General features: G+C 38.8%; 4 protein-coding genes, 1 long non-coding RNA gene, 1 other non-coding gene and 1 pseudogene across 9 annotated transcripts in view; 2 read left to right on the forward strand and 5 right to left on the reverse strand.

Annotated features, from left to right (window-relative positions):
- Nucleotides 1-493: 493 nt before the first annotated feature.
- Nucleotides 494-1,361, reverse strand: LOC148865154 (putative glutathione S-transferase). The gene is made up of 2 exons (XM_088980198.1): nucleotides 1,048-1,361; nucleotides 494-915 (listed from the first exon to the last, which is right to left on the reverse strand). The coding sequence occupies exons 1-2, from the start codon at nucleotides 1,354-1,356 to the stop codon at nucleotides 535-537; spliced, it is 690 nt and encodes a 229-aa protein (XP_088836324.1). The 5' UTR covers nucleotides 1,357-1,361; the 3' UTR covers nucleotides 494-534.
- Nucleotides 1,362-10,320: 8,959 nt separating this feature from the next.
- LOC148865155 (putative glutathione S-transferase) lies at nucleotides 10,321-11,363 on the reverse strand. Its single transcript, XM_088980593.1, has 2 exons — nucleotides 11,055-11,363; nucleotides 10,321-10,951 (listed from the first exon to the last, which is right to left on the reverse strand). The coding sequence occupies exons 1-2, from the start codon at nucleotides 11,361-11,363 to the stop codon at nucleotides 10,595-10,597; spliced, it is 666 nt and encodes a 221-aa protein (XP_088836719.1). The 3' UTR covers nucleotides 10,321-10,594.
- Nucleotides 11,364-17,566: 6,203 nt separating this feature from the next.
- LOC148865156 (glutathione transferase GST 23-like) lies at nucleotides 17,567-19,602 on the reverse strand (annotated as a pseudogene). Its single transcript, XR_016109351.1, has 4 exons — nucleotides 19,385-19,602; nucleotides 19,228-19,296; nucleotides 18,244-18,489; nucleotides 17,567-18,128 (listed from the first exon to the last, which is right to left on the reverse strand). The product of XR_016109351.1 is annotated as a glutathione transferase GST 23-like (transcript).
- Nucleotides 19,603-22,922: 3,320 nt separating this feature from the next.
- Nucleotides 22,923-24,249, reverse strand: LOC148865157 (putative glutathione S-transferase). Its single transcript, XM_088979258.1, has 2 exons — nucleotides 23,911-24,249; nucleotides 22,923-23,374 (listed from the first exon to the last, which is right to left on the reverse strand). Exons 1-2 carry the CDS (start codon nucleotides 24,217-24,219, stop codon nucleotides 23,021-23,023), a joined length of 663 nt encoding a protein of 220 aa, XP_088835384.1. The 5' UTR covers nucleotides 24,220-24,249; the 3' UTR covers nucleotides 22,923-23,020.
- A 15,456-nt stretch (nucleotides 24,250-39,705) lies between these two features.
- On the forward strand, nucleotides 39,706-41,613 carry LOC148865158 (uncharacterized). Its single transcript, XR_016109366.1, has 2 exons — nucleotides 39,706-40,620; nucleotides 40,708-41,613. It is a non-coding gene; the product is annotated as an uncharacterized LOC148865158 (long non-coding RNA).
- A 2,462-nt stretch (nucleotides 41,614-44,075) lies between these two features.
- On the reverse strand, nucleotides 44,076-44,148 carry TRNAE-CUC (transfer RNA glutamic acid (anticodon CUC)). The gene has a single exon. It is a non-coding gene; the product is annotated as a tRNA-Glu (tRNA).
- Nucleotides 44,149-71,802: 27,654 nt separating this feature from the next.
- LOC148865160 (LOW PSII ACCUMULATION-like protein) overlaps nucleotides 71,803-72,089 on the forward strand; it is a 7,315-nt gene continuing 7,028 nt past the window's right edge. For all 3 annotated transcript variants that reach the window (XM_088980707.1, XM_088980708.1, XM_088980706.1), the window contains exon 1: nucleotides 71,803-72,089. This exon is cut by the window's right edge and continues 136 nt beyond it. In XM_088980707.1, coding sequence (XP_088836833.1) covers nucleotides 72,011-72,089 — 79 coding nt within the window. In that variant the 5' untranslated portion in view covers nucleotides 71,803-72,010.

The raw sequence follows: 72,089 nt of genomic DNA on the forward strand, positions 1-72,089 counted from the left end.
AAAACTCTTTCCATACCATATCTCTTTCTGCATCATAGATTTTCCCATTGTATTGATAGCTTAAAGCATTTGTGGTATAGAAAAATATATTCTCATAAAATTTGTCTTGACCAACTAAAATGTTACAAATAGAAGTGACAATGGTACCAAATACAACCTAGGTGTCCCATCACCAATACCAAAGAAAATTTGATTTTGTTTATATATAATATTTTTGAACATTTTCTTTATTTTATTAGTATTATTCAATGCCTAATTGCAATCTGAATTCAATTCTAATCTGATATAAATCCAATGGATAAGATTTGATTCAAATTCAAATATAAACGAAACTAATCTGGACCTACCTATATCCGATTCAATTGATCCCCTAAAGCACTTTTGTAAAAGAATGGTAGCTTCATAGATTCCGGTTTTGTATGATCATTGATGCCAGATTTTGCTTATTATTAATTCATGGATTCAAGCATTCATTCTATCTCAAGACCACCCAGTCATGGATTCACATACACACACAAAACAACAACAACAATACTAACAATAGAGAGACCAGTGATTGTATGAGATGGATTCAACAAACATCTCCCTTCGACGTCTGAAATATGCGAGCATTTTGTCGCGATCAGGAAGGTTGTCTTTGATTGCAGGGACTTGCTTAAAATTCTCCATCCATGAACACAGGCGAGGGAAGGCATGGGCTTCCACTAACTTTACTCCTGCAGCCTCTTCCAGCACTTCCAGCCAATGGGCAATCCATCCAAATCCTATATCTGGCAATCCAATGGTGTCTCCACCAAAGAACTTCTTCTCTCCAAGGCCATGCTCTTCAATGGTTCTCAACACTTCCACAGCTTCTTTGACAGCTTTCTCCTGTTCTTCCCCAACAGTCCGAAAGAATGCATGGAATATGGGCCCCTACATGAGCAATAACACCAGATAATATTGAAAAAAGCACAGAGAATTAAGTGAAGTTTGAGAATTCAGATGAGTTCAATTGATGACTTGATTTGGAATTTGATACAGACAACTAATTCATGTATCGGTTACCTTATCTTCTCCAAATTTAGTCCAAAACCGAGCCATGGCTCTGTCGTAAGGATCTTTTGGCAGCAATGGATGATCTGGCCAGGTCTCTTCAATGTATTCGACGATGACCATGGACTCTGCAATCGGTTTTCCGCGGTGAACAAGAACTGGGATCTTCTTGTGGACTGGGTTATACTGTAAGAGCAAAGGACTCTTGTTGGATAGATCCTCTTCTATGTATTCATATGGCACACCCTTTAGTTTCAGAGCCCATATTACTCTGTAACTAAAAGCGCTAGGAAAAGTTCCAAAGAGCTTCACCTCTTCCATGCTAATATCAATATGGAGGGCCTTCTACTCTTCTATATCTTGGCATGTTTATTTATATTGATCAAGTCTAGCTTGCTTTCTTAGGATCCAAGCTTCTAGTTTGAACATTTCTTTTTCTATTTCACTAAAAAAATGCATCAAGTTTGAACTTTGAGGTTTTAACTTTCAACAACCAACAAAGAAAATTAAAAGGGAGAAGAAAAGTTAAGTTGAAGGCAACAGATGCACCCTGTCCCAGATCCTGGAAAGTGAGGACAAATTTTGTCAACTTGAGGGGCTAAAAAGAAAGGGAAAAGTACGAGCAGGCCCATTGCAGAAATCTGAACACCAGTCCAGCCCATACAGAATTTACAATTACTCTCTAATTCAACTTTTGAAATTATAAGACCGATTCCCATGCCATGTAAGCATCACACTTCTATCCAAGCTTTTCATGTGACGTGGCAATCCAATTCGGATTACATGTCACGATAACATTTATTTAAAATTTTATTTTGAAATTTACCCTTAAATTGCAAAGACTAGAATGACCCTGTTAGGGCCCACGTCCATTTTTCTCTCCCACCCTCCCTGTTCTCTCTCTTTCGTTTTCTCACACTCGCAACTCTCTTTCTCTTCAACTGCAGACGACTGAACTTCGGTTGCTCTCCCTCTCTCTTGTTCTCCCTCTTCGCTCTCACTCTATAACTCTCTCTCGTTCTCCCTCTGTCTTGCCCCCATTCTCTCTCTCTCTCTCTCTCCCGGTCTCCCTCCCCCTCTATCGCTCTCCTGCTCTCTCTCTGTCGACCCCACTTTCTCCCATTCTCGCACCCCTCAGTCTTGCTCTCCCTTTGTGGCGCCCTCACCCTCTCCCTTTATTAGTCTCTCCCGTTCTCCCTCTATCTCGCCACCATTTTCTCTCTCTCTCGGTCTCCCTCCCCCTCTATCGCTCTCCTGCTCTCCCTCTGTCGCCCCCACTTTCTCCCATTCTCGCCCCCTCAGTTTTGCTCTCCCTTTGTGGTGCCCTCACCCTCTCCCTTTATTAGTCTCTCCCATTCTCCCTCTGTCTCGCCGCCATTCTCTCTCTCTCTCTCTCTCTCTCCCGGTCTCCCTCCCCCTCTATCGCTCTCCTGCTCTCCCTCTGTCTCATTCTCCTTCTCTTCTGTTCTCCCTCCTCGCTCTCACTCTATAACTCTCTCCCGTTCTCCCTTTGTCTTGCCCCCATTCTCTCTCTCTCTCCCACTCTCCCTCCCCATCTATCGCTCTCCTGCTCTCCCTCTGTCTCGTTCTCCCTTTACCTGTAAATTTTTAGGTAGCATTGTGCTTTTTTCACTTCTATTCCTGACTAAATTTATACCAAGTGAAGGCCCATCTTAATCGGAGGCCTTCCCAAACCGGAGGAAATTATCGTTTTGAACACTTGTGCCACTAACAGGTATTTGACAATCTCTTTGCATGATATTTTAATTTGTTATAGTCAATCAAAAAGTCATTTCAAATAAATTTGATTTTTGGTTCTCTTTACATTTCTATCATAGTAAGTAGGTTGTTGTTTTTATATTGAATAATCTATTTTTTCTCTTTTCAAATACATATATCAGGAAATGGTTAAAACGGGTGATGATGCTGCAATATAGCCCTATATTGGCCCTCTTCTAAGGCAATGGTATAGAAAAGTATTTATACCCTTAACAATTTTTTTTATATAAAAATGACAACCTATTTAATGTGATAGAAATGTAAAGAGAACCAAAAATCAAATTTATTTGAAAGGACTTTTTGATTGACTATAACAAATTAAAATATCATACAAAGAGATTGTCAAATACCTGTTAGTGGCACAAGTGTTCAAAACGATAATTTCCTCTGGTTAGGGAAGGCCTCTGGTTAAGATGGGCCTTCACTTGGTATAAATTGAGATAGGAATAGAAGTGAAAAAAGCACAATGCTACCTAAAAATTTATAGGTAGGGGGAGAACGAGACAGAGGGAGAGCAGGAGAGTGATAGATGGGGAGGGAGACTAGGAGAGAGAGAGAGAGAGAGAATGGGGGCAAGACAGAGGGAGAACGGGAGAGGGTTATAGAATGAGAGCGAGGAGGGAGAATTGGAGAGAGTTATAGAGTGAGAGCGAAGAGGGAGAACAAGAGAGAGGGAGAGCAACGGAAGTTCAGTCGTCTGCAGTCGAAGAGAAAGAGAGTTGCGAGTGTGAGAAAACGAAAGAGAGAGAACAGGGAGGGTGGGAGAGAAAAATGGACGTGGGCCCTAACAGGGTCATTCTAGTCTTTGCAATTTAAGGGTAAATTTCAAAATAAAATTTTAAATAAATGTTATCGTGACATGTAATCCGAATTGGATTGCCACGTCACATGAAAAGCTTGGATAGAAGTGTGATGCTTACATGGCATGGGAATCGGTCTTATAATTTCAAAAGTTGAATTAGAGAGTAATTGTAAATTCTGTATGGGCTGGCCTGATGTTCAGATTTCTGCAATGTGCCTGCTCGTACTTTTCCCAAAAAGAAACCACTTACATGATTCACATCATATCTCATGTTCTGGTTCTTAATTGGCAGGAGCTCCTGACCTGGTTGTAGAGGCAAACTGAGTTATCTTCTTTGACCCAATTCTAATGTAATTGTTGGCCCCGTCCCCAACTAACTCATAAAATAATCTGGCTTTATGTTTGATGGATATCTTTCATGAGAGAGAGAGACAGAGAGATGCACTAGTTTATGCAGAGAGAAGGAAAAAAAAAATCAACCATAATCTAATCGAATCGTAATTTACATTATTATTAATCTTAATTTGTTTGCATCTGATAGAATAATAGAATTTACCTGTAGCTTTCCAATCAACCATAATCTAAACGAGGCTATGCAGAGTGCATGAGACCCAGATTTGATTAACAATGCTCAGTTCAATCAAAATGCAGAGTGTCTAACAGGAAATCCGGGGCAAGTCTCCAAGTATACATTCTGGAAATAAATAAAGCCTTTTTAGGAACCCGACTGAGCAATGTGGGAGACGATTCATGATGAGTTTGCAATCTACAATAATAGAGCCTACGCGCCATGGAGGGTCATAATTCTCCTCCAACAAAGCTCTTGAGATTACCACTTGACAGTAGTCTCCCTCAACAACGACGGAAGAAACTATCGAAATTCATCTTTACTAAGGCTGTGTTTGGAAATGGTACAAATAAGTGAGAATGAGAATATTTAGTGTAAAAGGGTCCATATAAATTGTAAAGTTGTGTTAGTTTTGTACTGATAAATTTATCTTTTTACCAAGCAGATTTTTAGCTGTAATGGATGCAAACATGAATTCTAATAAAGTATATATATATTTATCGAAAGCCCACTTGAATGCAAATTTACTGCTTTTTTATTGGCATACTTTTACATCTTATTATGAATGTAAATATGCATTGGAAAATATGTTTTCTGTCATTTATCAATGTATAAATATAATATTGCCAAACACAAGACAAAAGTGAACTAGAATGCAAATTTATGCTGAATCGGGATTTACACTATTTGCATCATTTCCAAACGAGCCTGAAGAAAAATTCGACTTGACCCAAAAGGAAGGAGGGTGAGGTGAAGGAATGAAAGGGTGTGTATCTTCATTATAGGTTAAGTCTGAATATTTCCACACAGAATCAATATGAGCATGAGCAGAAATTACCACCTTCAATGGGTCAAAAGATGCATGCTCCATTACTGATTTGCATCTATCTTTCCATATATACCACATTATAACAGCACAAACAGCAAAAATAGAGAATTTGGATGGATTTGAAGGATCTTCCAAATGCCATCAATGATCAAACCAAACTCTGCTTACTGCTGGACACCGAAAGAATAGGTGAGTTGGGTTTTCCACTGATTCACCACAAAGAGTACAGGTTGGATCCAAACCCTGGGAATATTTGAAAAAATTTGCAGATACGGGTAGGGCACCAATTAGGCATCTCCACAGAAAGATATGTATTCTTGGGGGTAAATGTAGGCGCAAGGTGCCAATTAATTGCTATTCCTGTTTTGTAGTTCCATAGAAAAATTAAAATAATAATAGTAATAAATAAAATATAGGCACGTAACATATATTTGAGAGAATCTTAAGTTTCATATATTAAATTTTGAAAATATGGCTGTGTTTGGTTGGAGTGCAATTTTATTTGCACTAGCACAAATATATGGGAGTGCAAATGAAAAAAAAATGCAAATTCTGATTTAACTTTGATTTGGGTTTTACTTTATTCTGTTTCATATCTTAATTTACTTCATTTATATTGCAATCAAACAAAATAAGCTAAAATTTAAAAGCAACATAGGTCAGAATTTACATTTAAATCATTTGCACTGTCCGCTCCATTAGGAAAGAGTATAAATACAAATATGTAAAATGCAAAATCATATATTTTATATTATTTTATATGTATTTATACTGTATATATTTGTATTTATATTCTTTCTGAACTGAATTATCATAATTTTACATCAGTACAAATTTGTTTGCATTGCGACCAAACATAGCCTATGGGACAAATATTGAGCTTGAATTGCCTATAACCATGGTTGCAGTTTCTCAACCTTATATATATATATTTCCCTTAAAGGCTCAAAAAAACCCTTGTTTGATTACATTACATGTATTCAGTTTCCACCTTATCTCGGTACGGACCACTTTTGCTACACAGTATTGTATCGCTGCATCGAAACAATAGAATCAAAGCCATATCGTCCAGACTTGAATTAGATAAAATGACGTTTTGTTGTAGCAAAAGTGAACTCATCTGGCTAATACATCCTCCTTTGAGGTGAAGATTCACTGTTCAATGCATTTATTTTATTTTAAACTGAAGTGAACAAACCAGCTAAGCCCCAAGGGGCCAGCTAGAGCAGAGAGCACACACAAATTACAGACAGAAAAAGTCCAACTCAATCCTCACAAATTACAGTCCGAACCCAGGCAACCCATTAAATCTAACTCAGCTTTCCCCACCCCAACCAAACTAGATATAATCTGTCAAAGCATTAGCACTCCTGAGAACCCATTTGAATGAGGAATTCATCCAGCACAGAAAATGATGGTTAGTCTCCTTCAACCCAAATCTGATGCAGTGACATCCGTACTCTCATCTTCTAAATCGATCATATATTAATATTGGTTCAATTTCTCCCAATACAATATATATTTATTATAGATGTACCACGTCCAATTCAATCCAATAAATGCTTTATACCAGTCCAATTTAATATCTCTTATTTATCCATCCAACCCAATAAAATTGATTTTGATGGGAGATGGTTAATGTTTCACCAACAAAGTTTTAAGCACCTATTAATACTTGTAATAATATTGAATAGGTCATGAAGCAATTCTTCTAGGGCGATTCAAAGGGGTTGGGATGGGATTTAATGTGGACGAAAGCTTGTCTGCCCATAAACAATAATCACTTGTGAAAGTTGGATGGAGATTTTTGAAGGACAAGGGATGGATCTTTCAGGGTTGAGATTCTGTGGAAAAAATACCATGTACAGGAAGATATGTTTTCTTGATATGAATGTGAGGACTCACAGGGAAGAGCCTGTGCAAGGTGAGAGGGCTCTTGCGGGTTGGATGCTGCACAAGAGTGGGAGATGATAGTTCTACTTGGATCTGGAGTGACCCATTGATACCCTCCTTACCCGGGTTTAAACTGATAGTTTCATGAGTTGAGAGAGGGGAAAGTTGGTCAATGGGAATCAATTTATGTTCTTTTTTCAGATTTATGTAGGTTTTGGTGCAAAACTTATTTTCCTTGGGTATCGCTTTTCTATTGAAAAATTTATTTCCCCGGATAAATCTATCTATCTCCCATGTGAGTAACTTTTCCACTAAAGAAGAGGGGGAGGGACAAAACTTCCCCTTTGTATTTCTTAAGAAACACTTAACCCGGGTAAATCATTTCCCGAAAAGCGAATAAGGCCTAAAATTGGACGCCCCATAAGAGTTGGTTTGGAGGATTAATGGGTGTGCGTGCATGAAAGAAATGGGAAGTTCACGAGGTCTCCATATACCTCCTTGATAACACATGATATAGCTAGGCAGGTTGATACTGGTTGGTGGAAGAAGATCTAGAGGATGAGGTTATACCCCTGTGTTCATTTATATTTATGGAAATTGCATGGTTCATGACTTCATTGCCTGGTTTTTACTAAAGAATAAATGGTGGGGATGGGGTGTGAATTGTCTGGTTTGGTGTGATGGACTGGAAATAAAAGTGTTCCATCTCAAGTAGCCTTTCATTGGGTCCAGCCTATTTCAAAAGGGATTTTTGACTCTCAGAATCCTTGAATTTTGTCAAAAAGCCATTTTTGACCCTAACAATTACAATGGTCATTTGGACCTCAAATTAAACTGAAAAGGCTAATGTTAGACAAAAATACACGACGTTAGAGATGTTGATAGATCCATTAAACAATAAACCATGTTTGGATTGGATCCAATCTAAATTAAAACCAAGTTAAACAGATTGGATGATCTAGAGATTTAATAGGACCTGCCCAAAATGGTTCAAAGTAATTATTAGATTGGATTGGACCAGACCCATATATAATGAACACATATTGGACTGGATCAGGTTGGACCGACCAACATCCAGTTCATTGACAGCCCTACTACCTATAATATATACTATACATTATATACATTATAGATATAGGTTGGAAACCTATTGCTATTAGGTCGTTCAAGTTTATATGGATGGGCATGGGATTGGGTCCTCACAACCAAGGTTTAAGCTTTAAAGTATTGAGTACCTGAAAAGTTACTTTGAGATGCGCATTGAAATACACTTTGAAAATGGATTGATATATATTGGCCTGATATTTATCATATGGATATCTACAATATCTTAAAATTACATTAATACCACTAAATTTAAGACTTAATAACAATAATTTTAAACACAATTTATAAAAGAAGAATGAACGCTTAATAATATTTAGAAGCAGTTAGATCAAACATAAATCAAATAATTTTTTTTTATTAAGCGAATAAAATGAATAATGTGTAAAAGTTATAAAATTATCTACAGAAAAACTTAACCACACAATATAGATTAATGGTGGAAAATATACATATAATGGAAGAGAAATAAGAGAAAATAGATGTTCAAGAATTACAAAGGATGAATAATGAATTCAATCAAGACTTGATATTATCAAAGGACCAACAATGAACTTATCCATGAATATCCTAACCATTCCACCATTACAAAGCATGTATATTCCACTCGGCATTTTAAAATATCCTTTTTTAGTACTCTTTACATACTTGAAACCTTGCCCATACCTACATCAATACCATTTTCAAATGCATGCCATTCAATCTTTAGATGGTTTGCAGAAGGAAAGCTTTTTGGGTGGTGAAGGGTGATGAGGTTGGGTTGACAAAGGCTAGAATCTAACCCTAAGGCTATGTTTGGTTTGAAGGAAAGAGTAGGGAAAGGAAAGGAAAGGCAAAAAAACTTTTATAAATCTTGTATAGGTTTTGATATCTTTCCCTTCATTTCCCTACCTTTTTCTTCAAACCAAACATAACCTAAATATTCTGTTTAGGGTTGGCCCACTGATTAAATGAGTCAACAAAGTGATTTTTTTTTTTACCAAAAATATGGATTAAACCATCTGCTTCGAATAATTCAACTGTCTAGGTCAATACTGGTTTGACTTGAAGCAAACTGTGACCCAACTCAACCCAACCTAAAAAGATTTTGGGTCGGGTTAGGTCATCTTTTGGTGCTAGATAGGGGACTTAGCATGCTTTTCTTTTGGTTCGGATTTGCAGGTTAGTTGCTTTTTGTCAAGTCTATTGGGGACATATTTCATGAACAAGGAGGCAATTTGGGCAGATTCATCTCTTCAACCTGAAATTTTACGTGCGGATGCATGGATTTTCAATTCTTAGGTTGGGCCTGTGCCTAAAATCAATTTTTTTTTTTTTATTATTGTTTTTGGGTTGGGCCATGGCCTAGTTCTTGGATAGTTCAAATCTAGCATGATCCCACCTGGACCTCACCCATCTTGATCTCAGCTTGACCATACATATATACGTAAGATACATGCACACAAAATATACCCTGGTTTTCAAAATTGGACCATGGAAATTGGTCAGGTAACCGGTTCTGTTTCATTCTAAAATTATTTTTTTGGCCAAAAACAGTTGATTTAATCAGCGACCTCTTGATGACCTAGGTACTTGAACCGTCAAACTATCAACCCGGGCAATGGTTTTTGGTCATTTATTATTTATTATTTATTAAGTCAGAATGGACCATCCATTCAAACTGGATGGTTAGACCATTCAACTCGGGAACCAGTCCCCAGAATGGTTCCCTGTCCAATCCAGTTTTAAAAACCTTGAAATATACACTATATCTCGGGATTCATATTACTGATATTGAATAAGTTACTTTAGGGTCATATTTTGGTACGTTGTGCCAAATAAGGCTACTTGAACATCCTTGAATAATTCGATCCTAAGCCCATCTTGAGCTTGTTGGGTTGGACAGATCAGTTTTACCTTAGGCTTGGGTCCAAGACCTTAAACCAGTATAATCCCGCCCAAGTTGCACCCCATAGTCCTTAGAGGCATAATAGTTCTAAAAAAGGCAAAAATACCTTTACATTGTCATTATCTTAATCATTTCTTAAAGCTGTATTTGGTTGCAGTGCAATTTTATTTGTATTAGTACAAATGCAAGGGGTGTAAATGAAAAAAATGTAAATTCTTGTTTAATTTTGTTTTGGGTTTTATTTTATTTTACTTCATGCCTTAATTTATTTCATTTGTACTGCAATCAAACAAAATAAGCTAAAATTTTAAACAAAAATTAGGCAGAATTTACACTCAAATCATTTGAACTGCCATAATTTTGCATCAGTGCAAATTTATTTGCATTGTAACTCAACACAGCCTAAGGAATTAAAATCGAGCTTAGCCAAATATGGAGGGACTCCTAGTGGAGTCTGGATCTCCTGCTCACAAGAACTCTGTCCACGTTTATCGGAGCCACACATGGAGAACATCTCATCCTCTGCATAATATTATGAAGGGGGAGATATTCCCAATTCACCGGGGGGGTAGTGTATTGTGGGTAGGCGTGGGCAGGTGATCTGGACTCCTCCTTGCCGAATACAACACGATACGGTTCTTTTATTCAGAAAATTAAAAGCAAAGAACACACAAGCTCCATGACCTGCTAAAAACCTTATGAAGATTGATCAACAAACATCTGCCTTCGACGTCTGAAAAACGCCAACATTTTGTCACGATCAGGAAGGTTCTCTTTGATGGCAGGAACTTGCTTAAAGTTCTCCTTCCATGAACACAGGCGAGGGAAGCTCTGGGCTTCTACCAACTTCACTCCTATCGCCTCTTCCATTATTTCCAGCCAATGTGCAATCCATCCAAATCCTATATCTGCCAATCCAATGCTGTCTCCACCAAAGAATTTCTTCTCTCCTAGGCCGTGCTCTTCAATGGTTCTCAACACTTGCAGAGCCTCTTCCACAGCTTTCTCATGTTCTTCCCCAACCGCCTGAAGGAATGCACGGAATATGGGTCCCTACATGAAACAATAGAATCGTCACCAACTATGGAGCTACAGTTCAATCGATAACTTGATATGGAAATGAGTACAGACAATTAACTACTCATGTATCAATCACCTTATCTTCTCCAAATTTAGTCCAAAACCGAGCCATGGCTCTCTCATAAGGATCTTCTGGCAGCAATGGATGACCCGGCCAGGTCTGCTCAATGTATTCAACGATGACTATGGACTCTGCAAGGGGTTTTCCATGGTGAACAAGAACTGGGATCTTCTTGTGGACTGGGTTGTACTGTAAGAGCGAAGGACTCTTGTTGAAGACATCCTCTTCTATGTATTCATACTGCACACCCTTCAGTTTCAGAGCCCATATTACTCTGTAACTGTATGGGCTAGGAAAGGCTCCAAGGAGCTTCACCTCTTCCATGCTAATAATATCAATATGGAGGGCCTTCTACAGTTCTGCTCACTCTTCCACCCTGCCATGCTTACTTTTATATTGATCAAATCTAGATTTCTTTCTTAGGAACCATGTTTCTAGTTTGAACTATCCAACAGAGAAAAGTAATTGATAAAAAAAAAAAGTCAAGTTGAAGGTAGCTGATGCACCCTGTCTCCACTCCTTGCAGCATATGCATGTTGATTGTTATTAAGATATGCTTCAGATCCAAATCCCCAGAAGAAAACATTTAAACAAGTTCTTTTGGGAGGAAGTCTATGGCCTGGTTGTTGATTCTCACTCTTCCATTTCATATGCAAAATCTTTTGACTTAATGCAAATTGTTGGCCCACTTCCCAGGTCTCTTTCATGGAGAGAGAGAGATTAAATATAATCAAGGCTAATTTAGAAAAATAAGATGCCTGAACTTATTTTAATGAGAGCAATAAATCAACCATGATCTAATCACATCTTAATCCACATTATTATAATCTTAGTTTGTTTCTATCTAGTTTATGATGATGGAATAATAGAATTTATTAAGATTACATGTCATATGCACACAACATTTACCATGGTTTTCTAACTGCCATTCACCCGGATGGTCGGACCATTTAGCCCGTAAACCGTTTAGGCAATTGGTTTTGTTTTACCTCAAATCTAGTTTTTGGCCAAAAATCATTGAAAAAATCAATAATTTATTGATCTGAGCAGTTGAACCATGGACTCATCGACCAGTTCAATGGTTTTTTTGACCCACTGGCCATTTTTTTATTTTTTCAACCCAGAAATAGATGGCCAGAACGATTCCATTTCCGAATCGTTTTTTAAAACCATGACAATTACCTAGATCTACACAATGTACGTATTTTAATATTTTGATAGAGTCGTCCACATGTCAATTTTGGATCCAAACGTTGTTGCACGTAGAACAGATTTGAGATAATCTTAAGCTTTACATGTTAAATTTTGAAAATATGAACTACGTGTCCCGAGTTTGAATTGCCTCTAACCATTGGTTGCAGCCACCTCCTTCTGTAATCACCACCAATATCAAATTTGGGGCTATCCAATAAGATAAAAGGATAATGAATACAAATTGCCGTAACCATGCATGGTTGCAGCAAACATCTCTTGTTTCACTTCTCGTCTTTCCTTCTGTGCTCCATTCTTTCACATTCACCAGCTTTGATTTATTGGTTCACAGCTAAACCCAAACAGCCTTATTTTCTTCTTCTTTCTTTCCCTCCCCTTTGCCCTTTCCTCCAAACCCCACGACTTTCTCACCCCTTGGTTATTTCTTCTAGAGATTGAAGATAACTCATCGCCCAAATGGAAGGAGAAGCCGCTAGATTTCTGCATGCCTGTTGTAAAAATAATAATGAGAAGTGAGAATGGAACTTATTGTTTCAGCGTTTAAAAGATTAATAATGAAAATATTGACAATGAACTGAAGATTACAGATTGAAACGGGCTGAGTCATATAATTTGATCATTCTCTTTAAAATTGCATTTACCCCCTACAGTGTAGCTGCAAGATGCTCAGATATATTTGTCAAACAAAGGACAAAAAAAAAAGTTTTGTGTGTTATATTCTATTGTGTAACGCCGGGTTAATCAACACTCTATTTATAGAGTGCTCTTAATCACCTGAATTGACATGTCGTCCTTATAGAGAGATATGTCTCTCTAGAATAGTGTGCAAGGCACATGTTCAAGAGACACAAAGCTAAAAATGAAAATTCACAAAAAATGAATGTTTCAAATAAAAATAAAAGTCAAACAGTTAAAATAATTAAGAAACCAAATGGTTAAATCATAAAATGAGAAGATATGGTATAGTGCACATACACATCAACACCCCGACCCAACCCAACCCAACTCGGCCTGGCTTGGTGTGTGCACATGTTGTAGAGTATGCGTAGAGTCAAACTCCTCCAATCTTTCATTTTTGTTGTAATTAGCTAATCTACTAATAACCAACCTAATCCATCAGTTCCTTACTCTTTTGTTTTGGAACATTTTGGCTTTGTTCCTCTCTTGGAATCATAAATGTTTTAAAGAGTCAACCCTTAGAGCTCTTATATAAGCGGTCACACTGCAAGGTGTCAACCACCTAGTTGGTAAGGTCTCCTACTAGTCATAGCAAAGATTTGGGATCGAATCCTGCCTACACTTGGGTTGGGGGATAGGCTACCCTCCATTGTGTAGCCTTTTGGAAGATATAAAAAAACATACAAATGGCTACACTTCACATTCACTTAGATCAATTACTTAGAGTGCACTACAACACACCTTTTGTATGAATCAAAATAATAGTGCTTTTTCAAGTCATCTGGTGACTCATTTTACCCATTAAAGCTAATTTTAGGGATTTCCTTTCACATAGGTTGGGTGTCCATCACCAAAGACTTATATAACGAGCTTCAACACCATTCTTACTGATGCCTCATAAACCACTTTGGAAGCTTGTGGTTTGGCTAACGAATCTGCATGTTTCCTTTTAGACCTTACAAAGTCTAGAGCAATTGTTCCTTCACTGAGGTATTGTCTTACCAAATTGTGTATTAAGAACATGTGCCTTTTTTTACCATTTCTAAGTTATATTCTTAACTCTAGCTATTGTTGCTTGATTATCACAATGGAGAGATATAGATGGAACCAGTTGCGGCGAAAGTGGTATATTTACTAGTAAATTCCTTAGTGACTCTACATCGATTCCTACCAATTTTAACGCAATAAACTCAACATTGATTGTTAAACTTGTATTACAGGATTGCTCAACTCCCTAGGATAAAGACATATCATAGATTTGAATCTAAAATCCAATTTGCATTAGTAAAGCATTCTAAAATAGGAGAAAAACTTGAATAATGCAAACCATAATTCATGGTGCCCTTTAGATTTTTTAACAGTCTTTCCAAAGCTTCCTACTATTCATATATGAGGTTATGAGTATGCTAACTTAGTTTTCTAATAGCTATTATTATACTAAATCCTGTGCAGTTCATTAGGTAAGATATAGATCTAAATACACTTACTATTTTTGTAAAACAGGTTCTACATTCTTTTTTAAGTGAATACTACAATCAAGTAGTGTCTTGACTAGTTTATAATAATAATGTCCAAATTTTCTAAGTATATTTTCTACATAATGGGATTGTGAAAGGATAATGTTTTCTTGTTGTTTGTAGATGTTAATTATTAATAGTACATTAGGTTCACCCATATCTTTAGTGTCAAATTTGGACATTAAATATTGTTTTGTTTCTTTTACTATATCAAGACTTGTTCCTTTATCAACATATCATCAATATGCAATCAAATAATGACTCATTTATCATATACAAAATTGCTATAGACACATCTATCGGAATCATTTCAAACATACCCACTTGTCATTAATACATAATCAAGCTTTTCATGTCATTGTTTGGGAGCTTGTTTTAAGCCATATAAAGACTTAATTAGTTTACACACCATGTTCTCTTGTCTTGGTACTACAAAGCTTTCAGGTTGCTTAATGTAAATTTCTCCTTTCAATTCCCCATTTAAGAAAGTTGATTTTACATCTATTTTGTGAACTACAACTTGATATATAGATTTTATAGCAAATAAAACTCTAATTGTAGTTAATCCTGCAATAAGGAAATATTTATCAAAGAAATCTATATCTTTCTTTTATCTTTAACCTTAGCAACTAATCTGACCTTAAATTTATCTTTTGTACCATCTGGCTTTAATTTCTTCTTAAACATCCATTTATAGTCTAGTGCCTTAATTCCAAGTGGAAGATCCACAGATTCCCAATCTTGATTAATGATAAGTATCATGGCTTCTTTACAAAATACTACATGAGGGGAGGTTACTACTTCTTCATAAGTTAGTGGGTCTTTGTCTACAAAAAATGTGAACATTTGAACACCCAAGTTTGTTTTTCTTTTGTCTTTTACTTCTCCTTAAATATGGTTTTTGATTATTAGGTTCAAGGTTTTCTAGATTAAGTAAAGTACTAACTTTTTGAGCATTTAGTTCTTGGTCTTGGTTTTTGGTGCATACTTGGGGTGGCTTCCTATTTATTGCTTCTTTTTTCAATAGAAAAATATGCTCAAAGAATTCTACATATCAAGACTCGATTATTGTATTGTAGTTTACAATATTTATTGTTTTAATTACAAGAAATCTATAGGTTTTACTGTTTTATGCATATCCAATAAATACACAATCACATATTTTAGGTCGCATTTTCTTTCTTTTAGGTTCAGGTATTCCAACCTTTGATAAACAACCCCAAACTTTTATTGATTTTCTGTTATGCCAAAGATCAAATGAAATTTGCCCTTTCTTCTTAATAAGTATTCTACTATATAGGTGACAAGTTGTTAGGATTGTTTCCTTCCATAATTTCTTGAACTAATTAACATAGCATTCGCCAATTCTTTTAAAGTTTTATTAAGTCTTATTGCAATTCCATTTGATTTGGTTTGGTAAGGGGTTGTAGTTTTATATATAATTTCATTTTCTTTACATAATTTTTTGATTGTTTCTCCATCATATTTAGCCCTTTGATCAGTTCTAAGTGTTTTTTTATTATTATTTTTTTATCCTAACTGATTTTCTACTTTAGTTTTATATGTTATGAAAGTTTGTTTAGCCCCATCTTTTGATCTAAGACAACTTTTGCATATCTAGTGTAGTCATCTATAAATGTTATATAATATCTTTTTCCACCTCTAACTTCATGAAATTTAAGATCCCCTCAAATCACTGTGTATAAGTTACAGTAGTTTAAATTCTCTTTCTACACTTTTATGTGGTTTTTTAGTGAATTTTTCTTCAACACACACTTAGCATTTCTCACTTGTAAATTCTATAGGAACATTGAAAACGCCTAATTTGCTTACCATTTTATATAAGGAATACTTTAATGCCTTAGTCTAGCATGCCAAATATCAAAGGATTCAACCATATAAGCAAAAGAAGAAGCATTATTATTCATAATAATATAAAAAATATTTAGTAAAAATAGTCCACCAACATTGAGGAGTGCACCTAACAACAAGTTTCATCTTATTTCTGGCACATGCAGCATGCCATTCATTTAGAGTTGCCGATGACCTTAGAAGTCTTGTGAGTTTCCCATGAAGACTTGTTCCCTTATAGTCAAAGTTGCATACTCATAAAAGGAGCCACGATCCCCACATATGTGTTTAGTAGCACCAATGTGCAGTACACACCCCTTCGGTTTCTCAACCAAGTTTGCCTCGATTATCAATTTACCATGGCTGCAATAATATTTGCCTCAATCAAATTGACCTTTGGTTTTCCAAAGTCCTTTCAATGATGACATTCATTCTTATAGTGCCTTGGTTTGCTGTTGCCATGCACATGTGAAAGGAACCCCCAACCCTCCATAAGCATGTGAATGGTGCATACTGTTTTTTCTTCTATGAGTTCCTATGACAAAGATAAAAAGTTTAGTCATATAATCAAATCCAATAGCAAAAAACAGACAAAGTAAAAAAAAAAGGGAGGAAGCTTAGATTCTTATAATTTGAATTTTCCCTCCAAAACAAGAATCCAATAATGCCCTATAATGTGAGAGGTGAAGCTATCAATTGCAGTGTTGTCTAAATCTTAACCGTCCTATGAATATGGATGCTGAATGGAATTTCCATTCTCAACCATTGAAACCACTACATGAGAATATTTACTAGTTCATCTCTCTCTCTCATATATATATATATATATATATATATATATATATATATATATATATATGTTGGTTGAGTGTGTGCACACTAAGATGTGCATGTGAGGCGCCTACGGGGCATGCTCTGTGGGGTGCAGATGCGATCTCCCCACCAACCAGTCAAACTTGTTTTTACATTTTAACTGCTTTTTGTTATTTTAGTTTAAAAAAATAATGTCATCTTTTTATTATTAAATCATGGACTGCCTGAGTCAAATGGTTCAGCCGTTTGCTGACTGAGTCAACGATTTAAAAGAATTTTGGATAAATAGAACTGGATAGATGACCGCTTTCCAGGTTGAGCAGTTTGAGCCCCACTGGATATGGTTCAAACCATGTGATTTCAACTAGGACACCTGAGGTGCAGGAGATTAATTCAACCACAACACAATCTGAACACCTTTTTCATAAGAAAGAACAATCCTTTTGGTGCAAGAAGTGATGAAGATCTGGCTCATTTTTATGATTCTTTATTTTATTTTTTTTTTTCAGAAAATGAGCATGTACAAGCTTTTCTGGTACAACCACTAGCTATCTTCATGTTAAATAAGACTATAAAACCCTAGCTACTAAAGAAGCAATCCATAAATTAAAATCCAAATGAGCAAACACACCACACCAGGCTGAGAATAGTGATAGTTAATTTTATTGGGATTTTAGAGCATTCATCTCCCTTCCACGCTTATAATAAGCCAACATCTTGTCACAATCTGGGAGGTTCTCTTTGATCACAGGGTCTTCTTTAAAATTCTTCATCCATGCTTGCAGGCGAGGGAAGGTATGAGCTTCTATCAATATCTCCACGCCTGTAACCTCTTCCATGACTCCCATCCAGTGAGCAATCCATCCGAATTCAATATCGGCCAATCCGATCGTGTCACCGCGAAGAACTTCTCGCCAAGGCCATGATCTTCTATGGTCTTGAACACTTCAAGGGCCTCTTTGATTGCCTTCTCCTGTTGCTCCCCAACAGTCCGGTAGGCTTCAAAAAAAGTGGGTAACTACATGACCACAGATATACTCCAGTCTCCACAGTTAGAAGAACAATATGTAGGAATTGAATTAAACTCATTTTAGATCATTTCTTAATGCATTTAATTTGTTAAAGAATATTACCTTATCTTCTCCAAATTTAGTCCAAAACCGAGCTCTAGCTCTCTCATAAGGATCTTTCGGAAGAAGTGGATTGTCTGGCCATATCTCCTCGATGTATTCGACGATGACAATGGACTCTGCAATTGGTTTCCACCATGAACAAGAACTGGTATCTTCTTATGCACTGAGTTATACTGTGAGAGCAAATCACTCTTGTTTGAAAGATATGCATATGGTACACCCTTTAGCTTTAGAGCCCATATCACTCTGTAAAGAAAAGGGCTTGTGTAACTCCCAAGGTTTCGTTTTGATGCGGTGTAAATGCAAAAGTACACCGATATATTTGGAAAAATGGCCCACCAGGTCAGCGCAAAAGATGAACCAGTCATGTTTTAGTTTTACACTGATGTTTGTTTGGAAGATCAGTAATTTCTAGTTGTGTTTGGCATTAATACGAGTGTAAAACTACACACATAATTGATAACGGTTGTTGGTGCCAATTTCAACCATTGTAAGGTATCAAAACACACGTGCAAACATCTCATGACGTTGCTCACCCTGGCTAATATGGGCCTAGGCCCAACAATCACACACCCCTACACCAGGCACGTTAACACATATAAGATAAGAAACACATTTCTTGTACTCAATCAAGCTTTATTATAATAGAAAATTACAGGGAGATTTTAACAGCACTGCCTAAAAGAATAATAACACTAGCCAATGACAATTAACCATCTATTCTGAAATCAAACAGACATATTTTTAATTGTCTGCTCTACCTCTACACTCTTCAGGATTTAACCAAACTCTGTTAAGTTGGTGTTGCCTACAGCCCCAAGAAATCTCAGATCTAAGAACCATAAGACCAAAAAAAAAAATCGCAGATCTAAGAAAACCACAATAGAAAAACAAATATATTTTGGGTTCTCTTTAGATCTGAAATGAGTTGATATCATTCCCTCAGATCTGAAGGGCAACGTCTAGATCTGGCTCGGTGTGTACCTTTTTTTCGTTCGTTGCGAGATGGGAACGATGAGATGCCTGGGAGCATCCTGTGTTCTGCGTTGGAACCTGTCACAAGGAGAACAGACAGTGAGAGGAGAAGAAGAAGAAGATGAGAAACCTGAAGGACAACGTCTAGATCTAGCTCAGTGTGTACCTTTTTCTTGTTCGTTGCGAGATGAGAATGATGAGATGCCTGGGAGCATCCTGTGTTCTGCATTGGAACCTGTCACAAGAAGAACAGACAATGAGAGGAAAAGAAGAAGAAAAAGAAAAACCTGTAGAAAGTGATTCAGGGATTTGACTCCACAGTCCTTTCCATAAAGCTAGATATTGTAAAGAGGTTGTGTAGAAGCCAATTGGAGATTGGAATCTTCATCTTGATGATCAAGTGGCTTATGCACGGGTTCTGTCTGTGGTTGCAGACTTGGATGGAGCCTGTCAAGTTCATAAAGATTAATTGGAGGGCTGTTTTATTTTTGTTCCAAGGCTGCTTCAATCGGTGCCCAGGCTTCAAACACTGCAACCTTCAAATTGTACAGGTGAACATCTACTTATGAATGACAAGGAAAATATTGTCAATCCGATCTGCTGTAGTGTCCTGTAGGTAGGAGATCCGAAATCAAGAAAAATGGTTATGTATTTCCCAATTTGCTAACTGAATATGCCTACCGGCCAGATCCGGTCACAATGAGTAAACTCAATTGATTAAAGAGAACTCGATGTGTACTGTATATTGTTCAAGACTACTTATAAAGAGATTACAAGAGATAAGCCCAATAGCCTGTTGCAAGAGAACTCAACGTGTGAAGATATCAGTAGGGGTGAGCAAAAAAACCGAAAAACTGAACTGACCGAAAAAATCGATCGAAACCGAATCGAAAATTTGGTTAATCGAACCAGTCTGTTTGATTTCGGTTCGGTGTTTTTAAAAAACTGAAGGTATCAGTTCAGTTTCGGTTAACCAAATTAAAAAATTGATGGTTAACTTTCTATATATTTTTTATATATTTAAGTATATTTTATATATTATAAATTAATAAATACGCATTATATATATATATATATATTTATAATAAATTATATATTGTTTATTATTTAAAATATAATAGTTTTTATATATTTATAAATTTTTATTATATTTATATATATTTTTATAATAAATACTATAAAGTCAAAAAAACCAAAAAAACCAATGAACCGAAACGGTCAACCGGTTAACCAACTGGTTTTGATTCGATTCAGGTTATCAGTTTTCCAAAAACCAGTACTACCAGTTCGGTTCATAAAAAAGGCCCACAGTTCAGTTACCCGAACCGTGAGCACCCCTAGATATCAGCAGCTTGGTTAACAGTGGTGAGAAAACTGATTGCAAGGAGGTGATATTGCATTTTGTCCTCAACAAAATGAATCTCCTGATCAAAATGAAAAGTCAAGTTCAACATGTTTATTTTTAGAATCAGGGGTGGGTGTTCGATTTATTCGGTTAAAACTCGAACCAAATAAATCGAATCTCTTAAAATTGAATTAAAAAAAATAAATAAAAATCAAAGCCAAAACTGAATTATAGAAAAACCAAAATTTTCGGTTATTTAAGTTAAAACCGAAGTTTAATAATGGATATACAATATTACATATTATAATATATATTAGGAGATTTTATTATATTATATATTAATATATAAATAATATAATATATTATACATTATATATTGAAAGTTTGATTAATTCAGTTTATTCAGTTAACTGAATTTCTGATTCTAAAAACAGAAACCAAAATTTTAATTAACTTTTTTCGTTTTAACCGAATTCTGCTCACCCCTATCTAGAATGGTGAATGGAATTGGTGGCCAGATATATTGACCAAAATTTACTGCACCACAAGACTAGAGAGAAAGAAGAGGATCCTTGGAGAATGAACTATGGGAATTAACACTTTATAAATATAAAAATTAACGAGAATGAATTATGTATGGAGAAAAAGCCCACAAGGCTCATTTATTTAATATACCTAAGATCTGTTTTAGTAATATGCACACTATAGAATAGGTATTAGTAAATGCATGAAACCACAGGGGTGTATAAGTAAATGATTCTGATTTTAATTGATCAACCGTATCCCAAGAAGTGAGAACATTCTTCTAAACCAAAAAATAAAAATAAAAAATAAAATAAAAGGGCTAAGGTTGACCTCATCCTGACTTAACTCAGCCCAAATGCCTAACTTGTAATCCTGAACCCTGGTTTTATTAGATTAATCACCATTGTTCAGCCCTAATCAAAACAATTAAGTGGTGTTTGGGACCATTGCATTTTTTTCAAAAATGTCATTTTGTCTATGGTTTTTGAGAAAACACGTTTCATGGTGTTGTTTGGTTCTATTGCTATTTTCTGAGAAAATGGCACCACGTAGAGCCACACCAACCACTATATCATAAAACATTTTCTAGAAAGAAGAAAATAATACCAAAATGGCGCTTTATAAGATGGACAGGTATTTGAAAAAATGGCAAAACATTTCTTTTTACTATTTTTTTTGAGAAAATGGCTAATCAAACAGCAAATGCAGATGCAATTTTTGCCATTTTCTCAAAATCTGATGTCTCTTACACTATTTTCTAAAAAAAACGGCAATGGTCCCAAACACACCACCTAAAACAGTAAGAAACCAGGAATTGAAAAGCTAGCCTAGAGGATTGATTATTAAAACAGTGAGAAACCGGGAGTGGCCAATCAAAATTTGCCATGTAACCAGGAATTCAAGATAGTTAATTTGGCTGTTGAGAGCGTGTTTAGGCTGGACACATTCACCAATTCACGCCCATGTGTCATGTGTATGTTTATGGTTAAAAAATAAATAGGGTTCAATTACTATATTACCCCACTCCATGGTAACATGGCATTCCAAAAAATGTTCTCACCAGTATAGGCTGCCAGCCCCCAACAGCCAAAGTTTTCCTGGAATTCAAATGGTCTCCCCACTGAACGCATCCCACATGCATCCTATACACACATCTCCTGTGCATTTGGAATATTTTCCGTACTTGTCATCAAAATGTCTATAGAAAATATTTGACTATTGCTATAAACAAAATATTTAGCGTCTGTTTGGCATCGCTGCCATTGCTCAATAAAACGGCACTACATCAGCGCTACGCCGGAAAAAATGGTGCTTCAGGAAACGGGCATTTATTTGGAACAATTTTTCCAAAAAAGATGATGCTCCAAGCCAAGCCTTAAAAATCAGAAAGGCATGGCTTGGAGCAACGTCGAATTTGGCATTTCCTGGAGCTGCAGCTCGTTGCTGCCAACATGAACATTAGGTGGCAGTGACGTGGCACTGGATAATGTTGTTGTTGCTCCAGCGAACGTCCTACCTGACAACAACATTTTCAAACAAAAACAATGCACCATTTTCTCATAAAAAGGTGTTTCCAACCCACACATCGGCAACACCATTTTCTGAAATGTTTTCTTAGAAAATGGTGCTGCATCTATAGCATCGATGCCAAACATATACTTCGTTTTCTTTCTTACATGCGCTTTATGCAAAATACCATCCAACAGATAGTGTTGGTGCCAAGTATTTCCGCCCAAACACTACTTTATTAATGATCCCCTCCCTCTAATTAACCAGTTTCAGTTTGTGGTCAATTTGATTAATTTCAGACCTTCGCTAAGCGCACAATCGAATCTCGCACCAGATGCATCCATGAAATTCATTATTCGAAGCCATAAACATTGACTACAGAGAAAATACATAGAACCCATATGACATAGTTGTAGTAGTTAGCTAGGCAGATGCTAGAAGCATCTCCCTCTTGTGTTTGAGAAAGAGAAACAGCTTCTCACGATCAGGCAGGTTTTCTTTGATGACAGCAACTTCCTTTAAATTGTGAATCCATGAATGCAAGCGTGGAAAAGTATGAGCTTCCACCAACTTCACGTCTAGGACATCTTCCATCACTCCCAACCAGTGAGCAATCCCTCCATAGGCCAAATCAACCAATCCAATGGTGTCACCACCAAAAAATTTCTTTTCTTCAAGGCAATGCTCTTCTATGGTTCTCAGCATTTCCAAGCTTTCTTTCTTGGCCTTCTCTTGTTCTTCACCACAAGTGCTGAAGAGTGACCAGATACATGGGCCCTATATATACAAAGAACATAAATTAATCTGACTATTTGTCAAAGATATGCATTACACATCATTTAGAATATATAGAAGCCACATCCCACAATTAGGGGCCATTACTTGGTGTAATTGTAAAATCTTGGGCTAGCTAGCATGAGATCGAACGTCGATTCGAGTGTGAGAGCGGCCACTTTGCACAAAAAAATGCTAAAAGTTATATTGGGCTATCCATATCCAGTCTACCCCTTCCAAGACCTCAATTAATAGCTACACCAATTAAATATTGAGTAATGTATGTACAAATTGGATTTCCTACCAACTACTTTCTACTTACACTCTACCTGCCTTGAATTGCAGCCACACACCGCCATCTTATTGTAAGAAAGTGAGTAGGAAATCTGAATTCTCTATCCAAGACAATGATAATATCCCTACCACATGCAGGCTAGGGATGCATCTTGGGTGGACTCGAGGTGGACTCGAGTTGACAATTCGATATAATTTTAATGGATTCAGTGTAAATTCTTCAAAATTGTGAGACATAAAATTACCTTATCCTCGACAAATTTTGCCCAAAATCGAGCTACAGATCTCTGGTGTGCATCTTTGGGTAGCAATGGATTCTCTGGCCATGTCTCATCGATGTATTCAAGGATAACCACGGACTCTGCAATTGGTTTTCCATCATGAACAAGCACAGGGATCTTCTTGTGAACTGGGTTATATTTCAAAAGCAAATCACTCTTGTTGGTGAGATCTTCTTCTATGTACTCATATTCTATACCCTTTAGTTTCAGAGCCCATATGACTCTGTAAACAAATGGACTTGGCGAAGCTCCAAACAACTTCACTTTTCCCATTTTAAGAACTGAAGGTGGATATGGATGATCCTCCACTATCAGGTTGTTTTATAGTGATATATGGGGTTTTCTTGCTTGGGCTCCAAGCTTCTTTGTTTGAACTTGTTCAATATTTTCTTTGTTTAATGCTTAATAGTTTGATAAATTATCCATCAGCTGAGGAAGGACAACGTAATAAACTAAAGTGGCTAGCTCCTCTATATAAATTTTATAGGTTTTTCTCTGTTGAATATTGACTTTGGAAACAGTGGGTGGGGCAGGTGGGTTCATACATCTTCTACACGTAAACTGTAATTTATGTAATTTATGGATTACCATTTTCTATGCACATACTTATCTTTAACACATTATCCAAGGAACAACTATATGTATTTTTTTCGTTGAGGCCCACTATCCACATCATCTAAAATCAAGTCAACTCAGCCTTAATCCTGCCATTGTGTTTTATAAAGAGCTATGTTTTTTTATCAAATAATAAGTTTTGAATTACTCTTTTATCAGTTTTGGTCATATTTTAATTCCGTATTCTTTCCACTGTTATTTCATAGCCTTACACAAATCTTATCTTATATATATATATATATATATATATATATAAAAGATTTTTTATTGAAAATTCTCAAAGAAATAAATGTAAGGAATCTTATATATCTTATTTGTCGCTAGTTTTTAGAACAATGGTTTGACTGTTTAGTAAGATAGTTCATTCTAACAACAAAAATTATAGGTAAAAAATTATGGAATCATTTTGGCCATCGATTTTTGGGTCGACGATTCGACCATCCAGTTCGAACGGACAACCCGTTCTGACAACAAAATTTAAAAAAAAAATGCCAAAAACCATTGAACGGGTCAATGGGTCATTGACTGATTCAACAATTTTTTGCTAGGGACCGGGATTGGGGTAAAACAGAACCAGTTGTCTGGATGGTTTCCAATTAAAAAGAATAAAAATCGCGATTCAACTGTCCGGTTCGAACAGGTGACTTATTCTGACAACAAAAATTATAGGCAAAAAATTGAGTGTGTGAGGTTAATTAAGCAGTATAATACGTGTTATGTCATTCGAGTGTGTGACTCATATGACCTAAAAATGGAATTGTTCTAGCCACCGGTTTTTAGGTTGACAGTTTGACCGGATTAATCGTTCTGACAACAAAAATTAAAAAATAAAAAAAAAGCCAAAAACCATTGAACGGGTTGACGGTTCGACAACCTAGGTCAATGGGTCGTTGACCGATTCAATGATTTTTGGCCAGGGACTGGGATAGGGATAAAACGGAACTGGTTTCTTGGACGGTTCCCAATTAAAAAATAAAAAATGGCCAAAAACCATTGAACAGGTCAATGGGTTGACAGTTCGACCGCCCAGGTCAATGGGTTGTTGATCGATTCAACGTTTTTTGTCCAGTGATAGGGATTGGAATAAAATGGAACCAGTTGCTTGAACAGTTCCCGGGCCAAAATGTCCAACCATCTGGGTCAACGGCGGTTCGAAAACCATGGTTTTTTATGCTTTTGGATTTTCACTATTCAAAGGTTTCTTCTACTATGGGCTTTATTCAAGCGTATGCGATATGTTCCTTTTTTTTTCATTTTCTGCTTTTGTTTTGTTTTTTTTTTTTTTTTGTGTTTGGTCTTCTTCTTCAAGATCCTCCAAAACGGTCTAAGGTTTACCACCATTTTAATTCTTTCCTTTGGTTTTTTCTTTAGGTTTTCTTGTGAAATTTTTTTTTTATTTTCTTACAAGATGGTCTGCTTTGTCTCTTTCTTTGATTGCATGTATGTTTAGCTCCATCTCAAAGCAAAAGTTTGGACTCAATTTTCTGCTTTTTCCTTGGTTTTTCTAGTGTGGTGGATTTACCGCCATTTTTTTCTATGTTTAAGGTCACTTTGGATTTTATCTTTCAAGGTTTTGGAATCCCTTGCAATGTTCACCCTTCCCATGACTATGACTACAAAGTTATTTCATCTAATTATTGATATCCAGAAAAAATGACATGGAAATGGAACCGTTCTGGCTACCGGTTTCCAGGTTGATGGTTTGACCATCTGGTTCAAATGGATGGCCCGTTCTGACAACAAAAATTTAAAAATAAAAATAATTAAAAATAAAAAATGGCCAAAAATCATTGAGCGGGTCGACGGTTCAACCGCCCGGGTCAACTGGTCATTGATTGATTCAACGATTTTTGTTTAGGGTAAAACGGAACCGGTTGCCTGGACAGTTCTCAAGCCGAATGGTCCTACCATCTGGGTCAACTAGGAGTTCTCGATGTGAAACATATGACAGATATGAAGTAGAACTCAGAACTATCACTGTATGATTGTGTTCTTTTATATGAGATGATTTGCTGAAGCAATATTTAAAAAACGAGCATATGATGATCTCTTTTAAGTCTTTGTATGAATTCAAGACTTGAGTACTTATAATTGCAAGTTTCTTATTAAGAAACGATTACCTTTTGTATTGTAACAAATAGCAATGTTACCATTCCAATACAGCCCTTGTGAAGCAGGGGCCCCTCCGCTAGTTAGAAATTTACATTAGGTAAATATTGTAGGGGTGCTCACGATTCGGTTAACTGAATTATGGGGTATTTTTTCAAACCGAACCAATCTGATTGGTTTTTTAAATATCCAAACTGAAACTGAACCGATGCAACCGATTAACCGTGGTTCGGTTTTTCGGTTTTTTTATGCACTTAAAATAAAAAAAACTAAAATTTTCGATGACTCGGCAGTTGCTGCAATGCCGGATTTTTCATGAAGATGGTGGATTTTTCATTTCTTTTTTCATTTTTTCATGAAGATGGTGGTTGTTGTCGGTGCCGGCACTGGTTGGTGTCGATGGTTTCTATTTGAAGTCTGGTGGAGACTTAGAGAGGAGAGGTGAGAGAGAGAGAGAAGAGAGACGAAAATCTGTTCGACGGGCTTGGTGCTGCCGTTGGTGCTTTCTTGCCGGCGAGGCAGAAACCAGGCATTGCCGCTTGGTGTTGTGGCTGCTCTGTGCTAGTGGTTGGCACAGGCCGCACAACCGTCTGGAGTGGGGATTGGGAAATAAGAAGAGTAGAAGCTCCGCATCCGCATCCTCCCATCCCCGTACGACCTGGATCTGTAATCGTCCATGAATACCCAAAGATTGGAACGTTGAACTATGGAGGCGATACTAGGGAGAAGATAAGGAAGTCAAGGAAGAGAAAATTAGAAGAAAAAGAAGAGGTAGGGGTGGCTTCTCTATGAGTCTATGTATTGTTTCATTGGAGAATATGAAGAGTAAAGTAAACCGATGGGCAATGGAGAGTTGGAGACTGTCGCACTGCCCAACTTTCAATTCAAAGTTTCAAACTGGCAATGCCGAACTGTCAGACACTTAGACTGGTAGTTTGGCACTATCAAACTGGCAATGGCGGCAATCTCTCAGACTGTCAAACTCTTTTAATCGAATTTCAAAAAAATAAAAAATATTATATTATATAAATATATATTATTACATGTATATCGGTTGGTTCGATTAACCACCAGTTTTTTAAATGGTTAATCAAAACCAAACCGACTGGTTCGATTAACTGATTCTTTGGTTCGGTTTCGATTGGTTTGATTTTTTATTTTTTTTTTTGCTCACCCCTAACTGCCTGCATTGCTAAGTTAGGGTGAAAAATCCTTACCCAGCCAAATAGTTAGAAGTAGATATTTAAAACGTGAGGATATTTGAAATGTGGCCCCAAAAAAGCAAAAAAAAAACTTGGACTTGGAGGGGGATCCTTAAGGTTAGGGATGGTTAAGTTTGGTTTGAAGGAAAAGATAAGGAAAAGAAGAAAAAGACGGAAAAACTTTTACAAAATTTGTAAAAGTTTCTTTACCTTTTTCATATTTTCCCTACAATTTCCTTTAAACCAAATATACCAAAAGAATGACTAATGGAAAAAAGATCTGGGCCATTCCCATCCCCTTATCCCCTCAACAAAGGAGGAAAACAAATTGACTTGGAGAATAAACCCAAAAGGGATTTTTTCAATAAAATCGGCCTACATGAGAGATGGAAAATGATAGAGAGGGCAACAGTAGCCCTTTCGGGAAGACTTGGAAAATAATTTGCCCTCCAAGAATCAAATATTTTTTGTATATGGTTTTAAAAGGCAATTTGGTAACGAGGGCTAAACTTAAAACCTGGAGGGTCAGAACCAATGCAATGTGTCCCTTCTGTAATGAGGTCGAGGATGCCAATCACCTTTTCCTCCGTTGTAGGGAGGTAAGCCAACTTTGGGACAATGTGACACTAACATACCCAAACCTAATGTGAATGAGGATATAAAGGACCGGTGGATATGTGTGATGAACTCGAGTAAAATCAATAAAGACTAATTGATAGCTGAAAATGTTTGCGTAACTTTGTGGAACATTGGAAAAATAGGAATACTAAAATTTTTAGCAATGTAAGCTGTTTTTCCTTACAAAGAGCTACATTATTCTTTGTTTCGAGGGTAAACCAAGTCACACTCCCGCAATACAATTAGGGGAGCGTTCTTTTTTGGGATTTTGTAAAGGGGGAAAGTTGGTCAATGGGATTTTGATTTTGATTGACCAAGAATCCTATATTCTTTTTTCAGATTTATATGGGGATCAAGGAAAATTTATTTTCCTAGTGATACCCATCTCCTAGGTGTGTAAATAACTTTTCCACGTAGGGGGAAAGTTGCCAATACTTGAATGGGACAAAAATACCCCTTTTAATAATGGATTTTATGGCTAAAATAGCCATTGCCTTATTTATATGAGAAATAAAAGAACATGGGTAAATGCGCTTACCCGGGTAAGTGTTTCCCAGGAAAAACTTACCCAAGTAACTGCATTTACTTGGGTAAGTAACTTACCAAAAAGTGAACGGGGCCTAGGTGGGATCGGAGTTTCTAGGAAATCTAATATATCTAATATATATACTAAAGGAAGGTTTTCAAACTACAACTCCCATCATTCAAGTACGTGGCTTTTTCAAATCTAGACACATGGCATTTTCTGAAAAATTGTTGCTAAAGCCCACAACCCACTACCACCATATAAGTGGCCTTCTCATTTTCTAGAAAGCTAGACAAGTGGTAATTTATGAGAAATTCCTGCTAAAGTCCACAGCCCCCACCATTCAAACACATGGCCTTCTCATTTTTTTGAAAAGCTAGACATGTGGCATTTTCTTAGAAATTGCTACTAAAGCTCACAACCCACTACCACCAATTTAAATCTATTCCTAAAAAAATGCAGAAAATGCAAAAGTGATTATCCACAACCACTTCTTCCTACATTCTATAAATCTTAGTTAATCATTAACCCCCTACGTATCATAACAAAAGAAAACTATCCATATTTTAATAATTATTAAAAAGCTATTTTTTGAAATAAATATTTTCTAAAAATTTAATAGTTATTTAAAATATTAATAATTATAAATTTAACATCATTGGTTTTATTATGTAAATTTAATATTACTGATTCCCCATACTTAATATGAGTTCATTCACTAGTATATATTAAAGGAAGGTTTTCAGGCTACAGCCCCCACCATTTAGACACGTGGCGTTCTCATTTTTGTAGAAAACTAGACATGTGGCATTTTTCTGAGGAATTACTGTTAAAGTCCACAATCCACTACCACCATTCAAACAAGTGGCATTCTCATTTTTTGGAAAGATAGACATGTGGCAATTTCTAAGAAATTCCTGCTAAAGCCCACAACCCACTACCGCCATTCAGACACGTGGCATCCTATTAATTCAAGAAATAGGATTCAAAAAGTGGGTAGTTTCACTCCTCAACATTATCAATATAGAGTTATTTATTAGCTTAGCACATGTTTATCCATAGTATATTAAATACAAATAGTGGGACCCATTAAAAGATTGCCATAACCTACATTTTTTTTAATGATTTTTTCAAAAAGAAAATACTTTATATATTATAAACTTGAATTAACTTTTAGGAAGCAATCTAATTTAACTTTTAAAAATAAATAATCCAAAATTAATTTATTAGATAAATAGTAAATACCAAATAAAGTGGGTTATTGTTTACCAATAAGATCTCATTTAATATCTTAAATCAAATTAAAAAAAACATAAATTAATAGTGGGTGTCAAATAAAATAGGTCAGAATAGATTGTCAATTACAAAGATGTAAGACCCATATTAGTTTTTTTAATTTAATTTTTGATAACTAAATAGTAAACTTCAAATACTGATTGTGCATTAAAGTTATGTAAATTACCATAATTTAGTTCTATTATAGCAAAAATACTCAGTAATTAAATACTGAATATTAATAAAAATATAATAAAATAATCATCACCATTACTAATTAAAAATAATATTGATCTTTAAGTAAATATTACATTTTGATTCATCTTTAAATTTTTACAATAAAAATTTTAATTATACTAATTATTATGATAATAAAATTGATGTAGGGGGATTTGGCCCGACCTCATGATAAGGGGACATGAGGACGCGACCTAACTAGTAGGACAACAACTTAGCCTGACACACCAAGTCCGCAATGGATCGAGCTCGGATAACCAGACCACCTTGGGACAAGTCTACCTCAGGACGAGTATACCTCAATGCAAGGTCACATCAAGACCACGTCGGTCCCAAGGCACTTTGGCATTCATATCAGGTCAGATCTAAAGAGCACGAGCTCAGGCAATCTTGACCGACCACCGCATGGCAACCCCGGGGATCTCGTCACCATACTCCGTGTCTTACGGAATCATACCTTGTAACGGCTAATATTATCTCCCCACTCCCCAATTCAGGTGGAAATGGTCAGCTTTACCGGTTAGTAGCGCTATCCCCAACTAACATGAAAACGGATCCTATCGCAGCGAGAATTCCGGAACTACTCCACCGAACACACAAGGACTCCAGTATATAAAGGCTTCACCCCCTATGGGTGAGGAGACACGTAATCTCTGCTCTCTAGTTCTCTCACAATCTAATATCGTTTTCAGCTCGCAAACCAAGTGCTAACTTAAGCATCGGAGCGACCCTGCCGGGTAAACAACCTCGGGTTCTCTGATTCATCTCTTGCAAGTTCATCGAGCCCGTCATTGCCGGTAGCCAGATCATCTCCTGTAGGGAGCAGTTGGATTGCGTTACCTCATTTGGCGCTGTCTGTGGGAAGTGCTACTAAAAGCCCTTGTCTCCATTCAAAAATCTCAAGCTCAGAATCCATGGCATCCTCCAGCAACGCCGGGCAGAACACTGACATGAACGTCTCCGGGGGGCAACCTCAAGTTCCAACCTTGTGTATTGGATAGTTCAACCGTGTGTATTGGACAGCTCACTGTGCCTCGGATCATAGCACCGGTGAATGCCCCACTCCCTCTTACAATGGGTGCAACCTTTGCTGAACCCTCTGTAATTCCTCTGGCAATTGGGCAGAACCAACTGGATGACCCAGTACACTGTGTGCGGGCTATTCAAGCCCAAATGCAACAGGTCCAACAGTTTCAACATTACCAGCAGTAGGTTCTGCACCACATCTACCAGCAGCAGTTCTTACCACTGTAGTAGAATCAGCAACCAACTCCGCCTTAGTGTCCAATCACACCGCTGAACAAGCCTCGCCGTCAGAACAGTCGTCCTCCTCATCGGGGAGAGACTTCCCATGTCTCATCCCATAGTAGGAGGGAAAGGCAAGTTGCTCCTCCCGCCTTGCAGAAACTGAATAGGTCGGGAAATACTCATCCCACCAGAGCAAGTCCACCCCAGCCCTCGCAACCTGAAGGTTCACTTACAGGGAACCGGTTTGAGATCTTGGCTGCTGACTCCAGACGAGGCCTTTCTTTCCATAGTAGCCAGCGTCAGCAGTCCGAATCACTTCAAGCCAAGACACTACCTAACAGCACGGAAGTCAGCAGCATCGATGTGGAACCAGTCAAGAAGCAGCAAAGGCGATGTGCTAAGGCACACCGAGCAGTAGCTCCAAGCCAGCTCGTAGGACCTAGCTGACCTAGGCAGCCTAAAGGCAAGGTGGAGGTGAGATCGGAAGTCACAAAAACCACTCCCCTCCTCTCTGGGCCATCTCCTTTGTCCTCCAAGTTCCTAGCCAATCCGATGTCAAAGGACTTCAAGGTGCCTCCGCTGGATAAGTATGACGGGTCGTTCGACCCAAATGATCATGTAGACTCTTTCCAGTCTCAAATGCACCTCGCTGGGGCCGACAGAGCTTGCATGTGTGTTGCCTTCTCTATGACCTTCAAAGGGGTAGCACGCACGTGGTACAGAAACCTTGCGCCCGGGACAATTAAGAGTTGGGCGCAGCTCGTGCAAATGTTCACCTTGCACTTCATCACTAGTAAGAAGTGTCCGAGGTCACAAGAAAGCCTCCTCAACATAGTCCAGAGGGAAGGAGAATCGATTCGAAGCTATATCAAACGCTTCAACGACACATGTTTGCTGATCCCAGACTTAGATCCCGATGTAAGACTCATGGCAGCAAAGAAAGGTATCACCCACAAGGAAGTGACACATGGTGGCAAACAAACCTAAAGACATCACCGAATTCCTCAAGCTCGCCGATCAGTTCATCAGGACCGAAGAGGAAATGAATCAAAAGACTAAAGCCTCGGTGGAGAAAAGAAAAAGGGAAGACGACAATTCGAACAATGGTGGCAGCAAAAGGAGGAAAAGCAAGTCCCCAACCAGGGGAAGGAACAAGTCAGATCTACGTTCCCGAACTCCCTTGGTTGAAAGGATGAACTTTACACCCCTCAATGCGAAGCAAGGAGAAATCTTCATGGCGATCTAAGACGCCCCTTATGTAAAGTGGCCACCTCAGTTGAGGGGAGACCCCGCCACAAGGAATAAAAATGTATATTGTCATTTCCATAGAGACCACAGTCACTGTATCGAAAATTGTAGAAACCTCCACAATGAGATAGAAGAACTCATCCGTCGCAGATACTTAAAAAAATTTGTACAAAAAGACAATAAGAACCAGACAAATCGGTAGGGGGAGCAAAGGAGAGATGCTCTTGAGTCCAGTAGCAGACATAATGAGCAGCTACTAAGACAGTTTCCCGAGGAGAGGCCGATTCGCGGAATGATCAACACGATTACTGGCGGATCCATAGTCGCAGGCTGCACCTCAGCAGCAGGGAAGGCCTCGGTTCGCGAATTGGAACAAGAAGAACATAATCCACTGAAGCGACCTAGGCTCGGAGACCCAATATTCTTCACAAAAGACGATGCACGTGGGGTCCAGTACCCCCATGACGATGCACTAGTTACAAAGATGAGGGTCAACGACTTCGAGGTGAAGTGTGTCCTAGTCGGCTCCGGCAGTTCAGCGGACATCCTATTTAAAGACACGTTCGACAAGCTCCAGCTCCAGGAAGGCGATTTTAAGCCAACAAGTACTCCTCTGGTAGGGTTCAGTAGAGAAGAAGTCAGGCCCTTAGGGAAAATTTCAGTACCTGTGGAGGTCGGCACCTAGCCTAGTATATCGAGATTCGAGCATACTTTCCTGGTAACGCGACTCCCTCCTCATACAACACCATAATAGGCCGGCCTATCACCCACGCGCTTTGCGCAGTGGTATCCACCTACTACTTGGCTATGAAGTTCCCCATGGACTTCAAAGTAAGGGTAGTGCGAGGCGACCAGCTCGAGTCCCGCAAATGCTACGTTGCCACTCTCAAAGGGAAAGCCAAGCTAGAGCGACTAATACGGTACACTGAGGAGCGGGCTACACCAACGGGAGAGACAGTCTAGTCCCTATTTCAATAGAAGATCTAAGTAGAACTCTCCAGATCGGGGCGTCGGTCGAGGAACCTCTTCGTTCACAGCTGGTAAGTTTTTTGATTAAGAATTTAGATATATTCACATAGTCTACGACAAAAATGCTCAGTATAGATGCAAAGATAATAACTCACAAGTTAAATACCGATCTGTAGTCAGGCCCGTTAAACAAAAGAAACGCAACCTCACCCCGGAGCATTGGAGGATAATCAACGAGGAGGTTGGGAAACTTCTTGCAGCTGATTTCATCAGGGAGGTCCATTACCCGAGCTGGGTGGCCAATCTAGTTCTGGTGAAAAATGCCAGCGGTAAATAGCGCATGTGCGTCGATTATACCAACCTAAATCGAGCTTGCCTGAAAGATTTCCCACTCCCTAAGATCGACCGTCTAGTGGATGCAACCTCATGGCACGAGTTGCTAAGATTCCTAGATGCTTATTCAGGATACAACTAGATCCAGATGGACCCTATCGACAAGGAAAAAATGGCGTTCATAACCAAACTAGGGCTATACTGTTACAAGGTCATGCCCTTTGGGCTAAAAAATGCCGGGGTGACCTTCCAAAGACTTGTAAACAGACTATTTGAGCCATTGATTGACAATAAAGTTGAATGCTATGTAGACGATATGGTTGTTAAGACTCAGTTTTCAAACTATTTAATAAGTGACTTACGATGTGTTTTTGAAATTCTGCGTAAGTACAATATGAAGCTAAACCCTAATAAGTGTGTCTTCAGTGTCACCTCGGGTAAGTTCCTAGGTTACATAATTAACCGATGTGGCATCGAAGCCAATCCCGAAAAAATAAAAGCCATCTTGGATATGAGGCCGCCTCGTAAACTGAAGGAGGTTCAGAAGCTAAATGGTCGTATAGCTGCTCTGAGCCGCTTCATGTCCAAATCGACAGATCGCTACTTGCCTTTTTTGAAGGCGATTAAGAAAAGTAAGGACTTTGAGTGGACTGAAGAATGCCAGCTCGTCTTCAACGAGCTGAAGAAATACCTATTTATCATCCCGGTACTGACCTAATCCGAGGAGGGTGATGTTTTAAAGTTGTACCTCTCCGCAAGCGATGAGGTGGTCAGCTCAGTACTGATAAAGAAAGTAGATCGGGTCCAACGACCTATCTACTATGTAAGTAAGGTTTTGCAGGACGCCAAAACCAAGTACCCAGAGATTGAGAAGTTGGCATGCGCACTGGTCATAGCAGCTCGGAAGCTTCGTCCGTACTTTCAAGCCCACACAGTCGTCGTTCTCACCAACAAACCTCTGAGGCAAGTCTTACTCAAGCCTGAGGTATCTGGCAGACTGACAAAGTGGGTCATTGAACTCAGCGAGTACGACATCCGGTATGAGCCTTGGACGGCGATTAAGGCCCAAGTCTTGGCCGACTTCATTGCAGAATGCACACCGCAGTCCCCAAATTGATTGAGCTCAAGCACAGAGAGGAAGCTTCGACCAGTGTGGTACCGGTCTCGGTTAGAGCAAGGCCATCCTGGGACGAGGAGCCCTGGATCCTCCATGTAGATGGCTCATCCAATCAACAAGGAAGCGGAGCTGGCGTTATTCTATACGGGCCAAGTGGGGTGAAGCTAGAGTGTGCACTTCGGTTCGAGTTCGCGACATCTAATAACGAAGCAGAGTACGAAGCACAGATAGCCGGGCTCACTCTAGCAAACGAGGTACTTGCGAAACACGTCATCTGCAGCGACTCCCAGCTCGTGGTCAACCAGGTCACTAGCAATTACGAAACTCGCAACCCCACCATGGTTGCTTATCTAGCCAAGGTCAGGGAAGTTCTACGCAACTTCTAATCATACTTCATCAAGCAGATTCCAAGGTCCGAGAACGTTGAGGCCGATGCCTTATCCTGGTTAGCCAGCACGAGCAGCAATACCATTAGGACCGTGTACATGGAGAACCTACCTCGGCCTAGCATTCTCGGGAGGGCAGAAGAGGTCGCTCCTGTTACACAAACAGAGTTGAGCTGGATTGACCCACCCGCAAGCTATCTGCTTCACGGAGCCCTCCCTACAAACCGCAACGCGGCCAGAAGGGTATAGCGACAAGCAGCCAAGTACGTCATGATAAACGAACGGCTGTACCGGAGATCCTACACGCTCTCCTACTTACGCTGCTTGCGACCTTCAAAGGCTGAGCTCGTTCTCTGTGATACTCATGAAGGCCTGTGTGACGGACACTTGGGGGGCAAGGCTCTCGCCCAGAAAGCGTTGTGACAAGGGTATTACTGGCCCACGATGAAGATAGATGCACTGTCAAGAAGTGTGATAAATGCCAGAGGCACGCTAATATCCATCACCAACCTGCTATCGACTTGAAGTACCTCACTAGCCCATGGCCCTCCGCATAGTGGGGAATTGACATTCTTGGACCATTCCCGCCAGCGAGATGACAGAGGAGATTCTTTGTGGTAGCAGTGGATTACTTCACAAAGTGGGTGGAGGCGGAACCCCTAGCAACAATCACAGCACAAAGTGTACAAAACTTCTTTTAGAGAAGTATATATGCCGCTTTGGGCTACCTCAGGTGCTCATCTCCGACAACGGTAAACAATTCAAGGACATCAAGTTTTAGAACTGGTGCGCCGAGATGGGGATATAGCAAAATTTTACTTCGATGGCACACCCCCAAGCAAATGGATAGGCGGAAGTTACAAGCAGAGCAAAACTCCGTGGACTAAAAGCCCACTTAGTCCGAGCTAAAGGACTCTGGGTAGATGAACTACCCAGTGTATTATGGGCCTTCCAAACTACCGTGGAAACCGCCACAGGTGAAACCCCCTTCAACCTCACCTATGGCACGGAAGAGGTAATACCAGCCGAGATCGAGGTAGTTACATTATGCCTGGAGGCATACAACGAAGAGGTACCTACTTTAGCGTAGGGTACGCTTGATTCTGTTCAGCTTGCGTACGTAAGGACAACGATGGCTCGGCTCAATCCTCTGCCCTTCCTTTGCTGGTGAAACTGCACCGACTCCACCTCTTCTTCCCAACCTTTGCAGACAGCCGAGACATTCGGGAACTGGCTGTAAGGAACGCATATTAAGCATTCACCGACAATCTCATCGGGAAGACATGAACTAGATCCATTTGAGATAACAAAAATATAGAAGAAAACTAGGATTTAATCGAACAACCAGAACAGAGTAGTAAGAAGAGAAGCAGTTTGTAATTTTAGGAAACTAAGAGAGAGAGAGAGAGAGAGAATGTCTTGTTTACAAATTGACCAGAGTGGACGAGAGTGGAGGACGCGTGTAAAATGGTTGCCGGTTGTAGCTACCATCCAAACCTGTCGTCGCTGGTAATGGTTGTAGAGAGGGAGGGAGAAGAAAACGTGCGACACTCGAGCGAAAGGAGATGAGAGAAGAAAACGTGCGACACTCGGCCTCGAAGAGGGCGGCTTTGCTCATGCACGAAGGGCTAGCGAGGGGAAGAGCGGAGCTCCAACCTAACGAATGGAGCGCCGCCGCCGCTTACTAAAGCTGGTTCTATCCCGGCCAAGCAACCAAAGCAAGCAACGGCGCCGCTCGATCTAGCGCGCGCATCCGTTTTTCAGCTAGGTGGGAATAGTGAAAGAAAGAGAAGGGGAAGAAGCGGGGTAGAGGAATTGGTCGACTCATCAGGCCCATGACCTGAAGACTGCAGGTTCGAATCCTGTCCCCGCCTAATCACTTGAGATGCTGGGGGAGCCGGCAGCTGTGCCCTAACTCACTCCTGTGAGTAATGCACTCCTTTCTCAAAGAAAGCCTGGTGTTCTTTCGCCTTGCATAACGTAAGGAAGACAGACTGTCACACGGCCTAAGAGAGAGAAAGAAAAGTCAGTGACGCTACTTCCCGGTTCTTTTACCTTTAAGCCTACGGCACCTGAGCATCTGCACGACGTTCTCATATGATCCTGTGACTGGGCTGGGCCTAGGCTGTTCGGAAGAAGGGTATCGTCAAGACCTCTCGAGAATAGACGAAGGGGAAAGGAAGTTGATGAATGGCAGAAGGCCGGATTGGAAAGTGCGGTTCGCTTTCTATGGAGATAAGAACAAGGAAGCACTGGCCATGGCAAGCATTGGTTGGAAGAAGAGGGCGGGAGCTAAAAGTATGCCGGAGGGGGTCGAGCCGGATCTGGTGTATCATAAGGGATTTGCCTTTTCTATTGATTCCTACCGATTGCATCAAAAAAAATTCTTGAATGAATTGAAAAAGAAATCTTTATTGGTTCTACCTCCTATTTTTTAAGAAGATAATGAATCTTTTTATCTAAAGATCAAAAGGGTCTCAATATCCTGCAAGAATGATTTAGAAGATCGGGACAGGTAGTAAGGAACCCTAGATCCACCTATGAAACACCAGAACAAGCTGTAGGGGCCGCCACTCACAATGTGACCACAGCAGGATATCGCCGGATCCCTTAGGGTATGTTAACGCCCAAATTTCAATCTTAGAACTTCTTAATACCTTCCCAAAACACGCCGAATTATTCTATACCTTTCTTAGATAAGCACGAATCGCTAGGGACAGAATAACTTCAGTCTATCTTTTCCCGCACCTCAACCAATAACATTCTCGGGTGAGATATAGATACTAGTAGACACCCACACCTAGATGCTGTCTACATTACCGCCTACGTAGGAGACAGCAGGATTAGACGAACAATGGTTGACAATGGGGCAGGAATCAACGTCTGCACCCTATAAATCGCAGAAGCCTAGGGATAAGCGAAGAAGACTTTACCCCTTGTATCACAACCGTCAAGGGTTATTACGGGTCAACCCAAGAATCACTGGGGACTATTTGCCTTAAACTAAGGGTAGGTCCACAAGAGAGTGACACAATTTTCCATGTAGTTCAGTGCAAGACCACATTCAACCCACTTTTAGGACGCATGTGGATACACGATCACGGTGCCGTCCCGTCCTCCTATCATAGATATGTCAAATTCCCATTCGAAGGCCATAGTTAGAACAGAGAAAAACATACCCCAAATAAGAACCCTCACATGGCCGAGTACCAATTTCATAGACATGTTCCCATTATAGAAGCAAACAGTAAACGCATGCGAATCGAAGAGGTATCAAACGACCAAAGACCTAGGGAACCACTCCCGAGTGAACAGTCTCGAGGATGGCAAATAATGTGACCATCCGGGTACACACCTGGAACAGGCCTAGGAAAGAGAGAAAACGGAATCATCAAACCTACAGAACCGTCACAAAGACCTAGGAACCAGGGAAACGGATATGACGGCAACACCTCACAAGAAGACACGGAATGGACACTAGCTAAACGATTCAAATCTGAAGGATCAGTTGAAAGCAGCGAAGAAAGAAGCAAGAAGCAACCCTTGATAGCTGCGCTGACGCGCTCAAGCCGTTGCGCGTTAGCAGCAAGAAAACGGCTGCGCTACCGCGCAACGGCTTGAGCGCTAGCGCGACTAGCAGAGAGATGAAAAACGGATGCACGCGCTAGCGCGCTGCCGTTGCGCTGGCTGCGCTACCGCGCAACGGCTTGAGCGCGTCAGCGCTCATGGAGTTGCTTGTTTGTTTTGACCTGCGCTTTGAATGAAGAAGGACGCACCACTCAACTCTGCCTTCCGTAAAGAGTAGAAGCACGGAAAAGGGAAGGAGAACGTGGAACATCGACTAAAGGCCTTCAACACCTTTGAGGTGTTTGGTCCAGGCCTGATTGCAAGAGTTCGGGTGAAAAACGAAGGAGAGAATACAAAGACTGAAGCCACATCTAGAAAGCAAAAAATCGTCACTAATGGAGCTTCCGGAGAAAAAGCTGAAAGGCAAGTGTGTGGATTGACTAGCTCGACTTCCTTAATCTTTCCTCACTTGCTGTCCTCTCCAAGCTTGACTCGCTTTCAAAAGTGTGACATTCAATGAAGACAGAATTCGGATAGTTCGACTAATGGTTGGTTGGCCGACGAATGTGTGGAGCCTGATAGCTCACTCAAGTGTGGGTGGACCACCAACCAGGGTGAGAAGTCAGGCTCGACAAGACCTACACTGAAATAAGTCGACTCTCGTTCGGGCTACTGAAATGAACCAAACGCTGTTGACTCCAAAGACCGAGGAGCGAGTGAGCCCCTGGCTTCCTTAAGAGCACCCAGCACCCTAGCTCATAAAGGTGACAAAGGTTAATCGACTAGAAAGGTGGGTCGATAAGACGACGGAGAAGATAGCTCACCTAGTACCACTTTTCTCTTTGGAGTGAGAGAAAAGGAAGGCTGAAGCTGTCGTTACCTGGGCAGTTGGAATGGACAGAAAGGAGCTCCTCAGTGGGCTTGAGCTCCTTGTTGTCTTTGTTCGTTCGTTCGCCGTTGGGGCTAGAGAAAATCCCAGTTTCGAATCGCACTAAGCCCAAGTAGAGCTAACGAGAGTCGCCTTGGTCCATGAAGGAAAAGCTCATATCTCCTTGCTCTGGTAGCTCAAAGCCCACCGGTATTGTCGACCCTACGATTGCAGCAGGATTTTATTCATAAACTAAGCTCGCAGGATCTAAAGTGGAGTCTCGCTACAAGTCGAGCTTGAAATGGAAAGTCCAATGGATAAAGTATCGCTCGCTTAGACAGGAGCGATATATGCAGGTGTTGTCTTGTTCTCTTTTCACCTTTCTAACTCCTCATGCCAAAGGTGCGATGGGTTCGGGTGGCCTAACGAGATTAGCATTGCAGGTCTTTTTCATATGAACGGGAAAGAAGAGGCTGGGCTTACCCATGTGCAAACTGTTAGGAATCGATCTAGACTAGCTGCCATAAAGAGCTCAAGAGACTCGGATTAGTTCAAACGCTCGGGACCAAGGGGCGTAGCTGCTATTTCACCGGGAGCGAATCTAGCTAGGGCTATTTTCCACTAATAAGAATCCCCTGACCCAGGGTATTCGTAGATTGGAGATTTCTAAATGGTAATAAGGAAGTGGCAGCAGTCCTATCAATATAAAAAAAAAAAAGAGAAAGAAGATCAGCTTGTTCTCTCTTTTCCCGCATTCAAATCGTTATTTAAAATGTCAAGATTGGCTTGGTCGTCGTCACACCACTCGTTGATGCGGATCTGGGAGGCTGGGTCGGCTAGCATTGAAGACGAATAAGCTCTTCTTTCATTCCTCTTGTTCAAATGCTTTCCCTTGGCTTCGGTGCCAGCTAGGACTGGTAGCATGCTTAATGGTAGCGTGGTCTTCTCTTGTCTTAGGGTTTCTCTTGGATTCGGAATGGGAGCTGCATGTTAGCACTTTACTTTATGACTTTACTTTCTGACTTTTTCGGCATAAGAGGTCTTGTCTCTTTACTGTCCCGGTCCCGTCTCTTTGCTGTTTTAGCGGAATAAGCAGTCTTGGTGCTTTGGGCGTGGCACTAGTCTGACTGTGCTTTCCTAGCCAAAGGCTATTCTTGATCTGATCTTTACAGGAAGAAGGGCATCCAACAGACAGAGGGATGCTTCTGTCATATCTTTATTATAATAGTTTCTTTATTCATTTTTTAGGAATCCGTATAAATAGACTGTTTGGCTTAGTGTTCGTATAAAACTCTAAAAATAGGTTGTTTTCTTGCATTTGAATCAAAAGGAACTGTTCTTACCTCAAAGGGAGTGCAGCAAGCCAAGAAGAATAGGTTTCCCCCCCTATTGACGATAGTACAGAGAGGGGTGGGGCCGGCATATAAGACATAAAATATCTTATCTTCTATCTTTCTAGTTTTATACTAAACCAACTAGCAAGCCATAGCCCAAAAAACTATGACACTTACATAGATCAGGAACACTAACTAGCAACGATGTAGTTCCTCTCAATGACTGGTTACTACATTCATTCTGGGGCATCACAAATGATATTGCAACCATTACCCGTACTGAACAGCTGATCCAATGGCCTGCTACCGGAGCGGGAATCTCTCCTTAGCAGTCTGACATAATCACCCCCGGATGCAGATCACCACCCATTGCGCAGCCTTTTTCATTTGTATACTATTAAAATAGGATTTCTATTCTAGATATATCTTATAATCCAGAAAGCTTTTCAAACTTCTCCTCAGGAGGGTCGGTCGAAGTCGCCATTTCTCGAGGGCCTCCCCTACAGCGGCTTTTGGCCTTGTTGGCCTCTTCCTCTGCTGCTTGGTATAGCCTTCCGAACAGCGGGCCGTAGGAACGGAGTTGAGAGGACTCCAATAGGGGGGGGTTAAGAAGAGGGGAATGCTATAGTTCTAACTTTGGTGGTGAGAGCAAGCAAGGAGAAGAAGAAGCTTCCAGATCCTGAAAGGAAGAAGAGGAAGAGCATTTATTCTGCTCTTTCTGTTGGTAGCAAGGTTTTAGTAGTTTTTCGGGGAGTTAGTCAAGCTTCGTACCTGATACACGTTTGGGCTCAGATTTTCACTCCACCAGTCCGTCCCCAAGAGGGGTTTAAATTGTTCATGAAAACCCCAAGACTTCGTAGCTTCCCTTTCCCTTCAACCAGCCACTCTCTTAGTTCCCGAAAGATCTAGAATCCAGAATCATTTTCAGCGCCTTCTCATTCTATGAGCGAAAGTGACCAAGCAACCAGATGATGATGGTTCAGCCGGTAAGCTAGCAAGCTTACGAAATGAACGAAGAGGAGACCCTTTCTAAGTTGAAAGCGAAGTCGATAGCCCTCGGATCGTACATTATTATACGCGTACTGAAAAGTATACATAAGATATAGACTTAAAAAAAAAAGATGATAAATAAAGAATAAGGCCTTATCTATATCTCAGAAGCATGATATATTGCTAAAAATATACTAAGCGACGGTAAAAGATAAGATAAAGGAAAAGAGAGTTGATAAGGGCTCTAAGATAAGGAGAATTTAAGGAAAAGATCAAAATAATGCAATGCACCGTTCCTTCTGCTCTTGCTTACCTGCCTCACTCATACTAGCCATTCCCAGTCTCGTCACCAGCAGAAAGCACAATAGCAATTAAGTAAACACGAAAAAATTTCATTGCCTTTCAAAGCCTTAACCTTCGTCCGATCTAGTCTAGGATAACTAGCTTCTCTCATCTGCTATCGTTATAATGTATGATTCAAAATCCAATTTCCTCTTCCGCGGGTAACTATGCCCTTTTTTTGGTCTCGAAACAACCGAACCAACTCGTCTACCCATTCCATCCGCCCCGGAACTAATAAATCAGAAAAGTGCAGAATAATACCTTGACTTCGAGCTTAGGGCTTTCATCAAAGGGAAGTAAGGCAATGATGTTTTAGGTGCAGGGACGGAAAGGCTAGCTGACCTCTTTTCAGACAGGGAAGGTACGTACGAAGCTCGAGTAGGTTACTTTGAGTGAAAAAGCCAGGCTCTGAAAGACCTTCATGGCGGGTGTTCCGGTGTTAACGAGTGCGGGAAGAAGGTCAAGGACGGGCAGTAGACAAAGGAAAGAGGAGATAGAGCTGACCTGGGGACAGGCTTGCTAACCTTCGGGCATAGTGACTAGTGACGAGAGGAGTTGCTTAGGGACCTACGGAGCTAGTGACCGAAGCAGAGTCAATTCATATTGAAACCTGAGGAGGGAATTCCATGTAAATCTTGGCTACGACCTGTGACCGGAGGAGCAGAGGGAAAGAAGGCGATGAATATCGGCTCTTCAAGAGAAAGACCAGTAACAAGAGACCAGTGGAGGGGGGAAGAGGTCTTATCAGAGCCAGCAAGCGTAGGAACAAGCTGAAAAACTACAGCGCGCTAGCGCGCAATCCGTTGCTTGTTTGCAATTGCATGCTTCAAACATTTTACACAAACTCCTTTTGCGCGAATAGTGTGAAGCCGAACTCTCAATGAAGGTGAGGTGTGGGCTGCATTGGAGACTCATCAACTGACACACCGAAGTTCAGGAGATCAAGAATCATCATAGAGAGAGAGGTCGAACTTAGTTGTCAATGGTTGCGTGGTAGAGAGGACCCCCTTTGGAATATCAACACCTTCTGAGAGGAAATTTGCAAGCAAAACATGTTGACAGTGATCCATCGTCAATCTTGTGAATTCGACTCAACTGTCCAAGTTATCAAAACAAAAAAATCCTTATTGCTAAAAATTTGCTTATTCCGTTGCCGGGACTCGAACCCGGGTCTCTCGGGTGAGAGCCGAGTATCCTAACCAACTAGACTACAACGGAAGTACACTGTAATTTATGATATAAAATTAATCAGTCTATTATCAGTGTACAAAACTTGTGTGTAAAATTCAGTTAAGTGCAGTTTGGTTGTACTGATGTTTGAAAAGCAAAAAAACAAAAGCAATGTAAAAATGTATAATTTTCTATTTTTTCTGATATTTGAATATAGAGAATGTTGTTCCAACGTATGAATGCTGGTTCTGTGAAATGACAGTTAAAAAAGTTTGTCAATGAGGAGAAGAACATTTGATTATTATAGATTAACAAATTATAGAAAATGGTTAAAAATAATAAACGTATTAAAAATTTAATAAATAACAAATAATTAGTAATTATTAAATTACTACTAAATTATAAATTAATATATTAATCAGTACTGCATATCAACAATTATGAATTAAGCAATTAGATTAACCGAACTAAGCTTTACTCATCATTCCGATTGCTTGTACACCACAAAATTTAGCAGCTCCAGACCCAAAAACAAATAAAATATAAAGGGACACCATTAAATATCACTCGTTTTTTTCAAATTTCAACCACATCAGGGGTAATGGTGTCGATCAACCGGTTTTGGATTGGACCCGTGCAAATAAAAATTAATTTAGCGGGTTTGATAGACCAGCTGGACATATTGAATTGGATCAATCCATACTTAATGGTCCAAAGTATTTATTGGATTGGATTAGACTTGGTCCATACATAATGAATTTATATTGGATTGGATTGGACCAATATTTAATCCATTGATAAAAGATAGGAATATAGGTGTGAATGGACCACTTTTATATTAGAATTAATCTAAATTTAAACAAATTTAAACATATTAAACGGTCCAAAATGGTCCCAAATATTCATTGGATTGGTTTGGACCTGATGCATTTATAATGGACTCACTAGTTGCTGCTCTTGTATTTTTCCCTTACATACATACAGTCAACCGTTTTCACAAGCGGCTTTGAATCATATCCAAAATGGTCCCAAATATTCATAGGATTGGTTTGGACCTGATGCATTTATAATGGACTCACTAGTTGTTGCTCTTGTATTTTTCCCTTACATACATACAGTCAACCGTTTTCACAAGCGGCTTTGAATCATATCCAATTTTTTAAAGCTATGTAAATTCTCATCTCTTAATTTACTCTATTTCTCTTATGCACAAATAACTATATCATATACGTGCCATTAGAACGTTAACAAATCTAACTATGAAGCGCTAGTCATGAAATATTGAGCAATTAAACAAATTAGATGATTAATTATATTTATAAATAATAATTTTAAAATTTATTAAAAATAATATAATAAACAATTTAAGAATGGGTTTCAAACAGTAAAAAAAGTGTTTTGAGGCGGGTGTGTTCACCGAATCATTTATCCATTTTGTCCACACCCTGAACCGGTTCCAACCACGAGATAATGACAAAGACGAGAAAATGCTATGTGGATCGTCCCTGTTTATATTATTGTGGATGAGGATGGTCTATGTAGGGGTGGATCTGAGTCGAGTTGAGCTGAATACTTGAATATTTGAGTTTGGCTTGCTGAAATTGTATTAGGCTTGAGCTAGAGACTTGAGCTTGAGCTTCGCATTGTTCAAAGCTCACAAGTTCGAGCTCAGTTCAATTCGATCTTAACTACAAGATGAGTTTTTTTCTAAAAAATAAAAATATTTTTTTTTATTTTACATACAAAAAATTAAAAATTATAAAAATTATTTATTATTATACAAATGAAATTTTTTTTTTCTAAAAAATAAAAATTATACATATAAAAATATTTTTTTATTTTACATATGAAAAATTAAGAATTATAAAAATAGTCTCTTGCTCATATGCCCATTATTTGGTGTAATAACATTGGAGCCACGTACCTAACAGCAAATCCCACGTTCCATCCTCACATGAGACATGTCGAGGTTGATTTTCACTTCTTACAGGATATTGTTCTCAAGTGTTCTCTCTCCGTCTAATTCATCTCTTCTGATGATCTAGTTGTAAATCTTCTCACCAAATCACTCAGTGGTGTTCATTTAGCTTCTCTTTAATCCAAGTTTCATGTCCTTCCTGAACATCTCACTTAAGCGGGGCGAATTAGAGTGTTTGAATGAGATCTGTTTCTCTCTTCTAACCCTTCTTTATCTCAATCTCCTAATTTCACTCCATCTCTTATCGCTTATCTATTAGTGTTTTACTTTATCTTAAACGCCTAAGAGTTCTGTTGTAACCATGAGTATTATAAATATATAGGGTTTAGCCTATCAACCCATCGAACCATTCAGATCTCCATCTATTGTGTGCTATTAGTTTAACTTCCCTTGCTTCTTCAATATTTGCAGGATCTAAATGATCCCAATTTGTTTCAAGGTTGTCACTTGGTTTGTGAGTTCATTTCACCTCAATTTAGAAATTGGGGCAATGAATTTATAAGTCATTATTTCCATGAGTATGTTGCAGCTTGTATTTCTAACATAAAATTGGGATCTCCCCATGTTCAAATTGAGGAAAAACTAGTTTGGTGCCATATGTATATCTAGCATGCATGGAAAATTTATTGTAATTTGGGATACAGAATTTTTACTCAAACCAATCCAAATAGTTCCTCTATGGTATGGATTGGTGTTAAATGAAAGGATTCTTGAAGGTTGAAACTTGAAACGAATGCAGCCAAGGAAGGGAGATACCAACAGAAGTTAAGTAAGAAAAGTTCAGAGTTTGTTCCGTCATGTTTGACCTGAAGGTCTACTTATGAGTCTTGAACATTTAGTTTTCCTCTACAATGGGGGACAAGTGGTTTGGTTTGGATCTTCACTTCTTCTCATGTGGATTATAATGTTGGCTTATCTTTTAGTCCCCATTCACTGTTCACTTTTCGGGAAGGAAACACTTATGTAAGTGCATTTACCCATGTTGTTTTATTTCTCAAGTAAATAAGACAATGACCATTTTATCCATAAAAAACCATTATTAAAAAGGACAATTTTGTTCCATCCAAGATTCCAAGTGTTGGCAATTATCCCCCAAGTGGAAAATCTACTTACCCACCTGGGAGATAGGTATCACCTACCTGGGTAAGTGATACCTAGGGAAAATAAATCTGTGGACCCCACATAAATCTAAAAATAGAACATGAGTATCTTGGTCAATGGGAATTAAAATCCCATTGGCCAACTTCCCCCCTCTCAAAATCCAAAAAAAAAAAAATGAATAGGCCCTTAGTTAGGCTATGTTTGGCTTGTGGGAGGATTTTGGTGGAATGGGAAATGATGGAATGGGATGGGATGGGAAAGGAAAATTGGGTGAAATTTTTCATATTCCATTGTTTGGTTACAAGAGGGAAAATCAACCCTAGTAACAACTATTAATTAATTAATTAGTAATATTTTTATTATTTTATATTTTACTATTATTGATTATTAATTATTAATATTTAAATTAATAATTTCATTTTTATTTTTAATTATTTAAAATTTTATTATTTAATTATTTTTATTGAATCTTTAATTAGATTAATAATAAATTATTTATTTATTCATTAATTACTTGTTTTATTAATTATTAACTATTTGTGTTAATTATGAATTAGTGAATAATACATTTTTATTATTTAGCACTTTATTGTTAATTAGATATTAATTATTTAAAATCCATAATTAGGTAATCATTTTAATTAATTAATATTTTACACTTATTAGTTTATAAGTTATTATTAATATTATATTTTATTAATACCCATGACTTGATTAATAATTTTAATATTAACTATTTATACATTATTACAGTATTTTTCATTGATAAATCATTTCTTTTAATTTATTTCAATTTAATTATTAATTATAAAATAATTGTGTAAATATTAATTAATTATTAAATATTTTTAATTTATGATTTAGTATTTTATTGTTAATTATTGATTTAATATTAATACTTAATTATCAACATTAATTAATATTAAAAATTTTATTATTTTTTATTTTATTATTGACATTTGATTTTATTAATACTTATTACTTAATTAATAATTCCTATATTTTATTCTGAAAAATAATTAATTATTAAATTATTTATTGATTAATATTTTTATTAATTATTTATTTTAAGTTACTTATTAATTATTATAATTAAATTATTTTATTAATATGTTATTAAATAATTAATAATTTATTTATGGATCATGGATTTAATATTAACTCTTAGAAATACTACAAGGAAAGTGTTTTCTTTTGCTAAACAAATTTCCCCTACATTCCCACTTGTTTCTCATTAAAATAGTGAGACTCTACATCCCAAGAATTGGGATCTATAATCCCACCTTTTTCCCATCCCATCTCATGACATCCCCCACAAATGAAACATGGAAAACGAGGAATATTCCAGAATATTCCATATTTTTCATTTCCATCCCACAAACCAAAAGGAGCCTCAAGGGATTGTATTAAGGTTTCACAATATGAAGATAAACAAAGAAGCCCAACTAATATGATGATGTTTCTCTCCTCTCAAAATGTTGCATTATCATGTGGAATATTTGGAAAGAAAGAAAGAAAGAAACAGATCCATCTTTGATAAGAAAAAGCTATTAGTGCAGCCCAGGCCCAAATGAGTGATGAGCAGTTTTGGCTTGTTTTTTACTGTAAATCCAGTTTGATTGATCAGGTTTCTGTTCTTGCCACTTCATCTATGTGGTTGGAATTGAGAATTGGTAGATGGAGCTTGCAATATAGTGCAGGTGCTTGCCATTGGTATCATTGCTAGCTAGACATCAAGCCGGTGAATGTGTTGCAGCTAGGGCAATAAGTCATTCAGCACTGCTCATCTGAAGAGTCGCAGTGCTTTGCTTTCTTAGAAGGTCGATCTTCCACTAGATACTGATCCACCATGGAAAATTCGTGACCTTATTGTAGAGAGCAGAAGAACTAAAAATCTCTTCTGTTTGTTCTATCTTTCATATTAAAAGATCGTGTAATAGGGCTGTTCATTGTTTGGTACAGCATATTCTACAGGTGGCAAATATTTTCTCTTGGTCTAGGCCTCCTGATTTTCTTCTCCCCTAGCTATCTTTTGGATGGTTCATTAGGGGTGTTCACGGGTCGGGTTGGGTTGGTTTATTGGGATTTTCCCAACCGACCTGACCTGGTCGGGTTACCTAAGGTGGGAACCGAAACCAACCCACTGATAGGCCAAACCGACTTAGTCAGTTTGGGTCAGTTTGGGGTCGGTTTCGGTTTTGCTCCTGTACAAAAGGACACCTAATTGAATTCTAATTGTAATTGTCTAATGGGTTGTCTATTTGGTGTAAAAGATTATAGAAAGTTAGAAACTATGATAGATTGCCTATTCTAATTGTAATTGCCTAATGGGCCTTCTAGTTCTAGTAGAAGACTAGTTATAGTTAAGTAGGAAACTACTCAAACTAGGAACTATCGAACTAGCAGAAGACTAGTTCGGTTCAAATCGAGTTGGTTTCAGTTTTCACACAAGAAAACCGAAACCGACCCGATATATCAATTTATATATTTGCCCAACCCGAAACCTACCGATACTGATGAGAACCCGACCAACTCGGGTTGGGTCGGTCCAGGTTGATCGGTTTAATCGGGTTGGGCATTCTTATGAACAGCACTATGGTTCATTATAGTTGTTGTTTTTGTTGATTGAAATCACCCGATTGGCTTTAAAAATAAAAAGGAAATTAAGAAAGGGGAAAAAAAAAACATTGCGATTGTTCATAATGCATCATGTTATGAGTGATACAATAATTAAAATATCAATATAATACGTCTAATATGGAACATAACATTTCATAAATACACCGATACACGGGTTCTGTAAACATTTAAAATGTGTCAGTAGGACTTACCCCTACTACTTACTACGAAGTGTGAACCTTCTGATAAAGAATAATGATTTTGATCATGATCTATATGCTTTCTGGTGACTTCTATCTGTACCCATGCATGTAGCCAACCAATCTGCACCAGAATTTAGGCAAATACCTAGAGCACCAAAGAATTGCAAAGTGGACAAACAGCTGAAATCTTTTGAGAATTGCACGAACTGGGAGCATATTATTTGTACACCGCCATACAAGCAACAAATTAAAATACGGGCGACAACCATTAATAATCGAATTGGTCCTTTGATTTTCTTTAAAAATCCCAAACCGATTGGTTTAATTAACCCCATTTTTTATTCAATTTTTTCAGATTGGTTCAGTTTTTCTTTTTTTTTTTTTATTTGTTGGTTTTTTGTGAGCACCCCTAAAAACAAGTTCAGATTGGATCTACTGCCTACAAAGTTGATTGAATCGGTCCAATTTGGTCCAAGTGTCTGACTGGACCAATTCATATCTAAACAGTTTAACCACCCTTGATGTGATTAGTTCGAAGGCAATCCAATTAGATAGTTCAAGTTGATCAAATCGGTTTGAACCTGAGTGGTTTGGTCAAACCCAAAACCCGAACATAGTCAAATGGCTTCGCCGCTTGTATAAAAATAGCATGCATGTAATATGATTTGAACATTCACCACTTGTGTAAATAGCAACTACTTGTATAAATAGCAATTAATATTACCACCAAGCTATGACCAACTTATTTGTCAAAAGAATTAGTTTTTTTTAGTACATAAACATAAGATTAATGGGTTTGGACAGGTTGGATTAGGTTAAAGCAGGTTTGGATTAAACCCAATCCATTTAATTTTATATAACTGGATCATTAATGGATTGACAGGTTAGATAGGTTGGATTGAACTCAACCCAAACCAAACCCAACCCAATCCACCCAATTGCCACCGCTAATCATCAAACCCAAATACTGGCGGAGTAATGTTGCCTTACTCGCATGACGTAACTGACAGAACTCTGTACCACTCATATCAACAACTCATTTGCGAGCACAATCAGCAAAAGATTTTACCACATCAGCACATTTTAGTGGGTCATTGGTGTGCTCCTTGTAACACTCCAAGCAAGCGTCTTTCTCTGCTAGACATGGCATGGGGTTCTGGTAGGGAAGCTTGAACTCCTTGTCATGCAGCTCCTTGGCTCTTTGTGTTGTTGTCCTCCTGCTTCTGCAAGCTCTCCACCACGCTCTGGCTCTCTCGGAGGACAGATCGAATCACATCGAACTCTGTATTGGAATTTGGTGGTGGAGTTACTGGCAAGAAGATAGGGGGCTGGAGTGGCCATCCTGTAGCAGAAAGCTGACTGCTGAGGGCCATGTGTCTTTGGTTTAGCTTTCTTTGTTTTCTTCTTCAACTTCTCTCCATCGTCAGAAAGCTGACTGACTAGGTTGGAGCTTATTTGAATGGTAAATGATGACAATTATAAACTGCCAAAACATCAATACACAATATGATAAAATAGAATGATATTCCACCCATGTCGTCAATATCCCTATTAAATTCTTCTACTAAATTTCAGCTCTCCTAACATTGAGGCTTTGATGGTAAAATGTCAATTATGTTATTATAGAAAACCTACATGGAATAAACAAATTTGCGATGCTTCAATTAACAACACACCCAATTGATACCTGCAGGAAAGGGGCTAATCAATTCACAGTTGTTGGACCCAAAAACAAAAGGCCGTAATGTTAACAAGTCAAACTTAGGAACATCTGAAATTATAAAACACAAGATGTTTCATCAAAGTTTTCTATGCAAAACCACTTGTTTACTTTCGGGAATTCGGATTAGCTGAAGGCTTTGGCTCTTCACCATCTTCTTTTAGGTTGGCTTGAAATTTGAGCTTTTACCTGGAACAGAAACCACTAAATGGTGTATACCTAAATGCTTATTTAGCAATATTTTTTGTCAAACTGAAGTTCTTTTTGTTTACTGTCTTCTCTTTTTGTTATTTTGTGGTGAGGGGAAATGAATGACATATTATTATGAGGTGTAGTCATTTGGCGTCCTGATTGATCTGCTACTATGGTGGTTCATTGGATCTATACTAAAGGAAATTCAGTGATTTATCAACGAAGACTTTCTTAATAAAATAAAAGAAAAAGGAAAATTTATTGAAAAGTAAAAAAGAAGATACATGAACAAGTGAAATGGGATCACCAGAAAAGAAGAAAGCAGGACATTAAACCGCCACCACCAACAATCTCTTGAGCATAACCACCCACAAACAACATTGTTTCACCTAACAAAAATAAAACTTCCCTTTTCAACATCTTGATTTAAATTATAAAATCATACACCACCAACCTAGTAATAGACAAAAACAAGAAAACAACAGATACCTCTATGTATATGTTTGGTTTCGTTTATGTTTATTGAATAAATGTTTGTACTTTATTTGCTGGTAAAACCAAGAAATGCAATAATTACAAGCATTTATGACAACTAAACACCATCAGACTCCACATCAGTGTAACAGTAAAAAAGCATCTGACCGCTTGCAGAAGCTTCAAAAAATAACTTCCACAAACAGCTGGCATGCACATAAATCAAAGTTGACTTTTTTCATTTTCGATGCATGCAGAAGAGCAAGAGAGAGAAAATGCTGAAGTTACGCCCATTTGGCACCCTCAATAAACATTTACTGAATAAAGATAAGCAGAACCAAACATCCGCTATATAACAGCATCCAGGCTGAACCAACAAGAGCACCAACCCTGACAACATCTACCATCATCAACAATCATCCAATATAACATCTTTACTCCATTAAAATCGTCTTTCATTTTTTACAAAAGCATATCAAAATCCCTTTGAACATCTTAAAACCCCTTCTCACTTTCTGAATTAAGAAAAATGCCATCTTCAGGACTTGATAGAATTTATCTGAATGGAAAGGGTTAATTTATTTCCCTTTCTAACTACAATAATATTTTTCTTACAAAATCCTGACCACCAAAAAAGAACAAACCCTACTCCTCTATAAACTTCTTTTTCCATCACCCTATTTAAATTCATTTTTTCTCTATTTGGAAAACATCATTAACAGAGTCAGCATTTTCACCATTCTCAAACTCTCCAGCTTCCCCCACCTCATTTTAGGAATCAGCAGCAGAAGCCCTCTCAACATCAATTGAGATCTCTACTAAGGACTTCTATAAATCAAACTTTGAATTGAACTACCTACAATAGAGACTTGAAAATCATCATTAGAAGGCAACATGCTTTCCTTGATAGAAGACAAATCAGTCAAATCCTTATCTATTCATCACAATCTTCACCTCTTCTGTAGAACTAACTCCTTCATTAATAAACCCTGCTTCTAAACTAGTTTTTCCAACACTCTCACCCCCTTCTCAACTGAAGCTATATTGTGAGAGGCCAGTCCCATCTGGTGTCTTGGACAAGCAGACACCACACCTCCATGTCCTGGTGCCCCAGCCCAAAGAGCATCTAAGCTCAACTTTGATGATAGCTCTTTTACAGATCTGTGTGGATTTGGAGTTGAAGGTGCTTCTAGAGGACATTTGAGGAGACATCCTTTTGTTTATTCGGGTACCATAGCAATGGGAACCCTATCAAAGCTGAGTATGCCTTTGCTTCAAGGATCTTATCCAATGTATTAACTAGGTTGTACCGAGTGGAAGTGGAGGGACTTCTATGGTGCAATTGACTAGTTGAGAGAGGGAGATGAGGACTCCTAAATGCTTTAGCAATTCATAAGGAAAGTAGGATATTTGGCAGGCTATCTGACCTCACTATCCATGGATGGCCTTCAAGCCAACTGTCTTATCTAATAGAACATAGACTGGATCCAGATCAAAACCTGATCCAAATTTTGGGCAGCTGTAAGATGTATTGTTCTAGTGGCTTCCACTTTCCATAAGATCACCATCATCATGATCAAGCCTTATCCCAACTATATGCAGTTGACTACATGAATCCTGTTTCACCATTCCATTCTGTTTAATGCCATATCCATTGTTAAATTATATACGCTCAAGTCATTTCTTACTATTTCAATCCATGTCTTTTTTGGTCTACCTCTAGCCCTTCTAGCCATTTTAACTTGCAAAAGATCACTTCTTATGCATGTTGTTGATGGCCTTCCCAAGGTTCAAAGTATCGATACACCTTTTATTTTTTTAAGTGATGAACCTTTTATTTATTTTTTTAGTTAGTTTTAATTACAACTTTATATATATATATTATTTAATAGAAAAAGGGGTTCCTAAAAACACCAGTAAACAGGTGCATCAGTCACCCAAAGATATTATATGATACGTCCAATCGATACTTTGAACCTTGGATCTTTTTTTTTATTTTGTTTTTGATAAATTACTTTGAACCTTGGTCTTCAATGCACATGAACAAACCACCTTAGTCTACATTCTCTCATTCTTTTTTTTTTTTTTGATCAATAACAAAATTTCATTAGATTAATAAGAAATAGGTACAGATATCCAAAGAGAGTTAAAAAGACTTAACTCTCTACAAGAGAGCAAAGTAACATCTCACAATACAGCCCAGTACAATTGATCCCTACCCACCCCCTGCTTTGCCAAAGCATCTCAAACGCATTTGCTGTTCTTTTCACCCACTGAAATTGGTTGTCCATTCCCCTAGTTAGCCATTTGTTTTCCTTTCTTTCATTAGCAAACTTCCAAAGACCACTTCCCCTCTGTAACCAGCTTAACACCTAGGTTCCAAAGCATCTGTAAACGCATTTACTTTCTCTCATTTTATCACCTATTGGAACTACTTCCAGGTTCTTTGGAATGACTTCATTTCCAATTCTATCATCTCTAGTTTTTCCACTCATCCATCTCAAAATATACATTCATGTGTCACTCTTTTCTTAGATATGTTTCTTGACTGCCCAAAACTCTGCTCCATACAACATAGTTGGCCTTACAACTTTTTATAGAATTTCTCTTTTAATCAAAGTGGCAATTACCTATCACATAAATCTTTGGATGCTCCTCTATTTCACCCATCCACTTCTAATTTTATGAACCACATCTTCCTCAATCTCTCCCTTGTTATGAATTATTGAACTAAGGTACCAGAAAATGTCATAAATTTTTCACTTCCCATAAGATGCAGCCCACAAATCTGACAATTGCTAAAATAAATATTACATGCAAGTCACATCCATTAGCATGTACCCTCTATCTTTATACAACCATCCAACTCAAATTTTGAATAAATTAAAGGCAATAAAGAAAAAAAAAAAAAAAAAAAGGAAAAACCTCAGACTTGCATAACTTCATTTTCATTTTCAGGCGTTGATTGCTCTTCGGCATTCGTTTCTGCTGAAAAACCTCAGATTTGCATAACTTCTGTGACCCACAAACCTTATTCCATATCTTCAAGCACCGATATCCTCTCTAAAATACGTTCGTCTTTCCATGGTTATGAAGGATATGCATTCAACTTCCAAATTCCAAGTCATTTTCTATGGTTATGAAGATGAAGCTTGAATTTTGAAATTGGTGTGATTTTATCTTGTTTATAAACTACAATCTGAAAAATTATTCAGTGTGAGACGAATTGGCGACACAAGAGGAATCGAGACCTGGGGTTTCTATACAGGAACGCATTAGATCTAATGACAAATTTGTTTTCTGAAGCTCTTGCTTAGGCTGATGGTTTTGAAGCTTCAATCCAAAAAGCTCTTTTCATCTGCTCAAACATCTCGCCATCTGGAGGAAAAAGATATAGGTCCGTCCACACTCAAAACCTCAACTCTCAGATGAGATTGCATAGTATCCAACAACCCAATCACCGCATACATCGTTGAAGCTACTGCATGTATCAACTATCCGACGAGATTTCTCCGATCGATGCTATGTTCTCCGGTCAAGAAGTTTCATTGGATGCCACAGTTTCTTCATTGCTGTCAAAACAGCTGAAGTGAAATAAATAAAAGTAAATTTGTTTTATGAAAGGTAAATTCGGTAATTTAAAAAAATAAATAAATAAATAACGCATTAAAAGTCTGTTCCATCGTAAAAGACAATGGAAGGGAGGTATTTGGTATTTGCATCTTTTTTCAAAATTACAAGGAGGTTTTTATTAAAATGAGAATATAAGGGAGGTTTTTATATTTTACCTTAAAAAAAAAATAAGATAGAAAAAGAGAAAAGGAACAATGATAGAAACGAAAACAGAAAGGAAAAAAAGAAACCTATTTATACTTCTATAGTTCTATTTTTTATCAGCAAAGAAATTTCATTTATTAAATTAAATATTTGAATACTCTATAATTGTATTCATTTTCTCTTCTCAAAAGTCTTTAATCTTATAAATTTCAATAGTAAAACTTAAAAAAATATATATAAATAATATATTTAGTATATAATAGAATGTATTAACACACATTATATTAAGATATAGCAATATGAATAATATTTAACACATTTTTGTGTTTTATGTCAGGAGTATAATGAATCAGTCAACCATCTGTTACTGCATTGCAGATTCTCCTTTGACGTCTGGTACGATGTTGGGAACTTGTTTGAGGTGCAAAGTTGCTGCCCTGAATCAGTGACGGATTTTGTGAAGGGCTGGAGAGTTGAAGATCTCCCTAAGAGAAGAAAACTGGCAGTTTTTTGGTACATTTGACAGGAGAGGAATTCAAGGATTTTTAAGAATAAACTGGCAGCTTTTTTGATACAGTATTTCAGAAAACATGGAGAAAAATGCTCTCAGCTAGCAGTTTTTTAATTCCTTATTGTTTCTAATAATCTTTTTTGTTAAAAAGGGTGTTGGGATATTGGAGGGCTTCGGCAGTATTTGTAAATCCCTATGTACAGCTACTTGTTGTACATGCTTTTTGCTCTTATTTAATACCTTTTTCAAAAATAAATAGATTGATGCCTTGTTGCTAAAGTTGTTCAACCAGCTCAGAGTTTGAAATCTCCAATCTTAAAATAAAGGAAAATTTGTCCAAAACCCAACATAACTTTTCAAAACGTCCAAAACTCACAATGTCAGTGAGATTTTATTTCTAAAACTCACCATCCATTAGAACACCGTTAAAGTTCAATGACCCAAGTTGTCCACGTCAACCTAAATGCATATTTCATGACTAAACTGCCCTTGAATGGTGAATCAGCCTTTTTTGACTGAAATGCCCTTAAGTGCCCAATCCTATTTCATATATAAGATTCCTCACTGAGAGTCTTTCTTGCTCTCAACATCTAAGTGTCTTCTTGCTCTCAATGTCCAAGGAAGGGTGCATAGACGAGTTTTCATCAATCCCCTTGTTAGCTTCTATATCGTTTTGGCAGTCCAATTCCCCTTTTACTGTATTTTCTGGTGTATCTTCTGGAGCATGCGGTATCAGTTGGGGGACCATGTGCTCAACTGGTCGAGGGCCTTCAAGTTCATGTCCATGTGCTCAAAACTAATGGAGGAATTTTAGCTCAACTCTTGAGGGATTTCTCTGTGTTAATGGAGTCTGCAATGGATCTGCTCAGTTTCTTAGTGATATTATCTTTGCTGAAAAAGCAAAAAAAAAAAAAAAAGACCACAGTTCTGTAACCAAAAGTTCTAAACTCTTGAGATCTGGAGACTGAAACCGTTCTAGTAATGAATACAATGAAAAAGATTTTACCATACAGAGGAATCAGGTGTAGAATTATGTATCCTCTCGTGGCCTTAAACCCATGACCTCTCTCACATGCTGCAGAGATCTGCCTTTCAGGCCTTGAACCGACGACCACCTACATGAAGAGTAGGGGCAGAGGAGCTGCAACAACCAGAGGGAGGCTCGGCACTCTCTGCAATTAATCTAGTATAACATTGGTGGCCTCCAGCATGGAGACAAAGGCAAGAAACCACAGCAAAGTGGGGCTTGGCAACCCCCACAAAAATATTCCTAAAGGCATCTGAGCAAATGCTGCACAGCTTGGAATTCACAATGAAACACTCAACTATTTGGCTAGAATACTATTAATCATTAATTGGCCGAAATCAGGAGATATTATATTAAACTTTTCCATGGTTTCTTCACCAATTACATGCATATATACATAAAAAATTAAAAAAAAAAAACATGTTTTGAACAGGCAAACATACAAAAGCTCTTACTTAACCTTCTTGCAAACTCTTTATGTCACTGGTTTTTGGCTGTTAACAAAAATCTCCAAAAGGAGCATTAAGAAAGTAATGTCCACTCCCACAAATGGCAACAGATTTATTTTGCATGATAGAAAACAAGAGAAACCAGAAAACCAGGTCAGCTACCCACTCCCCACAACCTGAGCAACCAAACTCGCCTTCCCTCTCTAAACCCCAGGTTCCAGATTATAACCCCCTCCGGACCATCTTCACGGGTGGACCGGATGCATGCTCCTAGAATGCTGATACACCTTTGTCAGGTGTCGGTCGGCGACATCATTGGCTTGCCCACCTGTGGTTCACTTGAGTTCGAGATGGAGATAGGTACACCTGACACTGTATAAGTCTTGCCAATCTTGAAACCGGGGATGACTGTGAAAGCCACGAGGAGATTATTGGATGACAAGAATGCATCATTGCTTACACTCTCCATGTAAACCTCTGAGAACCTGGATCCTTTGCTCACCTGAAAGATGGAAACTTCAGGCTCAAATGAGAAGGCCAAGCAATGCAGGACCCAGACCCGCTTTTTCTGGGTATCCTCCAGAGCTCACGAAGATAGAAAAGAAAGATTTTAGCAGCAGAAGAAGGGTAAAATAGTAAATTAATGATGCCCGTTAGTCAAGTTACCGTTATCTCACTAACACGGTGAGTTTTGGATGTTTTGAAAAGTTATGGTGAGTTTAAGAGAATTCATAAAAAGTGATGGTGGGTTTTGGACAATTTCCCTAAAATGAATACTAGGTGAGGATAAGAAAGGCTCTAACTCTAGAACTGGCACTTGGAAACTGAACTCTAATTCATTTCCTCTTCTCCATTGTACTCTCCCTTAAATTTCTATTTTTGGGATGGTTACCAAATTCACTCTGTACAATCATCTATAACCATTTTAACAAAAGTCCCCAGGAAGTTACAGAAATTATGTTACCAGGACAACTCAGTGTCTCAAACTAAATGGGTCTAGACATGTCAAGACACGGATATGATTTGATGCTTGGCACAAAACTTCCTACAAGACGCAATGATAGTGTTTAGAATGTTGGTAATCAAGGAAAGTTGGGGAACAACCAAACAAGAAACATGTTGCGGATGCGTTCATAGGGAGGACATACAGCCGCCGACGGCAGCAGTGAGGAGGGGCCCACAAAGGCGGCAGCTTATCTTGCTCATCTTATCTTATTCTTAATAGTTTTCCTTATCTCCTAGAGTTTGATTTACCTATTAGAAGTAGGAGTCTATTGATCCTAAAAGTGTGAATTATCCTTATCTGTGAGTATTCGAATTCTACTGGGAATCTTCCCACACCTCTTGTAATCTCCTATTTAAGGAGTTGCAAATTGAGAATAAAGCATTCAGTTTTCAGTCAAGAAAGAGTAGGAGAGTTAGGGTGATCTCTTGAACAAATCACCCTCAGTTCGCCACCATAGGGTCTGCGCGCAAAGGGAAGGGCAAGGGGAAGCTAGGAGTTCTCCCCGTGGACCGACCCGTGACAAGATCCTACGCTAGGGCCCATAACATTTTGGTATCAGAGCCAAACGTCATGGGCGACATGGAGCAGCTGTCCTCCAGGGTCCACGATTTGGAACACCGACTCATGGAGAACCACGCGGAAGTAAGAGAAGTCAAGGAAGATGTCAGGGAGCTTCGTCGCCTACTCGAGTTATACTTCTCCACCAGGGAGAGGAGCCCTGAAGGGGCGACCACCAGCAACAACCGCCGCCCAGAATTGGCGAAGGAATCCAGCAAACGACCGATCGCCGCCCCAACAGCACCGGTCATACCCAAGTACAGTTGACTGGAGTTTCCCTCAAAAAGCAGCAGCGGCGACCCATTGGGATGGCTGTACCGCTGCGAGCAATTTTTCCGGAATCAGCGCACGGAAGAGAAAGATAAAGTCAGCTTGGCCGCATTCCATATGACAGACGAAGCACAGCTCTGGTTCTACCGGGTAGAGCAAGAGGAACCAGGTCTCAGTTGGGATCAGTTCAAGTCCTACTGCCTTCGGACCTCCATTAACAAGCAACCCATTGGGAGAGTTGATTAACCTCAAGCAGACCAGGACTGTAGCCGAGTACCAATGACAATTTCAGACTCTTCTCGCTAGAGCCTCTTCAATGCGCCCAGACAGCAGGTGGATATGTTCACCACTGGGCTAGCCGAACCTCTGAGAGTCGATGTAGAGATGCAGAGCCCTCCCAACCTGGTCACTGCGATAAACTTAGCCCGCGCCTTCGAGCGCAAGCTACAGATCAGCCGAGGGTCCTTCAGCATGGGGCGTTCAGCGACTTCTTGGGCAAACCTGAAATCAGCTGGAGGAGGGTCTTCGTTGACAGCCAGCAGGGAACAACGACTCCACTCAGGCAACACTTCCAAACCGGCGCCCAGCATAGGAAGCAACACGACAGCACCCCCCATCAAACACTTATCTAGAGCTGAGATGGCGGAGCGACGGGCAAGAGGTCAATGCTTCAATTGCAACGAACTGTACTCAGTCGGGCACCGATGCAAGCGGCTGTTCTGCCTCCTAGTTGACGAACTGGAGGAAGACGAGGAGGAGCAGACAGCACTAGAACCAGAAATCTCCCTCCACGCCATCACCGGAGTACAGAACTCCCAAACCATGCAGCTACAGACACAAGTGGCAGGGAAACCAGTTCGCATTCTGGTGGACTCGGGAAGCACCCACAATTTTATCAGCAAGGAAGCAGCACTTCAACTGAAACTGCCGGTGCAGGGCAGACCGCGACTTCAAGTAGCCGTCGCAAATGGGGAGAGGGTTCACAGCCCGGGAATCTGCCAGAACATCCAAATTCAAGTTGAATCATAACCCTTTTTTCCTGATTTATTTGTACTGCCCCTGGACAAGTTCAATATAGTGCTTGGAGTCAAGTGGCTCATCACTATAGTCCCTATCCTATGGGACTTCAGTGCCCTAACCATGACTTTCAACCTGAATGGGAGGCAAGTCTCCTGGCAAGGAACCAAGGTAAGGGCGAAGAGACCGCAGGTACATACTCTCCATGGCGACACCATGCACACCGCAGAGATAGAGAGACTTCTCACCGACTTCCTAGACGTGTTTTCCGAACCCAAGGGACTTCCACCCATCCGGTCGTGTGACCATTGGATTCCTTTAACCCCAGGTTCCGAACCTGTCATCGTCCGGCCATACCGCTACCCGCACCTGCAAAAAGATGAGATAGAAAGACAATGTGTAGAGATGTTGGAACAAGGAATCATCTGCCCCAGCCACTCACTCTTTTCTTCGCCGGTCTTATCGGTACCGAAACAGGACAACACCTGGAGGTTTTGTGTGAATTACAGGGAACTTAACAACAGAACCGTCAAGGACAAGTTTTCGATTCCCGTGGTAGATGAACTACTAGATGAACCCCACGGATCTCAATACTTCTCAAAACTGGATCTTAGATCAGGGTACTTTAAGGTCCGGATGGGCCCTAAGGATGTGGAAAAAACAGCCTTCCGGACGCATCATGGCCACTTCGAATTTCTGGTCATGCCATTTGGCCTAACCAACGCTCCCTCCACATTTCAGTCTTTGATGAACGAGGTATTTAGGCCCCACCTCCACAAATTCGTCCTAGTATTTTTCGACGACATCCTGGTTACAGTACATCATGGGTGGAGCACGTTCGTCACCTACGAACTATTCTGGAACTACTGCGCCAACACTAACTCTTCCTAAAGCAAGCCAAGTGCTCCTTTGGGGAACGACAGGTACTTTATCTGGGACATGTGATCAGCGGAGAAGGTGTTTCGGTAGATGGCTCCAAGATCCAAGCAATTCAAGAGTGGTCCAAACCTCAATCCACCAAGGCTCTCCGCGGGTTCTTGGGACTCACAGGATATTACCGCAAGTTCGTTAAGGATTACGGACTCTTGGCTGCCCCATTGACCAGGATGCTGAAGAACTCATTCCAGTGGGATGAAGCAACAGACGCCGCCTTCACAACCCTAAGAAATGCACTCTCCTCCACCCCAGTGTTGCGGTTACCAAACTTTGACCTAGAATTTACAGTTGAATGTGATGCTTCCGGTATGGGCACTCGAGCGGTACTACAACAGCAAGGGCACCTCGTAGCCTTCTTTAGCCGCAAATCGGCTGACTACGAGCACGAGTTGATTGGTCTAGCCAAGGCCGTACAACACTGGAGGCCATACTTGTGGGGTAGACCCTTCGTCGTCAAGACGGACCACTACAATCTCAAGTACCACCTAGAGCAACGGCTTACCACTCCACCCCAACAGCACTGGGCAAGTAAACTGCTCGGGTTTGACTTCCGGGTAGAACACAAGGGGGGAACCTTAAATCGGGCCGCAGATGCACTATCCAGGCGTGACGAAAATGCTATACACCTTTGTGCAATCTCCCGGCCCCGCATCACCCTATTGGAAAGCATTAGGAGCGTGCTGCCCCAATCACCGAAATGGGGGGACCTGGTTCAAGAGATACAGTCCGGAGTAACCAACCCGAACTGGTCCCTCCACGACGGACTAGTACTATACAAGGGGCTGGTATACCTCCCAACAGATTGTCCATTAATCCCCGCCATCATCTCCAGCATTCATAACGCCACACATGAAAGGGTTCAAAAGACGTTGCACCACATCCACACTGATTTCCATTGGCATGGTATGCGGGCTTCGGTTAGGGATTTCATCCAGAATTGCTCCATGTGTCAACAACAAAAATGGGAGAATTTACACCCGGCAGGCCTCCTCCAGCCGCTTGCACTCCCAACACAAATCTGGGCTGATATCTCCATGAACTTCATCGAGGGCCTGCCCAAGGTCGGGGGGGAAATAAGTTTTATTCGTGGTGGTGGATCGTTTCTCCAAGTATGCTCATTTCATTCCCTTATCCCACCCATACAGCGCTGTCTCGGTCGCCCACGTCTTCTTCACACATATTTTCCGCTTGCATGGGCCACCCGAATCCATCATCAGTGACAGGGACCCAATCTTTACCAGCACCTTCTGGAAGGAGCTATTTCGATTGCAGGGCACGACACTAGCTTTTTCATCCGCCTACCATCCTCAGACGAACGGACAAACAGAGGTCATAAACCGAACCATAGAGATGTACCTCCGTTTTTTTGTGGGCGACCAGCCACGGCGATGGGTGGATTGTCTTCCATGGGCAGAATACTGCTACAACACAGCCTATCACTCCTCCCTTGGCATGACTCCGTTCCGGGTTGTCTATGGTCGGGATCCCCCCCCCGCCTACTGTCCTACGAACCCGGTTCGACACGACTGGAAGAAGTCGACCGTAGTCTACAGGATCGCGATGCCCTCCTGGCTGACGTTACTCTCCGCTTACAGCAGGCTCAAACACGCATGAAGAATATCTACGATCAGCGCCACAGGGACCTAACCTTCGAGCCGGGACAATTCATGTGGTTGAAGATCCAACCCTATCGGCAGCATTCTCTCAAAGGCAGATCTCCCCCTAAATTGGCCCCCAAGTTTTACGGACCCTTCAAGGTGGTACGGCAAATCGGAAAGGTTGCATATCAGCTTGAGCTACCAGAGCACAACAAACTCCATGATACCTTCCACGTGTCCCTGCTCAAGCCATTTATAGGAACCCCTCCCGATGAGGTACCTCCCCTTCCACCTGTACGAGACGGCAGACCCATTCTACAACCTCAGGCTCTGGTTCGATCCCGCATCAATCGGGGCACCCTCGAAGCCCTAGTGGAGTGGGACAATCTACCACCAGCTGAGGCCACCTGGATTCCCTGGACTGTTCTGCAAGACGCCTACCCCAATCTCGAGCTTGGGGACAAGCTCGTCATCCAGGAGGGGTGTAATTTTGCGGATGCGTTCATAGGGAGGACGTACAACTGCCGACGGCAGCAGTGAGGAGGGGATCACAAAGGCGGCAACTTATCTTGCTCATCTTATCTTATTCTTAGTAGTTTTCCTTATCTCCTGAAGTTTGATTTACCTATTAGATGTAGGAGTCTATTGATCCTAAAAGTGTGAATTATCCTTATCTGTGAGTATTCGAACTCTACTGGGAGTCTTCCCACACCTCTTGTAATCTCCTATTTAAGAAGTTGCAAATTGAGAATAAAGCATTCAGTTCTCAATCAAGAAAGAGTAGGAGAGTTAGGGTGATCTCTTGAGCAAATCACCCTCAATTCGCCACCATAGGGTCTACACACAAAGGGAAGGGCAAGGGGAAGCTAGGAGTTCTCCCCGTGGACCGACCTGTGACAAGATCCTACGCTAGGGCCCATAACAAAACACTAATAAGGTTCGCTTTCCACATCTTCTATCAGAACAGTTTAGGGTACAGAGCTTTCTTTCTATGTACTTTTAGTCTTCTAGGAAATACAAATGTTGTGAATGGACTTAGCCTCCTAAAGATTGAACCCAACTTTCAACTTTCATTGATGCGTGGACCTTGATCTCATTTTTTCAAAGACCTTATGCTTCCCATACTAGAATTTCAACCTTCGTTGATGCGAGGACCTTGATCTCATTTTGTCAAAGACCTTATGCTTCCCATGCTTTCTAGTATTGCCCTTCTAAAGAAGTTGGTTTGGAGAAAAGAAGTTCAAGATGCTACTTAAATTATTACATTCTTTCATTGTTAATTTTAGCAAATATATAGGCCTCCAACCATTTCTGAATTTAAAAAATGATAGCATATTCATCAATCTCTTAACATTTTTATCAGTATTTAATTCACATTCCAATATCACAATTTTATACAAATGAAAAGATACATCCAGGAATAACAACATAACCCTCCACTAGATAGGACCATACACAACAGAGGTAGGGCATTGGAAATGAAGAAAATAATACAGTGGTATAATAAAATGCGTGTCAGATAAAATCTGTCAAAATCTTATCAAAGACAAACTCAACCCTTTCTAAATCTTCTAGGAAGAATATTCTGTATATCTACAAGCCAAATAACAATTCCAAATTACCATAGAAAAAGAAAAACAAAACAGAGTAGAAATATAGATAGTATAGTAATCCACCAAATGGATTATTTCTCTCAAATAAAATTTGAGACAAACAATACAAATTACAAAATAGAAGAATAAAGGATACTAAATTTCCTTCAACAGTTAATGTTAAGGAATTCATTGAATCATGTGCAAGAAGAATAATAATGGAATACTAGAAAAGAAAGGAGTAGAAAATGTTATGAACCTGGGATCTTTTATATTTTCTTTATATGATTAACTGAAGCGTGGACTGAGATTTACAAAGGCTCCAATTCCTTTCTAATGTGAAGTTGGAATCTTAGGGTTTGATTAGTTCACGGTCGAAATGGGAATCGGGATTCCAATTAATGTTGATTCAACTAGAAGTTGGAATCGGAATTAACTAGGATTTCAATTTTTCCCCTAACAAAAAAAAAACTTCAAATTTTGACTTCTTTTGAAATGGATACATAACCTTGCATTCAATTCATACATAGAGAGAGAGAGAGAGAGAGAGAGAGAATATGAAGAAAAAGGCACATAATACAATGGACAATATAAAAATTCACAATCATAATAAGATAACATAACAGCTAACTATCGAAACCAAGTCTACCACATATCCAACTCCAAGGATAAGAATCAAGCACAATACAATATATAGCACATAGTGGGTAGAACTAGATCAACCAAAATTGGGATAAAGAAGATCAAGCACAAACTACCTCCTCATTGCAAATGGAAGCTAAGAAAACACATTAAAATTTAGTGCCTCAACGAATAGAATGTTAAACTACTCTAAGATAATCTCCACTTGTTAAGCCCTCAATTTTCATTAGCTCCCTCTCAATGTTGTTGCTCCTATTGGAAGATAAGTGTGTTTGTCTTCCACTTGTAAATTTTCTACTGATGAATTAATGAAAGTGCTATTGATCAAAAAAAAAAATGATGTTGCTCCTATCAGTCAATTGTTGCTCACGCTCATCCCCATGAGCCATCACAGTAGCTATAGTCCTCAAGTGGATGCCAATATCCTACATAAGTGACTCATATCTATTTGTAGTAGTCGAAAACTGTGCCTCCAAACTAATTTGTGGTTGCATTTTTTTTTAGAAAAATTAATTGAACTTCATTTTCATTGAAATAAGAGAGGGGTACACAAGGAGGTGAACAAATCAAACAGGGGTCAAACCCCTAAAAATTACACAAGAAAATCTTATTACAGTACAACACCTTTAAATGAGCACCTGGTTTTGCTAAGCCATTTGCAATAGCATTTAAATCCCTTGGAATCCAATAAGTCTCCATGGTCCAGCCTCCTGCCTTCATAACCATTTTATGGTGTTTGCAAAATCACCTTCAGTGGAGAGGTTCTGATGCACTTCCATTTTGTAGTTGCATTGCTTTCTACTTCTCTGCCTTCTTTCCTTTAGGTGTTTGTTGCTTCTTCTTATTAAAACTACTTGTGCCTGAAATGGTTAATTTGCGGGACTGTGTTATTGATTGGCCCTCCACACCAAATCCTCCTCATCATTACCATCATGTTCAACATCGTATTCTACCTCCTCCAATTTCATGTATTACATAACCTCCACAAAAGTTTCAGCCAATTGACTCATTGCCTTATCTTTTCCACAAAAGTATTTTTGCTTAACCCACTTAAGCCTAAACTCATCATAAAACTACAATTGGGAATCTTTGAATGAATCATAACCAATTTTAAAATCGTCATTGCATTTCAACTAGGGGTCAGTAAACAATTCTTGCAAGCTTTTAGTCAATGCTTTATCCTCATCATCAAACCACTTACATTTGTTCTTTCCTCTACCACACTCAAATTGGGTACTCTCAACATTGGTAGACATCCTATCAGCCAAAAGTATTCCTAAAGTTGTTAAACATTTGTTGAGCTGAAGTATTCCTAAAATTGGTCCATTGATCAGTAGGGATAATATTATCTATGTACTCCACTTCATCATCTTCTTCATCATCCTCATCCTCTTCATAATCCTCTCCAACTTCATTCTCTAAGGGATCTGTAGCCATTTTTCTTCTAATAATGTTATGAAGAAGACAACAAGCCATGATAATTCGAATTTGAGTCTTAATTGGAAAGAATGACGGACTACTAAGGATCTTCCATCGTCGCTTAAGCATTTCAAAACACCTCTCTATGACATTCCTTGCTTTGGCATGTTTCATATTAAAATACTCCTCTGCAGTATGTGGTCGTTGCCCATCCCTCCATTCATTGAGTTGATATCTTTGACTTTTATATGGGGCAAGAAATCCCTCTACATTACAATATCCAGTATCCACCAAATAATAATGACCTTGACACATACAAGGGACAAAGAAAAAAGATGTCAAAAAAAAAAAAACATGTTAAGATTTAGCTAACTTATCAATACTAACAAATCTATTTACCTTGAGGGACTTTTAATCCATTAGGCCTAGAGATTGTATCTCGAAGCACACGACCATTATCTGCAGAACCCTCCCAACCAGGCAACACATAAATAAATTGCATGTCAAGTGAACATACACCTAACACATTGGTGGCAATATTTGCCTTTCTTGTTCGGTACTTTGGTTTGTCCTCAGCAGGAACAGTCACAGGAATCATCATACTATTTAGGGCCCCAAGATAATTCTACAATACAAAATCAATTTTAATTTAACAAATTGTGTAAATACAAAATGCAACAATAGCAATCAATACAATAACAAATTATGATACCTTAAAACATTTCCATCTATCATCTGTGCAATCATCGGTAATAGGCTCAGGGTTTTTAAGCAGCACTCTATGCAACCTTAATACAGCCAGGAGACACCAGTTAAATTGATGACTAACAGTTTCTCCACTCGGCAAGAAATCAGTGCCAATTGTCTTATTTTTGTGATAATGAGCTAAAACATAAAGAAAAATTGCTACAATTTCTTGCACCGACATGTTCCTAATGCCCCTCAATCCCCCAATGTCTGTAACCATCTCACATAATATATCAAAAGTGCATCTATCCATTTGAAGCTCATTCACGCAATACACATCACTCTCTCTAATGAGTTTGTTTATATATTCAATCCATTTCATCCTCCTTTCATATTTACTTGATGATATTGACCGATATCTTCTAATTGTGAGATACATTAATGCAATGTAATACCACATATTAAACAAAACAATCAACATCATGACCATTGCGCACATAATGTGAATATTACGAATTCGTCTTTGCCTTCTATTTGAAATAGGAAGACGTGCCATTTTCTGTGCAACAATATTGAATAATGTTAACATACAACCAAGCTCCCTATTCTAACATATACCAATAACAAATTCCAACAAACCAAATTCAAAATTTCAAAAAACAAAAAAAAAAAAAATAGTGCATCAAAGAATAACACTAGTGGCTTACCTCGCCTACAACAAAAGAGAAGGTCGTTACCTGCATCAACCAAAAAAGTCAAAAAATTAAAAAAAAAAAACACTTATTTAAGAGAGAATCATCACATTTATTTAGAGGTTAAGATATGCATGAATATACCAAGCAAGGTTCAAAGTATCACAATGTATCAGTGCATACCATACCATACATATCAGTTTTCATGGTCTCTAATGCATTGAATACATAGAGTTGGGTCTATTTATAGTTTTAAATGGTAACAATTATATTCACATACATGCCTACAAATTGTTAAAGTAACAAAGTACTAAAACAAAGGAGTATCAAAGTGATTACATGCTCAATACTCAATTTTTGAGTATGGGAGTGTGTTGATGATACTTTGAACCTTGATACTAGAGAAACTCAAATAAATCCTAAAAACATATATTACAATAAATCTAAAGCTCTAATTACTATAAACAAGGCAGAAATACACAAGGAACATATATTTAAATAGCTTATATGAAGTCAAAAGGGTGATTAACTGGGATACATTTAGGAAAACAATATAAAACTCATTAATATTTAATAATCTTTTTTTTTCTTCTTTCTTTCCGCCTCCACCACTGCTTCTGACTTGAGTGTAGAGACTAAAATCCAGTGTTATATTTAGCTACAAAATTAAATTGCTTGCATTCCAGAAATTGGTATGTTGTGTAGGGAAAGAAGTGTTGCAATAGATATGTAGAGAAATAAACCATTGAAACAGAGATAATTGACATGATTCAATGGAAGCAAGAGATGGCTTGAAGGGGATTCATTTTCCATTCATTTAATTGTTTCTTTCCACTCTAGCATAGGTAGACTTGTATAACCTATATCAGTTAACATCGCTGTAGTAGAACCGAGAATGGTAACCATGATAATAACTATTGCTAGCATCCTTCTTCAAGAAATATATCTACCTTTCTTTCTAAACTTCCTTCTCCTAAGTGCTAATATGGAGCATGGTTCCTTCTACATATTTTCACTACACATGCTTGGTTTGAGCGTGTTCCAACTTCCAAGCAAGTTATATATTATGTGACCGACATCTCCAATCTTCCATTGCACTTATATTTGGGGAACAATACTTGTATTTGCTTTCCCCATGTGACCATGAGATGCATCTTCCTAAGCTCGGAAAGTGTAAAACAGATATCAGGGTTTAAGTTCCTACAAGAAGTTGAGTGTTCTGATCAGAACTACAATTGTCAGTATTCGTTGTAAGGTGCAAAAGTAGTCTCCTAGAAGAAAGAAAGGAGCGGTGGGAGACAGACCTGAATCATAAAATCAAGAGCGGAAATCCCACGCAAAAAATGGCGACAATTCTCAACTATGACCTATCGTCGAATCGGATAGGTAATTCCAAATTTGATCCCGGAATCAATTTTTCCGGTATCTAGGCGAACCCTTTTCCAAGCCAAGAACAAGATGTTCTCTCTTTCAGGTATCTATCAGGGCGGTTCATTATGGTTTCAGACCGCCAAAGCGCACCGAATCAGCCGAAATTGGCGGTTTGGTCTCATGGTCTAGTCTGATTTTAAAATCGATTTGATTTTGCTCGATAATAGATTAATAGGGGTGCCCTCGGCCCTGAACTTTTATTTGCGATAAAGACCCTGAACTTTTATATTCTAACAAAGACCCTCCATTAGCATTCCCTATTTAATTTTGGAAGACTGTTTGATTCGAAAGAAAAGGTAGTGAAAGTCACAGGTTTCTCTTCCTTTCCCTACCTTTTCTTTCAAACCAAACACAGTCAAGAAGATTCTCATTTGATTGTTTAAACTTTTTTAAATCTTTTTATTCTAAGGATTTTTTAAAATAAGTATTGGGTGTTTATTTTAGTATTTTTCAATTTTTGTTATAGAAGGTGTTTTCGGAACCGTGGACATTTATTAAATAAATGCTACTACATAGGCGACACTTCAGCATTTGCCCCATTATGTGAATCCATACGTATAAGGACTCGCAAAAGTATGTTTTTGGTTTATGTGTGCACCTACCGCTAGGGGAAGCTTCATTTTAACGCTTCCCCCAACAGGTAGGCTTTTATTCACTATTTTTCTGATGTGGTGTCTAATGGCATTTAAGTGTCAATAAACAGGTTCATTTATTGCTTTTCTTGGTTTTCCAAACAAATCAATTACAAAACATTTAGTAAATAAACTGGTTCCAAACACATACATAGTGTAGTTGATATTAATTACATATTGTTTTTGTTGTAACTCCAACTTTTCTTAGAAGTTTCTTGGTTTTTTCATTGTAATGTCTATTTTATAGAAGTTTTTCGAGTGAGCATTTGGTGAATTAACTCTTTGACTCAACTTAACAAAGAAGGGGGTCTTTATCAAAATCTGGAAGTTGAAGAGGTAATTGCTATTACCTCCAAAGTACAAGGTAATAATTTGTAATTTATCCTTACAAATATGTATATTTGTATGTATGTATTCATTTAACATCTCACATATTGTTGTTTTGTTATATTTCATGGGACTACACAATGAGGGTTAGCCCCATCCTCCATTCCTTTAACCTCCCACCCATGGTGGTAGTGGGATTTGATTTTCTAGGTCTCTATTACAAAGTCTACTACAGAACAGACATCATACCAACCAAGCCACTATTAGTTGTAACAAGTTGTCGCTTGTTTCAATTTATAACTTGTAATTTGATACCTAAGTAATTGTTTATGTTTTGTGAAAGTGTGGTGTGGTTTATATGATAGTAATTGGTGGCTTTTGTTAACCTTTCAATTTGATATTTTAATTATATTTATTATTAGTTATGTAGGTATGCATATAATTTAGGCTTTTAATTAAGTTAAACCAATAAAATTGCCTATTAAAAATTGGACCAAACCATAATAGAATGGTTTGGTATTTGGTCTAAAATTTTCTCAAATTATAACTTATTAATTTGATTTTGTATGATTTGATTTAGTAAACAATAAGTTATTTACCTGGTTAAATGTGCTTACTTGGACAAAAAGTGCACTTATTTATATTCTTTTGTTTTTTAAACAAAGTTATACAATGATCATTTTATTTTATTTTACATCATTATTAAAGGGCACCCACTAATGTGGAACTCAAATGAACCATCCTATTAATCTATTAATATACAGGCAGAGCCTTCTGAACAGCAGAGGCTGTCGAAGGTAGACAGCCAAGTGTGTTTTTCCCAAATCACCCGATTAACATCGAGTGGGTGTGGGAGACGTGGACTCATGCTGGGCGGAGAATGCGAATGCGGAAGCTCTGTTCTATCTGCACAGAGAAAAGAAAACGTAGCCTCCCGTTTTCTTCGTTCTTGTTATTCTTTTTGGTGGTGCACCGTGTCGTCGCTGTAATTCAGCGGAGTCGAACGCTGTCAGCTCATGGTACTCCAAGAGGTCGCATAATAGAGTCCGCCAATGGCTACTGTGGCGCAAGCTTCCTGCATTATCAGATTCCCTGATTTTCAACAGAGAAGTCTCGGGTTTTCCCGCCAAA

The sequence above is a fragment of the Nelumbo lutea genome, chromosome 3 (genome assembly GCF_056320005.1).
Source record: "Nelumbo lutea isolate HS-2025 chromosome 3, American lotus-T2T, whole genome shotgun sequence".
NCBI classification, from domain to species: Eukaryota; Viridiplantae; Streptophyta; class Magnoliopsida; order Proteales; family Nelumbonaceae; genus Nelumbo; species Nelumbo lutea.

Coding starts and splice junctions, on each gene's coding strand:
- LOC148865155 (XM_088980593.1), bottom strand. CDS start 11,363: ATGGAAGAGGTGAAGCTCCTTGGAGCCTTTCCTAGCCCATACAGTTAC. Junction 10,952..11,054: donor CTAAATTTGGAGAAGATAAG/GTGATTGATACA, acceptor TGTTTCATGTAG/GGACCCATATTCCGTGCATT.
- LOC148865157 (XM_088979258.1), bottom strand. CDS start 24,219: ATGGGAAAAGTGAAGTTGTTTGGAGCTTCGCCAAGTCCATTTGTTTAC. Junction 23,375..23,910: donor CAAAATTTGTCGAGGATAAG/GTAATTTTATGT, acceptor TTGTATATATAG/GGCCCATGTATCTGGTCACT.
- LOC148865154 (XM_088980198.1), bottom strand. CDS start 1,356: ATGGAAGAGGTGAAGCTCTTTGGAACTTTTCCTAGCGCTTTTAGTTAC. Junction 916..1,047: donor CTAAATTTGGAGAAGATAAG/GTAACCGATACA, acceptor TTGCTCATGTAG/GGGCCCATATTCCATGCATT.